General features: G+C 46.0%; 6 protein-coding genes across 6 annotated transcripts; 2 read left to right on the top strand and 4 right to left on the bottom strand.

The window, feature by feature from the left end:
• Positions 1-2,792: 2,792 nt before the first annotated feature.
• On the top strand, positions 2,793-3,737 carry LOC308049827 (olfactory receptor 6C74-like; the record flags this gene model as incomplete). Its single annotated transcript, XM_080359698.1, is given in 4 exon segments — positions 2,793-2,973; positions 2,976-3,044; positions 3,047-3,100; positions 3,103-3,737. Coding segments are annotated over 4 exon segments (939 nt in total).
• Positions 3,738-7,012: 3,275 nt separating this feature from the next.
• Positions 7,013-10,055, bottom strand: LOC308049826 (mast cell protease 1A-like; the record flags this gene model as incomplete). Its single annotated transcript, XM_080359697.1, has 5 exons — positions 9,963-10,055; positions 9,394-9,547; positions 8,120-8,261; positions 7,743-8,003; positions 7,013-7,192 (listed from the first exon to the last, which is right to left on the bottom strand). Exons 1-5 carry the CDS (start codon positions 10,015-10,017, stop codon positions 7,013-7,015), a joined length of 792 nt encoding a protein of 263 aa, XP_080215823.1. The 5' UTR covers positions 10,018-10,055.
• Positions 10,056-16,892: 6,837 nt separating this feature from the next.
• LOC308049994 (von Willebrand factor A domain-containing protein 5A-like) lies at positions 16,893-24,463 on the bottom strand (the record flags this gene model as incomplete). Its single annotated transcript, XM_080359901.1, has 17 exons — positions 16,893-16,972; positions 17,156-17,270; positions 17,578-17,801; positions 18,285-18,488; positions 18,650-18,831; positions 19,074-19,177; positions 19,466-19,630; positions 19,795-19,909; positions 20,394-20,476; positions 20,857-21,001; positions 21,253-21,341; positions 21,489-21,616; positions 21,794-21,908; positions 22,035-22,177; positions 22,548-22,770; positions 22,881-23,128; positions 24,421-24,463. 17 exons carry the CDS (start codon positions 24,461-24,463, stop codon positions 16,893-16,895), a joined length of 2,406 nt encoding a protein of 801 aa, XP_080216027.1.
• Positions 24,464-34,945: 10,482 nt separating this feature from the next.
• On the bottom strand, positions 34,946-35,896 carry LOC308049996 (olfactory receptor 10A7-like; the record flags this gene model as incomplete). The annotated part of the gene is made up of 1 exon (XM_080359903.1): positions 34,946-35,896. The coding sequence occupies one exon, from the start codon at positions 35,894-35,896 to the stop codon at positions 34,946-34,948; it is 951 nt and encodes a 316-aa protein (XP_080216029.1).
• A 10,462-nt stretch (positions 35,897-46,358) lies between these two features.
• Positions 46,359-47,285, bottom strand: LOC308049825 (olfactory receptor 14I1-like; the record flags this gene model as incomplete). Its single annotated transcript, XM_080359696.1, has 1 exon — positions 46,359-47,285. The coding sequence occupies one exon, from the start codon at positions 47,283-47,285 to the stop codon at positions 46,359-46,361; it is 927 nt and encodes a 308-aa protein (XP_080215822.1).
• A 6,520-nt stretch (positions 47,286-53,805) lies between these two features.
• LOC308049823 (cathepsin G-like) lies at positions 53,806-56,808 on the top strand (the record flags this gene model as incomplete). Its single annotated transcript, XM_080359694.1, has 5 exons — positions 53,806-53,860; positions 54,265-54,418; positions 55,551-55,692; positions 55,809-56,069; positions 56,620-56,808. 5 exons carry the CDS (start codon positions 53,806-53,808, stop codon positions 56,797-56,799), a joined length of 792 nt encoding a protein of 263 aa, XP_080215820.1. The 3' UTR covers positions 56,800-56,808.
• Between the last annotated feature and the right edge of the window lie 14,218 nt (positions 56,809-71,026).

Here is a 71,026-nt window from a genome sequence, read left to right as displayed (position 1 = left end):
ACATCCGTGCTTCGAGTCCCTGTCGCTCTCCTTGGCTGATAATTTCAAGCCAGCATCATTTTCAAAAATGAGGGTGCCTAAGATGGAGCTAAGAACAAGAACAGCATAACCCTTCCTAAGTTTTTGTGACCTAAGATACATTTGTTTGCTCGGTGCATGGCCAAAAATGGCCTATGGAATGTGATTTATTTTTCTTAAGACTGATGGCTAAACCTGTTTTATAAATCACCCTTTGGAGGGGTCCGTGTTGCTCCATTGGCTGAATACAGTCTCTGAATCACTGTCTTGGATTTAGACTATCAACTGAGATTAATCCTGTCCTTACTTTGCAGCTCATACAGTTGTTGGATTTCACAACATCGGTAACATGCAAGATACCTTGGGATTCTGTCTGAGATTTCTGAACCCTTCTGAACCCGTGGTGGAAGCCTGGATGCACTAAGGTATAAATTGCCGTTAGATAGCTATGTGTAGGGAACCAAGTCAAAGCTCCACCATGTTGATATTAAACGTGTAAGATGAATCATAACCACTGCTGTCTAAACTTTTTACCTCTTGCAATGAACCATGAACCCAGTCCACTGAATAAGCCAAGAAAGAGGCATTTCTGTGGCAAACAATGACACTCCTAGAAGATCACAAAGGACCTTTCTAGGGAGATCATCACATGTCATCTTGGGAAGGGAGAAAACTAGACTAAACCAAATTAAATAGCACCAGTGTAATGACTCACACAGGAAAAGCCCTGAGAAAGAGCTCTTAAAGTAATTGCAAAATGGAAGCAAAGTTAATGACGCTAAATAAAGCCTTTTGCTTTTCTTCTTCTAGACAGGTAGTATTGAACCTTTTAGTAAAATATATTGTACATGGAAAGGCAGGTTATACATAGATGTAACCTGCATACATGCAAAAGATCTTTTTTCTGGGTATACATTAGCTTTATAAAAGGCTACATAATTGAATTGTTCATAAGACAAAAGTCTTCCTCCCAGGAATATTTGGTTTTCTCAATCTGCATGGTGAGTACTTCTCTCTTCCTTTACAACACAAGTGCTTTTTTAAGGGGAGATTTTCTAGCCCTCACAAACTTCTCTAAATGTGCTGTCCAATCAATTTATTAGAAGTAGTCACTTCATCAATTTAAATATTCCATATTATTTTTACTCCTCCTACTCTTATCTCTGCTATAGCTCATTATTTGGTGATAGATTAGTATCAGGATTCCTGTTAACCTGTGCAGGTAATTCATACTTCTTTCATAGTAATAGTTATAAATTAAAATCATTGCACAAGAGTCCAGGGAGTATTCATTTCTACAAGTCAGTCTTGTAAGTCTGAGGAAGTACTTTAGGCTCAGTCTATTGTGAGCAGAGAGAGCAAGAGGGTTCAGAAGGCAATTTTCAGACATCTTAATTACCTGCTTAAGATGAAGATGAGTTGTCATTAGCTGATTAGAAAAACCTCCTCCACAGAGTCTGTCAGTCCTTTGTAGATGTCTCATTAGTCTAGGAATTCTAGTAGATATTTCTGACAGTGCATAAAAGTCAGTAGAATAACTCAGTGGCATTTTACACCTTATGATCTCCTGTCTTATGTCCTGGTTGTGGGAACCTATGAGTACACGTCCAATCTGCCAGCACTGTATAGATGTCCTCAATACTCAGTGGTGCCCAAGATATTATTAGACACCTGTGTTTAAGCAACCGAGTTCCATCCCAGTTATCCAAGTGTAAGTTGGACAACTCACCACAAGTGTGAGTTGGACAACTCACCACAAGTGTGATTTTTCTCCACATGAAACCTACATATCTATCTTTTTTGGTTTTGTTTTCATTTGTATGTTTTTTGGTTAAAAGTTCTAGGCAATCCAGGAAACCAGTTCTTCTCATGTAATTGAAGTGTCTACCCTAGCATGAGATGAATCATGTCCTACAAACATCTTTTATGTCCATTGTTCAAAAAGGGTTTCTAGATGATTTGGTCATGTAGCTGTCTACAGGAAAGACACTTGAGGGTGGAAGAGCAGACTCTTCTGTTTGGTTTTGGAGACAGACTCCTCTGTTCTTTCAGTCACTCCTCAGCAAATCCAGGGACTGATCACCATGTTAATTTCATCAGGGAACAAACTCCTCTCTGAAAGTACTAGATATGAGCAGCACGACAGCCTGTTATTCTTAGCAAGGTGGAGTTGTGTGAGATGAATTTAACTAAGAATCTGACACCAAGGACCAGAAGCATTGTTGGGAGATTTCTTAAACCTTGGTAGTGGAGGCATTCACAAAGGCCGTGTTCAGACAAGGATGCTCCTTGTCAGAGCTCCCCGTGACTGTGCCTATGCTGACGTATTGCAGCAGGGTCACGCACTGCAGAGCTCCAGTCCTTCAGCTCTCCACTCCCCTGCAGATTTACAATTTTATTTTCACTGCCTTTTTAGGCTCTGAAGATCAGACACAGGAGTAGAAGAAGGAAGAATCACTGCTTCATGCTCAGTAACTTCTTCTACAGTGTGGATTCATTTGCTTTTACATGCTTAGCATTGGGTTTGCGTATTGCTCAGAAAGGCGGTGTAGAGTTCATCTTAGAAACCAGTGAGGAGGGGCAGCACATAACTGAGAGTGGAGATCTTATTGAACCTTGATGAATCCTCTTCTTTGGAAGAACACTCAGGAAGAATGGAACATGGGCTGATTTCAGGAAGAAGGTTTTGGACGTTCTCACTCATTACTTTTGTGTGTGTGCTGTGCTATTATCTTCCCTCAAAACATTTTTACCTGTCTAAAGATAAGTTAGGGATGGAGAATCAAATGACAGTGACGGAGTTCATCCTCCTGGGTGTTCTTGATGATTATCAACTCCAGTACATGCTCTTTACCATCCTGTTAGTCACCTACATCTTGACATTAACCAGTAATATTCTCATATTCACCATCACCTTGATGACCCATCATCTTCAGACTCCCATGTACTTCTTCCTCAGAACTTTTCCATCTTAGATATTTGCTTTACCACCACTGTCATCCCCAAAGCATTGGCTAACCTGGCTTTATGCAAAAAACAATTTCTTTAAAGGGCTGTCTCATTCAAGCATTTCTCTACCTCATGCTGGTAGCACTGAGTTTTTCCTGTTAGCTGTGATGTCCTTTGACAGGTACGTGGCCATCTGCAAACCTCTGCGCTATGTGACCATTATGAATTCACAGCTCCGCAGCCTGCTGGTGAATACTGCCTGGACTGGTGGGGCTATCCGCATTCTTTGTCCATCAGTAGTGTATTTCCAGATCCCATTCTGGGGTTCAAACACCATTAATCATTTTTTCTGGGACAACACACGAATGATTCAGTTCAAATGTGGAAACACCAGGGTCCTAGAATGCGTGAATTTCATCTCAGCAGTGTTTATCCTACTGGGCAGCCCAGCTGTTACAACTATATCCTACATAAACATCATTATTACTGTGTTGAAAATCCCTTCTGTGACTGGCAGGCAAAAAGCCTTTGCCTCCTGTGCCTCTCACCTCACTGTGGTGTCTGTCACGTATGGCAGGTGCATTTTCGTGTACCTCACACCCACCCAGACCAACAGACTGGACCTCAGCAAGTTGGTGTCCATCTTGAACACCGTGGTGTCTCCTCTGCTCCATGCATTCATCTATAGCTTGAGGAATGCACAGTTTCAGGTGACGTTATGTGAGAGCATTAAATGGAATATAGTAATTTCTAAACACCCAGAAATTTGAGGTGGTGTTGAATGTGAAAGAAAATGGTTTAATAACATTTCTGTCTCTCCTTTAGGCAACCATCCATTCACTGACATACCTATTCCTACACATCCATCTATCCACGCATTCATCCATACATCAGTTCACCTACAAACATTGTCCATGTTCTTGTAAATTATTTAAACCTGTTCTTTCAGTTCTTTCTCCTTCTCATTTGTTGCCACAAGCTTTCTGGTTTTCTCCATCTTGCATGATCACAGTATCACACAGTATCACAGTATGTTTGGGATTGGAAGGGACCTCAAAAGCTCATCCAGTCCAATCCCCTTGCTGGAGCAGGAACGCCTAGGTGAGGTCGCACAGGAACATGTCCAGACAGGTTTTAAATGTCTCCAGAGAAGGAGACTCCACAGCCTCGCTGGGCAGCCTGTTCCAGTGTCTGTCACCCTTGCTGAGAAGAAGTTTCTTCTCAAATTTAAGTGGAACCTCTTGTGTTTCAGCTTGACCCCACTACCCCTTGTCATTGTTTGCCACCGAGAAGAGCCTGGCTCCATCCTCGTGGCACTCGCCCTTTATATATTTATAAACATTAATAAGGTCACCCCTCAGTCTCCTCTTCTCCAGACTAAAGAGACCCAGCTCCCTCAGCCTTTCTTCATAAGGGAGGTGCTCCCTTATGGGAGTGGAAAGACACCAGGTCTCTGAACCATGAAGGTGTCAGATACAAGTATGGATATGACAGCAATTTCCCTCCACTCCCTTATCTTTGTTGCCCTGTGCTGGACTCTCTCCAGCAGTTCCCTGTCCTTCTGGAACTGAGGGGCCCAGAACTGGACACAATATTCCAGATGGGGTCTCACCAGGGCGGAGTAGAGGGGAAGGAGAACCTCTCTTGATCTACTAACCACCCCCCTTGTAATACACCCCAGGTACCATTGGCTTCCTGGCCACAAGTGCACAGTGCTGGCTCATGGTCATCCCGCTGTCCCCAGGACCCCCAGGTCCCTTTCCCCTACACTGCTTTCTAATATGTAATTTCCCAACCTATACTGGAACCTGGGGTTGTTCCTGCACAGATGCAGGACTCTACACTTTCCCTTGTTAAATTTTGTCAGGTTGTTCCCCGCCCAACACTCCAGCCTGTCCAATGAGATAGGATAGTGGCAGCTAGTCCACAAATCACTCTCTTACTGGGTAAGTCCAAGGCCACATGAAGAATAACGGGAAGTACAAAGGGCTTTCTGCAAACAACATCACTGTGTCATTTAAGGAGCCACTTGTACACATAGAACAATGCCTTCCTTCAATCGAATGAAATCAGGGTATGGAAAGGTATGAGACAGAGGGAAACACAATGTCATCAGCTATCTGTGAATAAATGCCTGAGCCTTCCATCCTCATGAGTCTCTGTGGTATGTGGTGTGTGACAGACCAGTCTCTGATGTATACATACTTCACTCTGAGCATCAGCAGATAAAGAATGTCAGGTACCTCTATAATCCGGTGAGTGAAGGTGAGATGCATGCTAGATGTTTTCTGAAACAAACTGCATACTTTTTGCTCACTGATGAAGGAAATAGTGTCAAATTTATAACATTTCCATGTTTTAGTAATTCACGTGATGCTTACTGGAACCCATCTCATTCAACTTTAGGAAACTGGAATGGGACTAATCTTACCTAATATCAGTGATGGTATTCAGCACCTGATTTGGACCTTTGTATAGCCAACCAAAATAGATGTCAGGATATGTGTACAAATGGTCATCCCTGGCCTACCCTAGGAAGACAGGAATAATTAGAAGGCATTGCAGACAGAATGTGCAATGTGTATACGGTTTGACCTTACTCAGGGCACTGCTCACGAAACAGCGACGTGGGAAATGATAGGACACTATTGGTAACAACTGGGGAGTATGAGCTCAAGGAAACTAATCAACAAGGTAGAAATTACAGGAGCAATCATGTCATAAATATCAAAGAAGTCTTTAAAGGTAAGAAAACCTAGGCTAATGAAGAAAGGGCAAGCAGGGGTGGACATTTTATTTAAGGGGTAGATAGTGGTAGAGGGGAAGAACTTAGGAGGGGAAAAGGATATCAGGTGAAGCAACTCATGTGATAGTGACTTTAGTACAACTATTAACCAGCCCTGCTCCTAATCAGTGGAGTTTGGAACAGGAGAGGAAACCAATTGCTGTCATAATAATACTTGTGTCTGACACCTTCATATTTCAGAGACCTGGTGTCTTTCCCTAAAATTTGGTGAGGGAGCTTTTAGGGCACAGGAAAGGCATTCTGATTTCCTAGTGAAGAACTCCCATTTACTGGCACCTTATGTGACTTTAGATGCTCTAGACTACAGTAAGAACAGGGCTAGTAGATACTGCTTAGGAGTTCTGCAAGATTCGGTGCCTGTATAGTAGAAATATCTTAATGGAAACACCTTTCTGAGTTTCAAAGATGGCTTAAATAGAAGTGTTTTAGGGTATCAGAGCCATTGTCATGGTTTGGATGATAGAACACAAGATGCACCATATGGTTTCTGGAGCAGCAGCTGGAAACAAAATGGAATAGCCTGGGACATCTGAAAGGGCCCTGAATTCCCAGGAAACATGATTGCCTCAATATACTTTTTGAGTAATAAAGAGAAGTAAGCACGTTCAAGGCGTTTGTCATCTGTAGGATGGTCTCCCGAACATGGAGGGATTCATAGCGTAAAATTGCTAATAGGATCTCAGAATATCCCCTGTAATATCAAAGGCAGCTGAGAGCACTTGTCTAGAATTGGTGAAGTCAATTCCTCTCACCTTTCTGTTCAGTAATTTTCAGTGGACGTTTGTCCCTCAGATTTGCTAATCCCGCTTTGTGTCCTTTGGAGTTTTGTCATTAACAGCAACTAAGGGAAATAACACAGCATAGCTTTCTTTTGTTTGGTATCCTGTACGTTAAAGATTACAAAAGCCTGCTGGTATTAGCTCACTACCACATTGCATTAATTCTCCTCATTCTCACCCTCAGACTTTCCACCCTGTTCCCAAGAAGGCTGCACACAGCAAGTTTGAACATGCTTTTATTGGTGGTCAGAAAGCAGAGCAGGCAGTGTTGCGCAGCAGTGGGAGGAAGGGAATAATGTGAATCTGTGTGTACTTGGGACTTGGACTTTTACCTTAGCATGGAGAACCTCCTTAGCACAGAAGCCTGTGCCTGTGCCGTGGGAGCATTGCTGACCCCATCTGAGCTGCCCCTGTAAGCCTCTCAGCATCAGCATGTTGTGGAGATGGGGCACTGAGCATTTTAGTAAGAGGAGGGAGAGTCAGGTAGGTCTTGGAGTGCAAACTTTCTCAGCTCTTTACGTATCCAGGGTTCAAAATAGGAGACTCTGGTAAATACTTTAGGGAAGATGCGATTTTTGGGTCCATAAGAAACAATGCCATGAGCCTTCCCATTGCAGACTAAAGGGCCACCAGAATCACCCTGTGGGGTAAAGGGAGTGATAAGGTCAGATATGTCAATGCGTAGCTTCCCCCGCCCTAAGGAAGAAACTGCCCCTCTTGCCTCCCTCCTCTTTCAACCATCTCCCTCCAGGCCCAGCTCTGCAGGGCTTGTAGCTGCCTTACTGCTCCTCTAAGCCAATTTGTGAAGCAGTTCAGGTCTGGAGCAAAAACTGCCTTCAGATCCCTGAAAAGAAGAATCTTGTGATACTTCAGACACATGGAAATATTGAAACCATCCCACTCTGTGTGGAGGATATCACAAAGATGAGAGGAGATCTGCAGCCTGCTGGGGCTGTGGCTGGGCTGGGTAGAATATGCCCAGGCATGTTAAAAGGCACATGATGCTGGTAACTGGGCAACTGCACCCTTGTTCAGGGAGCACATCAGCTTCAGACCTCCCGAGAGGAGCCGCAGCACATCATCCTGAAGAATCTCATTCAATTTTAATCCCCTTCGTCTCCCAGCTGAGAACCAACCTGACTGGCTATTCCCAACCTCATACCAAACTTGGAGCCCAAAACAACACGTACACGGGAAGTTGATTTTTTGACATCCTCATCGCCACAGCAGATCATAGACTCACGCAGATAGTTCTTTTTGAAAGACTTCTCACATATGTCCTCACTCTGCACCTTCAGGTCCACCTCCATCAGCACACTGGTCTTATGCCGTGTTGTTGATGTCCAGCCCCAGCCAGCCACTTTGCATCTAGTTCCTTGCTTAATATGCTCATTGTGCCTGGGCAAGGGGACAAGTTTCACTTGCTTAGTCAGCTTGGCCTTTGGCTTCAGCTGCCAAGCAGAGAGAACATGTGGTTAGAGCAGGCAAAGGAATGGGAGCAAGTTCATGGGGTTGGGAAAAATGAGCAGGGAGATCCCTCAGGTAGCACATATGTGTGAGGGCATACCTTCAGCAGCATTATGTCATTTGCATGGGTATCTTCTGAATATTTGGGGTGGATGACCCACTGGTCAATGTGGAACTTCTGCTGGCTCAGCTCTTTCTTCTTTATGCTGTGTGCTCCCAGAGTCACAGTGATATTCACTCCCCTGACAGGAAACACCAACATGTTCCATTTACACTGACTATAGCAACATGGCCTCCCCATGGCAGGCGGTCTGAGGGAGGTGGTGGTGGGATATTCCTGCCCAGAAATTAATTCTCAGGAAGTTGCCCTCTCTAGCCTGGATTCCTTCCACATTGAATTGAGAGTCACTTACTCCATGCTGACGTATGTTTGAGGTGTCCCATTCTGAAGACCAAAAGGGAATCAGGGAATGGGGGACACTGGCCTCTCTCCTCTCCAACAGTAGCTCTGATCCATGGTAGGAACCATGGACCAGAAGAGTGCTGCTGAGGAGTTCTGTCCCAGGCACGCACCCTGGCAGACAATTCCTGCAGCTCACAGGGCATGTGTAGCAGATGCACTTCCCTTCCCCTGACCCACCTTCTCTCCCACCTCCTGCCCCCAAAAGCACCCGAAACTGCTAGACCAATAGACCACTATGATCATGCACACACCCCATGGTCAACAGACAAGGGCCTTGACCAGTGAAACACCTTGGTTGAGACAAGTTTCTGGATCACTAGCACAAACAACCAAATCTGAAACTCAACTAGAATATAAATGGAGCCCCGCAGAGACTCCCATCAAGCTGGTGTCCCCAGAGCAGTGGGTGTGCAGTCAAAGACTCTCCTCCTTAGACTGGCCGCCTAAGGAACATTCCTTGAACACTGAGAGGACTTGCTGAACTGGTAGGCAATCGTCTGGGTACCCTTAAGACTCCTCACTTTGTAGGAGTGGGAAGATGCACATTTTGAATCATCACCCTCGAGTCTGGGATCTAGTCCCTTGAGTCTGAACTGGCTGTATAGTAATTGAACTCCTAAGCAGTATCCCAACCTGTGTATTATAATGTTGGAGTGCTGAATAATTTTGGAAAACCCCTTTTATAGTTGGTTGTCTTCTAAACAGTTCTGGTTAGAATAAATCAGTTTGGAGCTTATCACCTGCCTAAATTGACATTAGGGTTGTCTCCATGACAGGGTGGCTGGGCTCACAGAAAGCCCTGCTGTGCCTGCAGAGACATAGAGTACTCCTTCACCCCAGACCAGGACTGTGATTCTCCATGACTGTGTGAGACTTGAAAAAATCCCCCATACAAGAAAAACAACCCTTACGTTTTACCAGCCACACAGTGAGCTGCTGAGAGCACTGCGTACGGGTGAATCAGGAATCCTCCACAGTTAGATGTACCTGACTGACTTCTAATTGATAAATAAGCCATGTAGGGCCTGGAGTGGGGCCGAGCTTCCCACCCGCCAATGATCCTTCCTGGAAGAGAGATGGGGAGCATTAGTATCACATGTGCCACTGTTTCCCATCAAGTTTGGAGAAGCATGAGTAGAAAGGGTCATCCTCTGGCATCATATGCCGATGATGCCAATAACTCTTCTTTCCATGGGCCTTCCAAAGTATTGCCTGCATACAATGGAGAGAAAAACAAGCAACACTTCCAGGGGATGACTGACCGCACCTGGCTAGGGATGTCTAAAATGCCATCAAAGGGCACAGTTCTAGTACCTGTAATGCACAATTGGTTTCAGGCACAGCCTGAGCTGAGAGAAAGAACTAGAGCAGGAGAGTAGAGATATGAGAAAAGGCAAGGCAAGTACCAGACAGAATTCCAACTCAGTGCCCATTTCTGCCCTTGCATGTCCTCCTCTTAATCCTGTCTCTCTGTACTCACCAGCCTCAGCCCATGCCACAAGGAGAAAAGCACTTGCGAGCGGAAGAAGTAGCATCTTCTCCTACTATCTTGAAGAGCCAAAACAGTTGCTATGGCCAGGCAGGAGACAGGTACAGAATGGCAATCTACATATATGAAGTTTGGAGCGGAAACAGGAAACCTCAGCCTGCTATTGGCTTGTGTCATTTACTGTTTCTGCTCTTCAAAACCCCAAAACTGTGGTTTGGTGAGGGGTTCATGTTACAATCTCTCGTTTTTGACACCATCTCCTCCAAAAATTGGAGAGAACTGCTCTTGTTCAGAGTACCCAGGGCACACAGTACCCCAGCAGCAGCCAGAGTAGTGGGATATCTCCAGTCGCCTGCTTATCTCATTGGAGAGCCTTGGTGGAGCCTCCTTGGATCCTAGATGTGGGTTGGTTTTAGTTTTTTTCTTTTTTTCCCCATCACCTGATAGGAACAGTGAGAGCTGGACAGGGCCAGACACAGGTCCCAGTTCTTATCAGAGGGGCTGAGTGCCATCAGAGGTGCCCTTGGGATATCAAAAATCACCTGTCAGAATACCTAAGGCACAGGACCTAGTGGAGACACACAACCTTAAGCACTAATGTCCCTGTCACTAGTGAAAGATGTGTTGGTTTTACATTGGAGTTTACTGATGACACCAGGTGATAGAATCATGCAGGTGAGCAGGGACCACAGGAGGTCATTTAGCCTGACCTGGTGCTCAAAGCAGAGTCAGCTATGAGGTCAAAATTGCTGTGTGCTTTATTCAGTGAGGTCTTGAAAACCCTCATATATCTGGCAACTTCCTGAGTGAAAGGGAGTCAGTAGCCAAGAGACAACAAGGAAGGCAGAAGAACTGGCTTTGTCACAAAGGTCCCAGAACCACAGTATTCAAGTGAGAAGAACAGGGAAAGCTTGGGGATAACAGCCAGGGTAAGGTGAGGGTCTAGATGACTAGACAAATCCGTAGTGACAAAAAGTCTGATGCCAACCTGAGAAGTCAGTCTTTGCACCCAGGTCCAGACCAGCAGGTTACACGGCTGAGACACAGCTGGAGCTGGAGCTCAGGTGACGACCAGAGTCAGAATCTCCTCTTCAAAGCAGCTCCCATGAGAAGGGGAGAAGCCCTGGCTGAGGCCCCTCTGAAGTCCTCCCTGAGAGCACTGCCTCCAGTGTTGCTGGATGGAAGGGACATCACCCTCAGTTGCCCTGGCTCTAATTTGGCTGTGGGCCTGGCCAGTCGCATCTCCAGGATGGGATATGTGCTTAAGGTTTCACCCCTAATGGCTGTGCGTGGGGGAGCAGTGAGTAGCTTTGGCAGAGGTTGGAGGTGAAAGACTGAGAAGATCTTTGTGGGATTCCAGCTCCTGCTGCCCTTGGGCAAGTTCCCATCCTGGCTTTTCACGTTCCTTATTACACACTCCTGCAGCACAGTGCCTTTTAATATTGAAATCTGAGTTTCTTCACACTTCTAAATTGTCCAGGCCTCTTCCTTTCTGGGGACTGCAAAGGGTCTGGCTCCCTGCTCGGGCAGGGGACGTGCGTCCAGTTGTGCCCACAAGCCCCTCACCAAAACACTGAATTCAAACTTCAAAGTCACTGCAGTGATACCTTCATTGAAGAAAATCACAGGAAATGGAAAATTAGGCCACATGTTTGGCTCTCATTCCTTTTAAAATGTGGGAGCTTGGCCAGGTGGCCTCTCGGGTTTCCATGCATTGGGAAGCAGTGTTACCTGTTAGGACTGAGGACAGGTGGAGGAGAGAGAAGGTCCTTCCACTCTGCTTCTGTGCTGGGCTTTGGGCTTTGTGCAAGAAGCAAGAGCCACTGTCTCTCAACAGCAGCCCAACTGATAACTAAGCTGAGAAGCAGCTCTGACCTGTAGTTTATTTCACATGACCTTGTCTTTGATTTTGGCCTCTTGCAGGCTGGGGAATTGTACTGCCTGCAGGCTGAAGGGACTTATTATGGGATGCCAACAGCAGCATTTTGGGATTGTACAAAAAATACTATGGAATTTTTAAAGTGACAGTTAAAGCTGGAGAAAGGGAAGGGCTAAGATGGCCTGAGGAGAAACGTGTGTGGGACGGGGGGATGACAGGAAAAGGCTGCTTGTGGATGCACTTGTCTGGCCCTGTGCTTTGCATGATGACCACAGTCTCGTGTTCTCATGAAACTCCACCTTTCTAATGAATTTGAGAATGACTTCTCTAAGCCCCAAGCCCACGCAAAGAGCAGGAACCGTGCTTCTGTAGCAGCACCGTGGGAACTGACAGACCACATCTACGTGCTGCACGAGACTCCCTCCCCTGCATTAGACTGCGAGGCTCATTTGGACCGACACCCTCCCTACCTCAAACACATTTACTTGTCCGGGAAGCATGTCAGCCTCTTCCTTTCAGCATTTACAGTGATTTCCGCAGCTTTTCGCACTCCATTGGTGTTTGTGAGAGATCAAACACTAAGTCAATTTTAAAATCTTTGTGTTTTCTGCCTTGGTGTGAAGCAAAGGAGGCAGAAATTGAATGTGAAACCCGAAGTGCGATCATTCCTACAGGCACGAGGGGAAGGGCATATCTGATTCAATCTCAAGAACCAAAAGAAGGTCAAAAGGATACAAAAGACATGGAAGGGCTGGATCAACCTGCAGAGGGCAGAAAGAACTCCTTTACCTTAATATTGGACCTGTGTCGCTTTTCTTACAATCTATGGCTCCTTGCAAGAGAGACACAAGACTTGTTTGACAACTTCATTTCCTGATGAAAAGTTGCAAAACCTGAGAACTCCTCCAGACACAACTTAGAATGAGAATAGAAATACGTGTATTATCTTTGCCATAAAGCCTAACCTTGTCAGCTGGGCGTGGGTCTTTCACAGGAAGCTGCTTGCTGTGCCAGTGCCCTTTTAACCTCTCACAGAAGACTGGTTAAATGTTGGTTAAAGAGCGAGGACTGTGAACCACTGAGCCCATGTGGCTGGTGTGCCAGGAACTGGAGAGCCCAGTCAGCCTGCCTGAGTATGGTAAGAGACTTGTAAACCAGGCAGTGAAATGGCCACAAGTTTGGGCTGGGTACCAGATGTACCTCAGGGTTCAAGAGCTGGCTACGCAGTCACCAACCACATGAAGTTCAACAAGGGCAAGTGCCGGATTTTTCATTTGGGACACAGCAACACTGGCTGTACAGACAGACTAGGGACTGAGATGCTGGAGAGCAGCTCTGCAGAGAGGGATCTGGGGGTTCTGGTTGACAGCAAGATGAACATGAGCCAACAGTGTCCCTGGATCCCAGAGGGACCCATATCCTGGTGCATCCAGCTCAGCACGGCCAGCCGGGCAGGGAGGGGATTGTCCCGCTGTGCTCTGTGCTGGGGCTGGAGCATTCACCGTGTGCAGGGCTGGGGACACAGGAGAAAAGCAGATAAAGCTGCTGGAGAGTGTCCAGAGGAGGCCACAAAGTTGGTGAAGGGTCCAGAGAGGAAGCTGTGTACGTAGCAGCTAAACTCACTTGGTTTGTTCAACCTGGAGATGAGGAGATTGAGGGGAGACCTCATCGTGGTCTACAGCTTCCTCACAAGGTGGGAGGAAGGGTAAGCACCAGTCTCTTCTCTTTAGCGACTAATGACAGAACCCGGAGAATGTCAGGAAGATGTGCTGGGAAGGGTCAGACTGGACATTAGGAAAAGTTTCTGGACATAGAACCTGGTCCAGAGGTGCTGGACACTGGAAGAGGCTCCCCAGGGAGGTGTCACGGCCCCAGCCTGACAGTGTTCAAGTAAAGACTGGACAACATCCTCAGACACACGGGGTGATCTGTGGGGTGTCCTGTGCAGGGACAGCAGTTGGACTCAAGATCCTTGTGGGTCCCTTCTAGCTCAGGACTTTCTATGATTCTATGATACTGGAGGGACCGTCAGGACCAAGCAAGCACTACTGACACCATGAACTCTGGACATCACTTGGATGTGTATGTGTGTGTCTGTGTGTTAAAGGCAAGTGGACATGAGCAGAGCCAAGGATCAGCTTCTGGGTAGGCTGAGTGTCTAAGGCTGATTACTGGGGGGATACATCACACATACATGTCTGTGTACGCTTGTGTGTGCAAGCTGGTCTGTGTCCCAGCAGCTGGAGTAGAGTTGGGAACTGTGAGAGATGGTGGCTTTCAGCATATGGTTTAAGTGTGTGTGGTCCTTAACACAAGGAAGGCTGAGATATTGTGAATTATTTGTCTCAAAGCTTGCTTGCTAAAATAATATGCTTAAGGCTGCTTGTTACAGAAAAATGCTTGCTCACACTGCTTGCTTCATTTGGCCTGCTGTAAAGGCCTAAATACAGTGACTTAAAGTGCAAAATGCATGATCACTGTGAACTGCTAAAACGCAAAGAATGCTTGAAGCTTAGGTAAGCTCAAGTGAAGCTCCAGCGATACCAGCCACCAACATCTGCGACCAGGCCTGCAGTGTGCTCAGGCAACACCTGCCACCAACTGCCATAAAATGACCAGGTTATGACTTGCAAGTGTGGCCATCCACCACCAGGACCAAAACCTGTCACCTGGGACCGGCGGACCTGACACCCGAGTGCTGCCAACACCTCCTGGGACCTGGACCCTGCTACCAGAACCTGGACTCTGATACTGGCATGACCCGAGACCTGCAAACTGCCAGAGTTACTGGGACCTGAGACCTGCAAACTGCCAGCGCTACAGAGACCTGAGACCTGAGAGCTGCCCCACAGGAGACCTTTGGATCCCTGGCGGTGACTATCTCTTTCTTATCTCTTGCTTATCTTCTCATGTGCTTGCTTAACTTTCCTCCTAATTTCTCCCCCTTTATCTCTGTTGCTCTAGCTTTAGGTGTGAAAGTGAAATAGATTTACTCTGTCATTAGGCATACAAATAAAATAAGATTGTTTAGAGGCATCTGACCTCGTTTGTGTCTTAATCTCACTCTTGGAATAATTTCTGAACTTTTCTGAGTCCAACACTGGACCAGGACCCCACACAAGACCTCGGGGATTTGCCTGCATGGTGCCAGCAACTGGGAGACTTGGGATCCGGGGCAGCATGCTGGGTCAACTGAGTGTCTAGGGTCAAGTGTATTAGTGTTGCTGGGGGACCCCTGTGCCTAGGTGTAGGTGCTCGTGTGCAGGAACTGGCACTGACCTTACAATGCCTCTGCCTGGTCCCAGAGTCGGGGGAGAATTCACCTGGGCATATGACCAGAGTATACTTGCAATAATGCCCCAGGCCCCACTGAGGTTAAGAACATCACTGGTCTGTCAGTCAGTCAGTCTGAGAGACTGGTTTACACATACTGAGCTGTGTGTGTTTGCCAGTACTTCCTCTGGGCATGTTGAACTGGCATTGTCCTTAAAAATAAAGTTCTTCTTCCAAGTCTGAGCTCCTAATAATATTTTAGACACTTCCATCTGAGTTGTCCACCTACACCTGTGCTGCCTTCAAAGGGAAAGACAGACGAACTGTCTCTCAGTGGGAGATGATCTAGATCACAAGGATCACACTGAAAATAACTTTTTTTTTCATTTTTCATTGTGAATACTTATGAGAAAAAATAATTTTGGAGATGACATTAGAAGTCTATCTGTCTGATCAAGGCTGTGAATAACCTGATAGATATTTGAAGCTGGCCCAACCACGAGTGGAAGATGGACCTTCAGAGGTCTCCCATCCATGGTTTGAAGTCATCATTCTGGTTTAAGTGCCCTGTATTCTCACCTTCTACACATTGTCCAAGAGCAGAGAGCAACAGTATTGCAGAAAAGGCAGGCTTTAGAGTTTCTTCCAATTAAACATCTTGTTCATTTGTGGTTAAGCTCAAGATTGGTGGGGATGATTAGGGAGAGGAGCATTTTGTAGTGCTGGTGAGGTCAAAAGTTTATGGTAAGGTCTATCTTTAGTCACAGATACGATCTGCATTGTTTCTAGCTACTGAAGTGAAATTTAGATGAGGGAACTGAGGAAGTTAGAGGTTCAGCTTTGTTTAGTGTTTGCTTCTTTGTCAGTGCCCTTTAATCTGTGCTGCAAAAGGCAGCCTTACAACCAGCAAAAGAAAAGGGCATGAAATCATACATGATCACCTTGTGTCTCTTTAGAATGGGTAATCTGACTTGGCTCATGGAGAGTACTTTTCTTGCCAAGCATCCTTGCTTTCCTAAATGTTAAAATCAAGTGTAAGGTTTCATTTGATCCACAGAATTTTAGTTGTTCTTTAATTAAATGCATCAACATAGATGCATAAGGACTATCTGGCAGGTGTTTGAGATACCTCAGACCAGCTGAAATGTCACAGGACACCTACAGTAGGCCCTACAGCGATACAGTGCAATCCACCTCTTCATTTGACATGCCCTTTGTTTTTGTTTTGTTCTGTTTTGTTTTGTTTTGTTTTTAAAAAGTCCTCTAGCTTCTGAGGAGGATGAGTGAAGAAATGCCTACAAAATCAAATAACATTGGTCTTTCATTTCATTATGAAACAGAAAGACAGCTACATGGTAGGTTGGGAGACAGATAGATAGTTTCATGAAAAGGTGTTTTTCTGTAGTATCCGAACAGGATTTTTCTCCCTGAGATCTGATATTTTAAGCACATGACTTTTTGGTAAACCTCAGAGAAAAGCAAAATGTGGAAAAATGAAGCAAAGTTTAGAATATGTATTTAGGATTATTTTTCAAAACCCAGTGGAAACTTTTATATTATGGTAGAGAGCAAATGCGTGAAAAAGTCAGCTGCAGTGAGTTGGCCCCAGACAACATGTAAGCACCCACCCAGCCACTCATTCAGTCCCAGAAGAGCATGATGTTGATGGTATGGAATGGGTATCAAATATCCCTTCGGGCCAGTTTGGATCAGCTGTCCTGGATGTGTTCCCACCCAACTTCTTGCCTACCCCCAGTTCTGGGGTATGTTCAAATCCTGAAGACACTGGGCTCCACAAAGCAGCCTAACAGGGAATTTGCTGCCTTCAGACATTCATCCAGCTGGACCTCTGCAAGCATAGAGAAAAGGTAGAGGGGGACCACAACCCATTAAGGGAAGGTAGCATGTATTGACAGTCTCATAGACTGCTGTACAGGAGCCCTAGGAGAGAGGGACATGGGTCAATAGGTGTCAGCTGTGGATTTGGTGGGAAAGGTCCTGAGCGTGACTCCTCCCAGCAAAATCTTCTTACCGTCTTGGTCTTGCAGCCACCTACAAGCTTTGGCCTGCAGAAGGTCTGACCAAGATACCTTCCATTTGTACTGGTGCAACCAGACTAAGGCCAAAACTGTGGCCCAGGAAGTTGGTTGCACAACCTGTGAGGGAAAACATAACAATCAGGGGGAAGAAATAAAAAGAAAGATCAGACCTAAACCAACACGTGGAAAAAGACCTTCACACATACACAGATAATCTCTAAGCTTCTGAAACCCTCAAAATTGGAAAGTTCCCAGATATCTGTGCTGATTCCACCCCACACCCTCCCCGTCCCACTTCCACAAGCAGAGAGGCTCTGTACCCGACTGATTTGATCTCTTCAGCTCAGACTGGAAACCTGGAGCAGAGGAAGGTTCAGCTCATTACAGTACCAGACTCCTGCCCCTCATAATTTACCTCTCTGGGCCTTTGTCCCTCAACATCAGCTTTGCTGAGCCCCAAGGCAGAGGCCAGGGCTGCAGTTGGAGCCCAGGACCCATTTGCTTTCTGAAGTGCCACCACTACCCTGAGCCCAGAAAAGTCACACAGTCTTGTTGACAGTGGTGAAATTGTCCAGTTCCAACTCATGTTGAATGCCGGTGGTTCTTCCATCATGTCGTCTTCAGGAGAAGACTCCCACTCTGAAAGACAGAAACATACACACAGCTCATATCATACAATCTTGGAATGGTTTGGGTTGGAAGGGACCTTCAAGATCATCTAGTCTCAACTCCCCTGCCCTGGACAAGCAGCTGTGTAGGAAAGAAAGCCTGGAAACTGCTGTGCAAACAGCTATGTCTCTGTTAGCTTGACTCTCTTTTGCTGAACTGTATGAGGATAAAGCTACAGATTTATGCAGCTGTTTTGACACAAAACTTAGTGTTTGGGTATAGCGTTAAGGAAAGTTGGAGACAAGGATAAGGTTACTTCGGGCAAGTATTAATGCATTTGATTCTTAGTCTCCAGCGCAGAGTTGAGGTGTAGGAGTTTTCTTTGTCTTTCACTTCGCCCAACCCCAGCACAATGAAAATCAGGAGGCCTGGTGAGAAGATAAATTCTGAAAAGAGAGTTCAACCCTAGTCCAAAACATTTTGAGAATGCCCAGTTGACAAGTTTCTCCCTACCCTTACAGGATGCTGAAAACGGGGTGAGTGCCTCAGTGTCACGGGCTTTGCGATCAAGTGTCTCAAGGCAGGTCTGACACTTCTGGACCATCCAAAACTTGGTGGACTTGAACCACCCAGGCCTGAAGCCACGCAACCAGAGCAGTTGGCAGGGAACCAGGTTGCAAGAAAGAGAGAACATGGAGGAGCCTGGAGGCAAAGAATCTGACAAAGGCAGGGAGATGGGGGTTAGACTCATCGATATTAGAGATAAGCAAAAGAATGGTCAGATCCACAGGATAGAAGGCTGCAATTGGTGAGGAGGCATCAGACCAACAAGCCCTGCTTTCCTCTCCCAGTCCTGTCCCCACCGTTTCTGGCCTTACCACGGTGCCAGGCATCCCTCTGTTTCATGCGTACTGCCACAACAGATGTGAAGGGGGACAGGACCCCCAGGCTGAGACTGGACTTCACTGTGCTGTGGCGAATGTCCTTCTCTGCCCTGCTTGTCCCCTCCCAGGCCAGTTTCCACAGCAGGTGCATCATGGCCATGCGATGGACAGGCAGCCTGCAGGGGCAGAGAGTTAGTCCGTGGTTCCACCTTGGAGAGGAGGGAGCAATGCAGTAATGGACACCCAGGTCCTCCTCCAAGGTCCAAGCAGTGGAGCAACAGGGAAAAGACTTGGATGCCCAGAATCTCTTCCCTCCTCAGGCTACAGTGGGAAGGATGCAAGCAAAGGACACTTGCTGTCCCTCCTCCAGAGGGACCAATGCCACTCTGCCCTGTGGACAAGTATGTTACCCTCTTACCTGCCGTCTGATGATGGGGACAGTGAGAACCTGAGTGTGTAATCAAAGGACTGGTGGCCCACATAGTACTGAAGAGTAACAGCTCCCTCATCCACCTCAGGATCCTAGTAATGCAGGGGAAAGTGTGACAGAAATGTTCATCTGCAAGGCACAGGCAGCCTGGCTACCTAGGTTCCCTCCCTGCTCTACTAAGATAGTAAATGTTCATGGTTGGAGCAGAAGCACTGGTGTCTCTGGGGGAAGGAAGAGGGACCACAGAACGCTGATCATGGTCTCTCTCAGGTCTAGTGGAGGTGAAGCATTCTCAGTGCTGGGAAGGTGAAACCGGGAGTGGGTCCTTTACCTTCCAGAAAGCCATGCCCCAGTGCATATGGCTCCTGGATCATTCTCACCTGTGCTTGCCCATGGATCTGGGCATATATGGAGCTCTGATGTCCTTGGAAGATCATTTCAGGAGCTTTTCTGATCATCAACACCTCCAGGCCAGGTGGAAGGTCCCAATGTAGTGAGATCCCACTTGCGAGAGGCTGCAGAGCCTGCTGCAGACATTTCACTGCCTGGTGAGGGGAAGCAGAGAGTACAGAGCACTTGCATTCCCTCATAGTGCTGTGCAGTGGGGAAATCAGAGGGAGTCTCTGAGCTGGAGTGGATGGTCGTATTTGGATCACCTTGCATGTCTAGGAGACCTGTGGGGGTATTGAACAGAGTAGAGGGTCATTACCTCAGATGTCATATCCATCCTAGAGTGGATGCACACACATTCACCTTTGGTCTCCAGGGCCATGGCCTGGGAAAGGTTGAAGCTGTCACAGCTGTTAGTAGGAAAATAGAAACACCTGTGCAGGAATGGAGGGGGAAATTAGAGAGGGGACAAAGATGAGAGGCCTGAAAGACAAGAGCAGTACAAAGAACAGATTCTGGAGAGGTAAGAATGCTTCTAATTATAAGAGCGCGACTGAGTCTGGGTTTTTCCATTCACTCTGGGGTGAGAGATGTTTCCTGCTGGACAGAGAGATCCTGAGAATGGGGTTTGGGCCCATAGAGCACCTTGAGGTATTACAGGGTGAGGGGGAAGATGAAAAATGCTGAGAAGAGCAAGGAAAGATTGAGAGAGGAGCCCCGCTAGATGAAGAGTACAGACAGGTTTAGTGAGGTAAGAAAAGCATGTGGGGGGGTTTGTTGCTGAAGTTCTGACGAGGTAAAGAGAAGATCTGGGACTAACTAGGATCTGGGAGAATGTTTGAAGGACTTTGACAGTCAGTGGGAGGGGAATGTTGTGAATTAGCATGTTAGGGGACAGGAACAGGGCTCCCCAATTACCGGTGGTGGTCCCGGTAGCGGTAGACCTCAGCCATGACAGCTTCCTCTTCATTGGAGACCTTCCTTTGGATGAAGATGAAAAGCTGAGGGAGAGAGGAGGAGAAACAAAGATTGCCAGGGCTGCGCACCCCCATGGAGGACAGACACCCTCCTGAAATGCAGGAAGCCTTGCTAGTCTGTGCCCTTACCCTCTCGCACCCGCTGGCCCTGAAACAGGAAAAGAGATAGTGTGTCTCCTGTCATTAACACCAGGACACCTCTAAGCACAAAGGGGCACACCACCTTTCCCAAGTGCAGGCAAATCTCACAGAAGTCCTACCATGCTGCCCAGCCCGAAGACTTTGTCACTTTCTGACACAAAGTTGTCACCCCACATGCCAACTCTCACTCTGAGCCCTGAAGTCTACCTTTACCCCACTGCTTACACCCATTCTCCTCCCCATATCCCTTTGGCCCCTGATACCTGGCGGGGATGCCCATGAAGGAGAGGAGTGCTGTAGATAAACCTTAGAAGGCCCAACAGGTCACAGCCTCCCAGATCAGGGCAGATGGAGGAGATGCGCCCCACTGCATTGTCCATGCTTTCCTGTGTGTATTCCACACTTTGCCTGTGGGAGGGCACCCAGAGTGTTAGAGTGGGGAGAACCTGGCCCACGGCTGCCCTCGTATGACCACTCACTGCAAAAGCCGTACCTCACTAACAGTGCTACAGAAACACTCCAAAAAGAAGACTTAACCTCTCACTGCCCCCCAGCAGATCCTGCCCCATAACTGCCCTCCAGCAGGATCTTGTCCTATAGTTTCACTTAGAAAAGTTATACTCGCCCCCGGTCCTGCTCTGTCATCACCCCCAACTCACGGATAGAAGGCTTTGAAAGTGGCTCCGAAACTGTAGATGTTGAAGTAACAGCCCAGAGGCAAACTCTTGAGGAGAAAGAGCAGTGTATTCTGGGAACAGATGGAGGGGTGGGCAGAGCTCAGATGGGGAAGCTGGGCAGAACACCTGCCTACATGAAGCAGTTTGCCACTATCCTCACCAGTTGGGCATGACCCATGTGGAAAATTCCACCCCCTGAAGACCTCCTCTGGTGGTACCTGTGCATCCTGGAAGAGGCTGCGGTCCATAAGAAAGAGGAATTCCCCAGACTGGCCTGGATTGGGCACCGTGTCTGGAATGTTGGGCATCAATGTCACCATCACCACCATGTCTCCCAGCAGAGACCCTGAAACGTGTAGGGGAAAACAAGGAGGAATTTTAGGTTGGAACTCCCTTCCCCATCGCTTTGCTTTTGTCCCCCACATTGCTTTCAGCTCTGACCTATTGCCTGAAAAGGCCATGAGATGCCCCCAGTCTCCCTGACACCCTCTCCCTCATGTCTCCTTCCATCCTCCTCACTCACCAGGTGGAGCTTTGGGATCTCTCCTCTCCACCACAGCACTGAGACTAGGAGACCCCCTGTAATACACCAGCAAGTTCAGATCATCCTGCATCCAGGGTGGCAATTTCAAGGAGACCTGAGGACAAGCAGAGGGTGGGGAGGAAATAACCATATAAAAGGATTGAGGAGTCCTAAGGATCATCAGCAGGCTGCAGACCCTTCTCTCCCTGTTTGTGACTCCAGCATCTGGCAGGGCTGTTACCTCAGCAGATGTTTGATCTGGAGCTATGTATTGCAGAGGGGTGTGACTGCTGTTAACAGCTATATGGGACACACCATGGCCTGACCTCAGACAGATACCGAAATGTAGGCTTTTGAACGTCTCCTCCTCAGAAGAGATCCAGTCTGCAGTGAGAAAGAGATATAAGAAGGTGAAAGAAGAGACTTTAGGGCAGCAGACAGCTGTGGTGGGGCACTGTCTGTCGTTGGTAGAGGGGAAATGTGTCATCTGAGATGCCCCTTACTGCGGTGCCTAGTGCGGTGGTTGTGGCGGCAGATCTATAGACTCACACTTTGTTTGTATAAGGATCTATGGGGAACTCTTGCTATAGGATATATGGGGAGACCTGGGCATTTTCTGACCATGAGGTGCAAGGGGGAATGTTTAGATTGTCTCACTGAGGCACATGTACAGAAATGGGTGTCCCTCTGCCCTAGACGGATGCTGGAGAAGGATGTGTTCCTGCCTGTGGGGTGCATCTGGGTGATCACTCACTAATGTATTTTCTCGAGGGGAGGAGCTCACGTGGCCAGCAAAACTGGGCAGCTCCATCAGGCTGCAGTGTCAGCTCCTGGACATAGCACAGGCTGATGGTCACCTCCCTGTTAGGAGGCAGGGTCCCCAGGAAACAAGCGAACACGGGGCCCCAAAGATCTCCCTGGTCCTGCAGGTATGTCAAATTCTCCATGCCTGAAGTGGCTTTGCACAGCTGCTGGGCCTGTTATAGAGGGAGAAACGTGTCACTGAGGTCTCCACAGGATTCCATTCTCTCACCTCCACCCATCATCCCAATCTGTGGACCAACCCATGCCACGGCAATCCCAGTACCTCCTCCTTCTCCCAGACCATTGCTTCAATGCGAGTATTCCCCATGGTTGCGTAGAAGGTGTGTACAACAGTGTTAAAATCCAATGGAAAGACGAACATGGTCTCCTTAGAAACTTGCGACATATTGCGGAAAACCAGCTCAGACACTACATCGGCTACAAAGTCCTGGATGGATACGTTTACTGTGACAGTTTCCAGCTCCACTTCAGGACAGGAAGAAAAGAACCATTTTCCTCTCTGAAATAAACCTGAGGAATATGAAACAGCTGTCAGGCTCCCAGTCTACCCATAGGAAACTTGAAATTTGATGTATCTGTTGTAGTGGGAAATAGTTGTGTGTGCAGAAGCTGGCAAACAGCAAATAGAAGTCCCTGAGGCTCTCACCATGTTTCCCTTAGACCACAGCTCCTCACATTTCTAAGCCCCTTACTCTTCAACAACCATGACAACTATGCCCTAAGACCACATAAAAGTGCCATGCTTAATCTAAGTTCAAGTCTACCATGGCATTGAGAGGAGTCCCCAGCACTTAGCGTGAGACAGGCCCACAGTAGAGCTTCACGCAATTGGCAGGAGGTGGTCCTCAAACCTTCAGACCATATCTCAGAGACAGGAGCAGGTTCCACCACCTGCTCTGAGAGTAATGCTCCAAAGAGATGAGCTTGATTTTCATCATAAGAAGATACGCTACTCATTTTGGACTACTGGAAGGGAGGAGGAGGACCATACAAATGGCACTTAGTATGGCATCAAAGGTGGAACCACAGGAAGTCAAATAATCTCCTTTTTGTTGTCAGCAGTGGAGATGTTTCTCACTGACCTCCCTTTCTCATCTGTCATACTTGCAGAGTATGCTTTATTTGAGGCCAGCAATGTGTAGATCTGAATTTGGTTGGAAGATGGCTTTGATGACCTCCCTTCCTGGTATGACACCAGCCCATGGCAAGACAACCTTCTCCATACCTTTACCCTTGGTTTGAAATGAAGAGCATCTCATATTAGGGCAAGGTTTGGCATCAGTGGTGCATCAAACCTGAAGGTAAAATGCATTGGAGTAGTGTCTTAGTCAAGAATGGTGTAAGGTATAAGACTTTCATAGGGGTTGGTGTAATGTCTTGGAAGGGGATGGTGTACAGAAGATGACACAGTTCACCTGGAGAGGATGATGCAACTCACCAATCAAGTGTTATACCTAGCTATCACAAAACAATTCAGTAGGGGATGATTCAGCACCACAGTAGAGGTGATGCAGTATCATAACCCTGAGGAGTGTTGCCCCCCATTCCACAATAGCAGACATGTCTTCTGCATCATCCTTCCACTTTGTGGATGTGGGTGAGGTGAATCACACAATAACATCTTTTGCTATGCCAACCAGAAAAAGTGAAAGATTGCTAAAAGCCATGCTCCTGAGTTCCCAGAATATGATGAGATGTGCCTCCCTGTCAAGCACCCAAGAAATCAGTTCCTTCCCACAATGCTCTCCTAGCTAAATTTTTTTCCACTGCTCACAAATGCCACCCGTCTGGCCCCAACTCACCCCTGCACATATACTGTTTGCTCAGGATGCCACTTTTCCTCATCTTGACTTGTTGTTGAAGACAGATTCTGTATGGGAAAGAGCATAAGGTGAGCTATGAGGATCTTTTGAAGAAAGCCTGGGCATGTCCACCTTCCCTTCCCCCAAGATATGTAGCTCCCACCCACATACATGGGCCAAGATGACTCTGCTTCCTCACGTCCCAGCTCAGGATCCTTTTTTTCCCCTCTCTGTCCTGGTTTTGTTAAAAACAAGTTTCTCTTTCAGTGAATTTTGCCTGTCAGCTACAGCCTTCATATTAACTGCATTTTCCTGGAGAACCAGACACATGTTTTGGTAAAACCTAGCAATGGAATGCAAACTTATTGATAAGCATGGATGGACATCTCGCGAGAGGGGCAACGAGAAACGACTGACCAACTGTGTATAACATTCCATTCACATGAATACTTCATATAAAATGGGAGATCACGAGGATCTCGTCCCTTTTTTCCTTCTCTCTTGTTCTTATGGCCGACATTAGGAGAGGACCTTGCTAGTCGTCCCTGCGAACTGAGGCCTAGTGAGAGACTGAATCCAGCTCTGGTTGGCTGTGGAGTCTAATCCAGGACTTTGGGTGCCGGCTCTGCAGTTGCTGAGACTTTCAAGATTGGTTTTGTATATTTTGTATTATTTTCTCTATTCTTACTAGTAGCATTAGTAAAACATCTTTAATTTTTTTCCAACTCTCTTCTCTCTGTCCTTCTTTTTTCCTCCCAATCGCCTCTCCTGAGTGGAAGGGGGGAGAGGGAGGGGCAAAAGGGGGAAGTGGGGGGGGAGAGGGGGTTAACAATACATCTGCCAGGGTTTTACCAAGCACCCCGCAATCTTAACCCTCGACACTCTCTCACCAGTCTGGTAGCAGATTGGTTAGAGAGAGACCTGGGGTGGGAGTTGAAGGTATCAGAAATGCCTATTGGTTCAGTGGGGTGGTGGTGCACCCCACTGGTTGGAGCACAGGGAGGGTGGGAGCAATGATGGGTCGCAGCCTGAGAGGTAAGGCACAGCATGAGCTTGAGCCCCAGCAGCGACACCAGTAACAATGTTGACAGAGGAAGAAATGAACAGAAGGGTGGACAAATAGAGCAAGTGAAGCACCATCTAGGAGGATGGGTGAAGGAATGCATGGTCTGTGTGAGTGGTGCCGCTGGGTAGTTGGAGAGGACTGTATTCAGTGGCAGTAGGAGTGAATGGCAGATAGAAGTGACCATGTGGGGAGCTGAGGAAGGGAATGGATGAAAGAATTCATAGTTGGGATACAATGATGCACTTCCAGGAAAGTGGAGGACAGGAGGCTGTTGGAGGAATTGATGACCAAGCACAGTTGTGTGGAATAAGAGGGAGAGGATGATTAAAAGTGCCCAGTTTGTGGCAGTTCTGTCAATTAGGTACCTGAAACTAGCAGATCTGTGTACAGGTCAGTGGTCTGAACTCTTCCAGTACTGAATAGAGCCTTAGCTCAGTTGTAAAAACGTCAGACAGAGAAGGGACCTTTGCAGTGAGGAGCCCTAGCACAGGTGAGCAGTCCTCACAAAGGTATTGTGTCTGGTTTGGAAATGACAGGACATCTAAAATGATACAAGACACCCAGATTTCAGAAAGTAAATCTCACCCCTACATTTAAATATTAATAAGAGGAAGAGCCTCTTCCTCTTAGTGCAAGAGTAGGATTCAGGTGAAGATTAACATGTGTAACTGTAGGTATTTGAAGTAGATACATTCAGGTTAACTTCTAAACCCCTGCAAGGAGGTTTCCCAGAGGGCACAGAAGGAGAGGATGGGAATGGGACAAAGGAATGAAGAGCCAGGGGGATGTGAGGGGGGTAGAATGACGAAGGGAAGGAGGGATGTGCATTTTCTGCTGTAGTGATCCTGATGGAGGGACCATTGTACATCAAGGAGTTAGTGATCCACGTGGCAGTTAATCTGAAGCAGCACAAGACTGTGCTGAGCTGCACATACAGCTTGGCCTTCAGGCCTGTGCTGGGCTGCACAAATTCCCTGGCCGCAGGATAACCTCAGCCTGCTCGTTTTACCAGAGCTGGCTCTGGAACATTAACACTGTAATATTCTGTGTGTTGATTGGAGGCCCGTTGGATGCTGCACAAGCCAGGTTACCAGCATCTGACATGGCATAAGGTTATCTGTGCTATTGTCATTTTCTCTAGGAAACAGGTTTCAAATAATACTTTGCAGAATCTGAGTGTCTTTCTTCCTGGGCTCGTAGTGAACCTGCACCTACCTCCTGAGGCAAAACGTGGCGCAGTTGGCGGGTCCCAGCAAGAAATACTTTTCTAGAAAAAGGGTAATGGGGACAGACTGAGAGCCTGGCTGTCCCCGCCCCAGCCATGCACGGCAGTCGCAAGAAACTTGGCCCAGTTTTTTTTCTCATGAATTGGGAAAGTGAGGAGGAGTTACGTAAACGTTCCAGCCCAGCTGAAATACTGATGCGTCTCAAGCAACAAGGGGTAGGGCAAGGAAAAGCCAAGGAAAACTTTTGCTGTATTTGTTCCTAACGTGCTGGAGCAGACGCGGGATGTCCGGAGCCGAAGCCGCGGTCCCCCGGGAGCAGCGCAGGGAGGTCCCGGGCGGCAAACGGGGGCGGAGGGGCAAGGGCGGCCCGTCCCGAGCGCCCCTGAGACACGAACAGCTTGCGGGGGGAGAACGGGCCGGGGAGGCCTCGGGGACCCGGCGGGGCTGGGGCGGGAGGGCGGCAACCGCAGCGCTGCGGCCGCGGGTGGAGCGGAGCCCCCGGCGCCGGCCCCGCCCGCCCCGGCCGCTGGGACGAGGCGCTTCCTAAGCGCGGTTCCACCCCCGCAGGGGCGGCCCCGCTCCAGCGCGGCTCACCCGGGAGGCTGCGGGGAAACGACAGAGGGAGCTAACGCTTGAAGGGTTAAACACATGGAAGTGCCCCGCTTAGAGCTTTGAAACCTATTGTGTGAGGAACAGGATTTTGCTGAAGGGAGCAGACTCGGCAAAGATAAGAAGCCCAACAGCATCCTTGGGTGGACGAGATAACAAGGACAGCTGTGGAGGAGCCGTCAGCTCTGAGCCTGCTGGGTAGGATTTCCAAGGGAGCGGCTCTCGGGAACCTCCATTTTTCCCCAGGTGAAGAAACATCTCCCGCTCCCTTGACAGCCCAGAATTAACACCAGTCTTTTATTCTATGCCAGCGCTGCTCCAGTCAGACCACCTGAGTTAACGACCCCTTTTTGTTAACATAGCTACATCTCAACCGCCTCCACATGAATCAACATAACTTTTTCATGTAAATTTGGGGTTTGCGCAGAGCGAAAGGAGAGAGTGAGAAAAGTCAAAGAAAAAAAGAAAGGAAGCAAAGTCAGCAGGTCCAAACCCAACACTGGATCTTGGACTTCACTCACCACCAAATGTAAGGGCAAGTATAATTCTCCTTACTGTACTCAGCCGAGAAAGCTCTCTCTGGCGCTCTCAGAGACTTTTGTCTTTAGTCAACCATCCTTGCTGTCTGTTTGTTTAAATTACTTGGATAATTCTCTGGATTCTGGAGGACACCTTCATCAGCAGAACTCCTGGGGAGACAGCTCCTTTTGATGAAACTGAGAGTGGCTAAATTGATAAAAGGCTAAAAATGTGATTCTTTGCTCCTAGTAGAAATCCTGGTTTGCCAGCAACTGCTTTTAAGAGTCCTCATAGCAAAATTCATATGCTTGCACATCCATGTTCCTGTATTTTACTTTCTCTCAGGTAAGAGACAGAATTTATGAATATCATGATCACCTCATTGTGAATTTGGACTTTAGCCTGCTATCCTCGACCTTAGAGATCCCAAATGTGCAGGTACCATTTGAACTAAGTGGCCTGGCAGGATGGGGCAGCAAACACAGTCACATAGAAGCCTCAAACCTTTGCCAGGATGTGGTGAATGCAGACAGACAAATCCACATATGCACATAGATCTGCAATCTTTTGACTAGGAAGGAAGGAAACACAGATGAGCACACTCACCGTGGAGCAGCAGCCTGCAGCAGGAGCAACGAGGAGAGAGGCACAGGAACAGGGACTGAGACCTGCCAGCTGCAGCATGAAATGATGTTCACAGAGGTGCTGGGAGGAGGAGACCTGGTCTTTGCAGGAAGTGGCAGGGATGGATAGGAGCTGCAATCAATGCTGCAATGCCACCTGGGTGCATTCTGGGAAGGGGAACACAGCCAAATGTGCACTCTGATATGTTTGAATGGGAACCAGGCGTCCTGCCAGTCCTGCCATCTGGGATGAGCTGTGGGACTGGAGCTGCTGCTGACCCTCTCTGCTGGGATGGGTGGGAGGCACTGGCTGTAGGGTTCTGGGAGCTCTGGGAGGTCTCTGGGCAGCTTTGGAAGGTAAATGGAGCCATGAGAAAAGCAGGAGCTATAGGGACCCTGCATAGAAGGTGTGTTTTGGGCCTGGACTGAGGAGTCAGGCTGCGGGGAAGGGCACCAATAGAGACCAGTTGGTCCTGTCCTGGGGGCTCCGAGCTGGGGATATTGCCTGGGAAATGCATCTTGTGTGTGTCAGGGATGTCCTGGGGTGCGAACACCAGCAGTGAAGTCTGGCATGGGTGGGGAGGGGATGGGGAGGAGGTGGGGGGAGAGGGGAAGGCTCCAGTGTTTCTCCATGGGAAGGACCCCCAGCAGAAGCAGCCACAGTACGCTCACACAGGCACTTCAGCCTGCCTTCCTGACAGCATCCCCTGACTTTGCCTTCTCCAGCAGGCCTCAAGGGGTTCAAGAGGATACAGGTAGCAAGTCAGTTTTGGACCAGTGAGGAGACTTTGGAAGAGATGGGCATCTTGAGTCCCATTCTAGAATTGCTGAACTTGCTCAGGGTCATACACCTGCAGAGAAATGAGTGTCAAAGCTCCAGACCTGGAAGGGGTGCTGCTGTGGGTGACCTCTGGAAGCCTACATCCAAAGACAGGGTCCCATTTTCTTGAGGGACACTGGGACCTCCCAGCAGACAGACTATTTAGGTTGAGAGCCAGTGTCACAGAAGTGTGTTAGGTAACTTGTGCACAGTCTTGCCAGATGAACAGCCACAGGTTAGCCTAATGTCCATGTGCATGACTGTGAAGTAACAGACATGGTCAGATCCTGATTTATGTTTGGAATGGTGAAATTTTCTTTTCCTTACCTTGTGGCACTTCAGTAGGACAGGTTTTGTCAGTGTTGCTTTTCAGGAATTTTCTTCTCCAACACTGATTATTAAAAATGTGCCTTGAAAAGCTCTCAGAACTCTTTTGAAGTGTGCTGAGATTTCTGCTGAATGCTGAGAGCCTTGTGATGTGCTTCTGTGCGGAGAGCGAGCTTGGTTAAAGCTCGCAAAAGGGGATTGCGACGAGGTCCTTTGAGCGCAGCATCCGGATCAGAGATGGACAGAGACGCGGATTCAATATGAGGTTGCAATCAAAGTCAATTTAGTAAACTACTGGCACGGTTTTTATATTCTCTACAGCAGGCTCAGGCGTAGCAACAGACATATGGTTGGCTAATACAAAGCAATCACGCATCCCACCCCCCAAGGTGATAAGTCATTCGCAGTTGTCCATGCATTGTCTGGTGCTCTGGCCACATTCACTATCTTATCACCTCAGCAGAGATAACATTTAACCAGCTCAGGTCGCTTCTTTGTTCCTCACTATCTATGAGCTTTGGTCTGCTGCTGAGTTTCGGTGTGTCACACACAGGATTGTTCATAAGATATTTTCTGATATAGATGGTGAGCTCTTTCTTTCAAAAAATCTTCTACACTTCTGGATGTAAACTGTGTTCAGTGATTGAAAAGGTGAATGAATGCATTCCATCCTGGGCTCCCTACTGAACTGAACCACCATTTTCCACTCAGCAGGAAAACCCATTACTGCAGATAGGCAGTATGGACACCACACTAAGCATGTTTCCATCCATGCCCCAGCAGTTCCTGCATTTTAAAACATCCATTCACAGTGTCCCTCATACCCTGCAGCACACATCCTCCCAGATGTACTGCAGGGAAAAAATTAAAAAGACCAAAGAAAAGTAGACGCTCTGGTACTTTGCAACATGATTGTGTCTTAGCTTTAACCTCTTTAAACTGGATATTTCCATCAAGAGCGAACACCATTTTGTCTCAACATCATTAGTGGTCCAGAGAAGACCGTTGGCAGTGTGTGATGCACAGCTCCTCCAGAGGCATGTTCAGTCAAATGAGAGGATCCTCTCACCTGAGGGAAAAAAAAAAAGCGCTCCAGAAAGCCCATGTCCCAGTACACTGCTCTCTTCTCCGCCTCTCATTGACTGTTAAGGGGTCTCACCACATCATGTTTGGATGCCCATACTGCAGGTGCCTAAGAACAGGGGATGGGTGAGCTTCATGAACACAGCTGTGCCATGGAAATTTATCTGGTCTGTCTTCTCCTTGCTTGGGTTTTATCTAACCCTAACAGATTGTATTTAATTCTAATAAACGGAGTGGACTTTTTTAACAGCTGCAGTGATATTCTTCTCAATGACAGTATTTTATTCAGTATGTGGTCATTTCAAAGCCCAAACTTTTGCGAGGTGTTTTATAATTTCCTCAACTGACCTTGTTGGGAGAATCACAATCTAGCTCAATAGAAAGTTACACAGTTTAGCATTCTCCCAGAGGTGTTTCGTACTCCCATGTGAATGTGGACCAGTTTATAGCATAGATACAGCTGAGCAGCAGGACTGGAGGGAACAGAATGTGTTTTCTCTGTAACTGTACTTAGAAAGAAAATAATAGGTGGCCATTAGTATTTGTGAAAAACCTTTCAGTTTTAATGGTGGGGAGAAGAAAGAAGCTATAAATGTATCTAGCATTATGGATGCTGGTGTAAATGGGTGGGATTAGTGGGGGAAATGCATCTCCTGTGTATTAGGGAGAGATTCCCACCATGTAGGTTTAGGTGCCTGCTGTGTAGGTATTTAGCTGCAAGCAAGCTACGTTTCTTGGTTTCCACTGTAGGCAGAGGAGGTCTGACTGATAACTCAGTGAAGTCTAGAGGACTACCTGGCTCACCCTGCAGTAAGCAGTGACTCAGTTCTTGAGCTGTCCATGAGTCCATGGAACCTCACTCTATTAGCTGCTGTGTTGAAACTTCCATGACAAGACATCCACATGGAGGGCAACTAGCTGGTGTCCTTTCACTGGTGACAGAGGTCTGTGCAGCAGTCAAAGGCAACAGTGTCTCACCCCGAAGCAGGCAGCAACTTTTGGCCTAGGGATCATGCCCTACCATTGCTAGGTTGTCTTCATCATGGAGACAGAAGATCAGAAGACCAGCAGGGCTGTAGGCAGGTGCACTACAGATTTTAACTTCACACGTGGAGTTTGAGCTTGACCTTACACCATAGTAGAACAATGCTCTTTTGACTTCTTGTTATAGAAGGATTCACTGCACCAGGAGAGGAACAGACTGTGGCTGGCTGCCAGGTGCCCACCAAGCTGCTCTGTCATTCCATTTCCTCAGCAGAATGTGTGCGAGGGGGAGAAAATAAAGACAAGGATACCCCTCACTGGACCATGATGATGCCATCATGGGCAAAAATGGGAAAATTAATCTTGGGAAAATTAATTTAATTTATTGCCAATTAATATCAAAGTAGTACACTGAGAACTGAAAACAAAACTAAAAACAGCTTCCCACCATCTCTCTTCTTTGTAGGCTCAACTTCACTCCCTCCTAAGAGGCCGGGGTGGGGCGGGGCTGGGGGAATGGGGCTTGCAGTCAGTTCACAACCTGTTTTATCTGCCTCTTATTGCTCCTCATGTTCTTGCCCTGCTTCAGCATGGGGTCCTTCGCACGGGACACACTCCATTAACTTCTCCAATGTGGGTCCATCCCATGGGCTGCAGTTCTTTAAGAACTGCTCCACCATGGCTCCTTTCCACAGGGCACGGCCCATCAGGAACAGGCTGCTCCAGCATTGGGCCACAACAGTTCCTGCCAGAAGCCTGCTCCTTCATGGGCTCTCCATAGGCTGCAGCTTCCATCAGGGCATGTCCATCTGCTCCGGCACGGGGTCCTCAATGGGCTGTGGTGTGGATGTCTGCACCACTGTGGTCCTCCATAGGCTGCAGAAGGACAACCTGCTTCACCATGGTCTTTTCCATGGGCTGCAGGGGACTCTCTGCACTGGCATCTGGAGCACCTCCTCCCTGTCCTTCTTCACTGACCTGTGTGTCTGAAGGGCTGTTTCTTTCACAGTTTCCCACTCCCCTCTCACAGGTGCTGCGCAGCATAAATATGTCATCACAGAGGCACCGCCAACATTGCTGGTCTGTCTTGGAGCCTCAGCTCAGCCTGACGTGGGAGCAGCTCCGGGTCTCTTCTCACTGAGGATGCGTCCACAGCTCCCCTACCCCTCCCACCCTCAACCCTTGCCACGTAAAACCAACACAAATACAGTGCGGAATTTTGTAGATCTTAAATAGTGTAATGCAACCTTATCTCAACAGAAACCTGCACTCATAGCAGGTCAGTAAACTATGTCTATGCAGAAGAATGCTATGGATTCCTTCTTCCCTTTGCAAAGTCTTATTTACAATAAACAGATGATTGAAGACTGTCTCATTTGCAAAACCAAACCATGGCAACAGACTTTATTCTCCATGGCACCTGGAGTATCTTCATGCTGGGTGAAGTATCAGTGAAAAGGAGTGTAACTTTTCTATATGCCATGGGTTGTAACTGCAAGCCACATGATTTTATCTGCCAGCACTAGCTTTAGGCAACTGCCAAGAGGACTGAAGTTCAGCCCCAGTGGGTACAGCTGCATTAAACCAGAGCTCAGATTTCTTAAGGTGTATATTGATTTCTGACAGCAGATAGCTTACCCTAGTGGAGATGAATCCCAAGAGAGGGTTTTCTTGGTTTTTTGGTCTTTATTATTTCCCCCTCTGCGTGTGTGTATAAACAGGTCACTAAACTACATATGCAGATGTACACTCATTGAGGTATTTTAGATTTTTTGTGGGGTTTTTTTGTTTGTTTTTTCCTAATTTTCCTCAGCCCTGAATCACAAATTCTGCTCCCAGTCATCCTTGGAAACCAAAGTGATAAATCTGTATCCTGACTAGGGCAACAAAGATGCTGCAGGGAGTGGAGCATCTCCCGTGTGAGGAAAGGCTGAGGGAGCTGGGGCTCTGGAGCTGGACAAGAGGAGACTGAGGGGGGACTCATTCCTGGGGATCAATATGGAAAGGGGCAGTGTCAGGAGGATGGAGCCAGGCTCTGCTGGTGACAACCAGTGACAGGACAAGGGGCAATGGGTGCAAACTGGAACACAGGAGGTTCCGCTTAAATATGAGAAGAAACTTCTTCCCAGTGAGGGTGGCAGAGCCTGGCCCAGGCTGCCCAGGGGGGTTGTGGAGTCTCCTTCTCTGCAGACATTCCAACCCGCCTGGACACCTTCTTGTGTAACCTCATCTGGGTGTTCCTGCTCCATGGGGGGATTGCACTGGATGAGCTTTCCAGGGCCCTCCAACCCCTGACATTCTGGGATTCTGTGACTACAGGGCTGGAAGCTTCCCCTGTGCTGCACTCAAGAAGAACCAGAACACAGGAACTACCTGTGAAATCGGGCCAGGTGCTCAGATAACGAGATGAAGTGGCACGGAGTGATACCAGAATTTCACATGGTCGCTTATGTATTCGGAACTTTCCTTTGCCATACACAAGACTAGTTTCAGTTTCCTTCTTTCTCAGAGAAAGCTACTACTGTTTTTCTCCCCCTTCACAAATGAATACTCCAAGGTTGTAGCATAACTTTTCTCTGTGTGCTTGTGGATCTCAGCTGCTCCTCTCAGAACTGTCCTGTTATCATGCCTGGATGAATTTCTCCAGCTGAGAGATGCAGAATGCTAATTATCCCATGACTTAGACTCCAAGATGCTAGTGGACACTGTACTATATGAGAAGTTTAGTTCTTGCTGGAAACAAGGTAGGAGCATCGGTTTCTCCTTCCCTTGTTTTCCCCTCACCCTCAACTAAAAAAAAAATCCTAAGTAAGTGATTTCTTATCACTTTCATTCAATTCCTTTTCTGCTGGAAGGAATGGAAATCATATAACAAGGGAAAAAAAATCAAAGTAACCCACCACACTATTACTTTGTGTATGCTTATCCTGAAAAGTTCACTGTAAAGGAATATTTCTTGAGTGAGAGGGGCAGTTGAACACCTGCAATGAAAGTGAGAACTTCAAGCCTGAATAACTGAATAAAATATGTGGAGTGGGTTGGTTTCTTTCTGCTCTGTTTTGGAAGAAATATCTGGTATACACTTCATACTCTTAAGGAAAAAATAGAAATGGAAATTCTAAATAATTTGCTTCTGAAGCAATAAATAAGGACAAAATATTAAATATCTCTTTGCTTCTGTTTTTTTCCAGTAAACTAGTAAATCTTACACATCCACCAAAAATGGAAACAACATTTTTAAACTACACACTCATGGACAAGAAAAGACTTATTTCTTCATCAGCTCAGCCATCATTCTGGTTAGTATGTATTTCACATCTTTATTTCTCAGGCTGTAAATCAGGGGGTTTAACATAGGAGTTATGGCTGTGTATAAGAGAGGCAGAAATTTCTTAGCATCTTGAGAGTAACTGGCTTTGGGCCGTAAGTAAATCAAGGTCCCACTTACACAGTACAATGTTACAACAATTAGGTGTGAGGAACAGGTAGAGAAGGTCTTGAGTCTGCCCTCTGCAGAAGAAATCTTCAGGATGCTGGAGATGATGCAGGCATAGGATACGAGAATGAGAAAAAATGGTGTGAAGATGACCAGCACTGTAGCTGTGATGATCTGCTTTTCATATGAAGAGGTGTCAGTGCAGGAGAGCATGATGAGGGGGGGAATGTCACAGAAGAAGTAGCTAATCGTCTTTGGCCCACAAAATGGCAACGTGAACACCCAAGCAGTCTGCACCACAGACACTACACTACCACTGCAGCATGACAGCAGGACCAAGGAAAGACAAACTCTGCGGTTCATGGTGATTGCATATCTAAGGGGGTTGCATATGGCCATGTAACGGTCGTAGGCCATGGCTGCCAAAAGGTACCATTCAGTGGCTGCTAAGAAAATCAGACAGTAGAGCTGTGTGGCACAGCCCATGTAGGAGATACTCCTGTCCTCTGACAGGAAGTTTACCAGCATCTTGGGAACAACAGTCGATGCTAGGGAAATATCCAGGGAGGACAGGACCCGGAGGAATAAGTACATGGGCATGTGGAGGGTGTGGTGCACTGTAGCCATGAAGATGAGAAGGTTCCCAATGATGGTGATGGTGTAAATTATGCAGAATGTGCCAAACAGCAAGTGCTGCAGTTCTGGGTGGTTGGACAATCCACAGAGGACAAATTCAGTCAGCAGAGTGTAGTTTCCTGGTTCTGGTCCTTCTGTTGGCTTCATCTGGGAGGAATCAAATGGACAGACTGTCAGAGGGAATCTTGATGACGGTGCTACAGCCAGCTGTTGAAGTGAGGAGTCTCTTGGGAATACCTGGGGAACCACTGGATTGAAGGGTGCCACTCTAGAGCTGGCTTACCTGAACCAAATAAGAAGGCAATGGATGTGCGTGCTGAAAATGTACAGTGTTAGTGCTTGCTATGTGTCATAGTTTGGGGTAGTGACCAAGCATACAACTATGAGGAGCTGGTATTAAAGGGTTGGATCTGTTATGGGTGTAGGGTTAATTGTGGTCCCCCCAAATGTCAGGTCTGTGGTCCCCACAGGTGCCACAGGCACTTTCTGCACTGAAGGAAATGTGCAGCTGATAACTGAACAACCTCAGCCCAAAGAAAGCAAAAGCATTTTTCTACCTTGGGGAGAAGTGGGCACAGCTCCTCTTAGAAGCACATGCTTGCACTGTGCCAGGACCTAGTCAGACAGCCTTCCCCCGCTGCCAGCGTGACAGAGAGTCCTCAAAGAGCCCAACACCAGGGAAAACACACCTAAATGGAGCAAACAGAAGCTGGGAGGGGAATACGTAAGCCAACTCCTGTCACTGGAAGAAGCCCCAACCGGCAACTGAAACACCCACAGACCAAAGACAGCAGCACCACACTAAATCAAACTAAAATTCTGTCTATAGATAGGCAAAAGAAGAAGGAATAATTAGAAGGAAAGGTATCTGTGGAGAATGCTGAGAAAGTGTAGAGGGTGAAATTCATTATCATCTGCTTCATTAGTCACATTGCCTCATTATCCTGAGGAGTTACTATGTGTGGTGCTGACAGGATATTCATGCAGTGCTGTGCCACCCGCAGCACCTTTGTGTTTTCTTACTGCGCAGAGTGGGAAGTTGATGCACTGAGAGAAGAAATCACCCTGCCAGGAGAAAGTGGTCATTATTTCTGCGTTCTTTAGACCAGCCACTGGACTACACAACTAAATCTCAAGGCACAGAATGCATTTTGGCCCCAGAAATGCATCCATACATGGGGATGGGGGGAAGCACCTTTTCCACTGTGCATACATGGACCTGGTCAATAGATCACATCACAGAGAGGACACATCTTCAAAACAACATCAGTGCATACAATCCTACCACGATTCACTCCTTCATAGTGACTCCATCTGACCTCTTTCTGATATAACTTTACTCACACAAGATGCCTTTTTTTCTGTAGGTTTTCTAACAAGAACAGGAAATGGAAAACTGTGGAACTGGGAGTCACAGGTGATTTTAACTTATAAACACAACAAAAAGACTTTAACATTCTCAGGCATTTAAAGGTCTGATGGATTTAAAAGGAATCTTTCTGCTTTTGATTGCTTCCATTAACATAAAAATGAAAGAACACTGTGTTATTTGAAGCTCCAAATTTTGTGAGATACGTCAATATAACCTTTGCAAAACAGAACAGAGAATGACATTAAATATTCCCGGCAGTTTGTAATGCACCCATTCACACTAGTTAAATTGTTGAATCCATGTAGCCAAAGTAGAATCTACCTCATTCTGCTCTTTGATCCCTTATGAAAGTTTTATACTATTGCTTTGGTCACTAGCTGTTAATTAAAGTCAATAAAACTCACAGCAGTCATTATTTTACTGATAGATTAGTGTTTTATTCCCTAATGCAGAACCCCTTTCAGAAACAACTCTCAATTTGTGTATTCTTGTTTAGTGGCTATAAGAACCTCTAAGTTTTGGTCTTAGTTCTCTCTTGGATTTGCTCTATGTATTCACAATAGCATTTTGAAGTAGGTGTCCTACCTTCAGCAGTTCTGCCATCCAGTACCTCCAAAACGCATCATGCACATTTCAATAGAAGACTTTCCTTTGTTTTCTTAGATTAGGGACCGTGTTGGGCTGAAGGCTCCTACAGTCAGCTCACACTGCAGATTGTAAATTGTATTTTTAATGCAGATGTTCTCCTGCCACAGCTTGAATAACCTGGGAGATTAGCACATGGTATATTCTATGGAACGTAAGGCAAGTTTTCTCCAAAGCACCATAAATGGAATTTACTTGCCCTTCACACAGATATCATAATTCCAGTAATTCCAGTTGCCAATGTAGCCTCATAGTAGAGAAGAGAAAAGGTATTTGTTAAAGTTGTTTTAATTAAGTTGAATTGGATGCAACTGAAAAGGTAGAGATCTCGATGCATCTTTTGTGTGCATGAGTGTGTGTGTTTGTGTGTGTGTGTGTGTGTGTGTGTGTGTGTGTGTGTGTGTGGCAAAGAAGAGAACAACCGAGCTACCTCTGACACGACTTACTCCAACATTAAGTAGACTTTCTTGAAATCTCTCTTTCCCTTATGGGTGGGATGGATTTCAGATGATTTTAGAAATGTCATAATTGGTCATTCAGAACATAATGGTCCCTCTATGGGCAATAGGAGTTAACAAGCCAATTATATACTTGTAGTAGCAGATGAAATGCTATTTTCAATGGCAAATTTCCCTCCATTGTCTGCAAAGGGGGACCAGAGTGAGTCCTTCAGACTTAGGTCTATCATGTCTTATGTGTCTAACACTGTCAATTGTGAATCCCAAACCAGCTGATGATCACTGCTAACTGAAAAGCTTTGAAAAATAGCTAAAAGCATCAAGGAATGTGTGATTCAAAGGACAGAATTAGCCTGGTGTAACCTAGGGCCTTCGTCTAATTGGACTGGATGCCTTTATGGGCACTGCTCTCTCTTGTAGCAGAGGTTTCATTCAGTTGTAGCTATTTACATTTGAATATTAAGTTACTACTTGTCAACTTTGAATCTTTCACTCCTTGCCTTGCGTTCCCCAAATAATAGCATCCCCAAATAATAGGCCAAATAATAGTTACATCCCCAAATAATAGTTAGATTTGATTTTCCTTATGAAGAAAAACTTAGGACCTTTATTTCTGGTAAACCTGATGTATAATTGTATCACTTCAGTTCAAAAAATCAGGTTCTGCCCTTGTAAGTATTGTTCTGAGTCTGAATGAAAGCAAAAAAGTCTGAGGCCTATTATTTAGGGGTGCTTATAAATACAACGTAGAGAAGTGTAACACCAGTGGCTTCAACAGAATTGCTACTGTTAAAAATTTCACAAATATGGTTCTGCTATTTCAGTTAATCTATATCTGGAAACGTCAGCAAGGCTGTGTGTTCATGAGAAATGTGGTTGTCATACTGAGGTGTGTAGTCAAGAATATGTACAGATTTGCCGGAAATGCAAAGATGTTCTGTACACCTGTATTTTGAAATCTGGTCCTGCACATTCAATTGTATGGGATCCCCATTTAAATTAGATTTGTGTCTATCCTCGAACAGAACTTTACTATATATAATACTTCATAGTCCTCTGATCACAGTATCACAGTATCACAGTATGTTCTGGATTGGAAGGGACCTCAAAAGATCATCTAGTCCAATCCCCCTGCTGGAGCAGGAACGCCTAAGTGAGGTTGCACAGGAACTTGTCCAGGTGGGTCTTGAATGTCTCCAGAGAAGGAGACTCCACAACCTCCCTGGGCAGCCTGTTCCAGTGTTCTGTCACCCTTACTGAGAAGAAGTTTTTTTCTCAAATTTAAGTGGAACCTCTTGTTTTCCAGCTTGATCCCATTGCCCCTTGTCCTATCATTGTTTGCCGCTGAGAAGAGCCTGGCTCCATCCTCATGGCACTCACCCTTTATATATTTATAAACATTAATAAGGTCCCCCCTCAGTCTCCTCTTCTCCAAAGTAAAGAGACCCATCTCCCTCAGCCTTTCCTCATAAGGGAGGTGCTCCACTCCCTTAATCATCTTGGTTGCCCTACGCTGGACCCTCTCCAGCAGTTCCTTGTCCTTCTTGAACTGAGGGGCATCTAGTCAGTTTTGATCAGTCTCAGGTGAAAGTATTTCAAGACACAATTGACACAAATTTAACATAAAAATGTACTATAAACATTTCACCTTGTCATCAAGAGTCCATTTATAATCTATGAAAAAAACAGGCATTGCTAGAAACAGTCCAACTTATGCTTGACCTTTATCTTAGCACGAAGTGAATGATGCCTTAGTTGTGCTTGTTTTAGTTGGTGCTGGTGAGGCCTCACCTTGAATCCCACGGTCAGTTTTTGGGCCCTCACTAGAGGAAAGACACTGAGGTGCTGGAGAGAGTTCAGAGGATGGAACGGAGCTGGTGAGGGGCTGGAGCACAAGTGTGATGGGAGCAGCTGCGGGACCTGGGTGGTTCAGCTGGAGAACAGGAGCTGAGGGGAGACCTTCTGATCTCTGAACTGCCTGAAAGGAGCTTGGAGACAGGGGTTGTTGGTCTCTTCTCCCAAGTTGCAAGTGATAGGACAAGAAGAAATGGTCCCGAGTTCCACCAAGGATATTAGGAAAAAATTCTTCATGGAAAGGACTGTGGGGCATTGGAACAGGCTGCCCAGGGCAGTGGTTGAGTCACCATCCCAGAGATGTTTAAAAGGTGCATAGATGAGGCTCTTAGGGACATGGTTTAGTGCTAGATTTAGGTTACGGTTGGACTCGATGACTTAAGGGTCTCTTCCAACCAAAATGATTTATGATTCTATGATTCTATGTTTCTTTTCATGGTTATAAAGGAAGTAGGGGCTACTACCAAACAAATGAATACCTAGATAACACATTTCTGAATTTTGAGAGTAACTTCCAGGAATATACTGAAGGAAGTTATTATTTACAAGGCCTTGGCCCATGAAAATAAATTATATCAAGTGTCAAGAAATATTATATTGTATCTTAAGAAAATAACGTGTTGTTTTGAGAACAGTGAACCACATGAAAGTTTTGTAGTTACAGTCATAGGAGGTAATTAATCAAATGTGATTCCAATAACATGGAGTTGCACTCTACTGTAAGCAAATGGCAGGAGAGCATCCGCATTTAAAATACAATTAGAAAATTGCAGGTTTTTATGGTCCTGAAAGAACATAAACTGTCCCCACTGCACTCCAAGGTAGCAAAATGTGTTTAATATAACAGATTCAGAGGCAAATTGAGATGAAGACCATGCCCATAGCAGGGATTATTGAAGTGTGTCAAACAGAATCACACAGAAATTCTTGCTGCTGCATTGTTCTAGATGTTTTCAGTTTTTCCCCCCCTCTCCTTGTTTTCCTAATGGACAGGAAGGAAGGAAGCGGAACATCCTTGTAACTGCTCAGTTTGTAACTGATCAGCAGCTTTCCGCATCAGTGTACTGTCATCCATGTACAGCTGTCATCCTTGGAGACTGTTCACATCTCCACCATCCTGCCTAAGATGCTGACCAGCTTCCTGACAGGGGTGGGAGAATGTCTGCTAGTGGCTGCCTTGCACAGAATGTTCTTCTTTGGTTCACTGGGTGCTATTGAATGTTAGCTTCTAGCAGCAATGTCTTGTGACTGGTATTTGGCAATTACATTACAGAGACCAGATGAACTCTAAGTCCTGCCTCTGCCTTGAATCTGTTTCCTGGACAAATGTTTTATGACTGTTGCTACAATAACATCGCTGGTGTCGGCAGTAGCTCTAGACTTGTGAAACACCACCAGGGGTACTGCATCCAGTTTTGAGGTCCCCAGCACAAGAAAGACACAGACCTGTTAGAGCAGGTCCAGAGGAGGGCCGCAAAAATGATCTGAGGGGTGGAACACCTCTCTCATTAAGAAAGGCTGGGAGAGTTGGGGTTGTTCAACCTGGAGAAAATAATGATCTGGGGAGACCTTATCAGAGCTGTTCAATATATTTGGATGCCTTATAAAAAGGAGAGAGTGTGACTTTTTATCAGGTTCTGTAGTGACAGGACAAGGGGCAACAATTTTAAACTGAAAGAGAGCAGATTTGGATTGGATAGAAGGAAGACATTTTTTACGATGAGGGTGATGAGACACTGGAACAGCTTATCAAGAGAAGTTGTAGATCCCCCGTCCGTGGAAGTGTTCAGAGTCAGGTTGGACAGGGTTTTCAGCCATCTGATCTGAAGATGTCCCTGCCTAGGGCAGGGGGCTTAGAGCAGATGATCTTTCAAGGTCCCTTCCAACCCAAACCATTGTCTGATTGTATGATTCTATGAACCTTCTGTGGCCCCAGTGAAAGAGAGGACTTGTCTCTGATTTCAGCCCTGTGGCAAAACTGCAGTGACACCCACTCACTGGCTAGTCCAGCTTGATCTTCACTGGTAACCGCAGTCACTCATACACGTGCACTTCTTCTCATTGCTGGCACCACAGGCTGCTGCACACGCACGTGTACACAGAGTAAAGAGCCCCTTGCTGTAAAATAGTTGAAGGTGGATTTTATGAAGGAAATAAAAGGAAATATGAAGGACAGACTGCAGTGACCAGTGGCAGGGCATGGTCAGACAAATGTATCAAGCAAGTAGCCCCTGCTTACCTGTGAATTCCCCTTTGCATCTCTTTCCCTTCCCACACTTTTTGCTCCCTGTCACTAAATCCCTCACTTTGGTCACCTTTGGTTTTCCCCCTAAACAGCCCACAATAAACCCTGTCTAATCCCAAAATGCTCTTCCCCTCTATGTCAGGATGTCCTTCCCCATTAATGTGTCCCACACCCCTATGCACCAGCTCCGCCCGGTTAGTCCCAAAGGTGATCTGGAGAGCTCCTCCTGGGGACTCATCTTAATGAGTTTCATGCCTGGACAATGGGGCTGATGACTCTTGGACAGACCTGTGAAGAGCCCGAACAAGGTGTTCATTCCTCAAGAGTCATTTGTGTTCACTTTGTGCCTCTATGGTCTTCTGGGTTTGTGGAAATGGGGCCTTGATGGGCTGGTGGCTCTCCTGTGATGGACCTGGGAGCAGCCAGGGTAGGTTATTAATCAAGCAACTCCTCCTCACACTGTTTCTCTGTGCCTTCATTGTATGTGCAGATGAGTTGCTTATCATTTCACCTAAAAGTCCTGAAGTTACTTTCTGTAAGCAGTAAGCATTTGAGAGGGAAACCCATCTCATGCAGCTTCTGTATCTGAGCTGGAATGAATTGCGCCACACCCTGGGAAGTCCTGTTTCCTTCTGTTGCTCATAAAGCAGACCTATGGAACTGTCTTTAAAAACGTCTGTCTAAGTACAGTTCATTTCAGCTAATTTCAGTTTTTTACAGGGTAAATGTTTGCACCTGGGTGAGTCATAGAGTCACATCATTATGGTGTATACTGAGTTAGAAGGGACACACGAAGGTCATCATTCCCACTCCAGACCCCATAAAGGGCAACCTAAAAGTTAAACCATATATCTAAGAGTGTTGTCCAAGATCTTCTTGAACGGTGACAGGTTTGGGGCCATGGCCGCTCCCCTGGGAAGTTTGTCTCAGTGTTGGACATCCTTTAAGTGAAGAACTTTTTCCAAATATCCAGTCTGAACTTCCCCTGATGCAGCTTTAAGTCATTCCCTCCTCTCCTTTCACCAGATACCACAGAAAAGAGATCAGCACCACCCTCTCTGCTTCTCATGAGGACATCATAGACAGCAATGAGGTCACCCCTCACTGACTTCTTCTCCAAGCTGAACAAACCTAGTATCCTCAGCTACTCCTCCTAACTCCTGCCCTCTAGTTCGTTCACCATCTTTATTGCCCTCCTTTGGACATATGCTAATATTTTCATATCCTTCTTATATTTTGAGGCCCAAATTTTCACACACGACTTGAGGTGAGGCCACCCCAAGGCTGAGTAAAGTAATTCCTGAACCTGGATGGGAATAGAGCACAGCAGAAAGCCAATACGAGAGCCACTCTCTTCAGAAATGGCAACTGCAATCCTAATAAAGCACCCTGTAGAATTTGAAATGTAGCTGTTTAGTCATACATAGCAGATAAAACTAATACCAGAGGCAATGTAGGCCCACTGATGAATGGGGTGGGTGCCCTGGTGGCAGAAGGTACAGAGAAGGCAGAATTACTGAATGTCTTCTTTGTCTCTGTCTACTCTGCCAGAGGCTGTCCTGGGGAGCCCTGTGCCCCTGAGACCACGGATGAAGCCAGGTCAATGGAGGAGTTTGCTTTAGTCGATGAGGACTGGGTTAGGGAACCATTAAATAGTCTGGACATCCATAATTCCATGGGTCCAGATGGGATGCATCCGCGGGTGCTGAGGGAGCTGGCTGAAGTCATTGCTGGACCGCTCTCCATCATCTTTGCCAAGTCTTGGGAAACAGGAGAGGTGCCCGAGGATTGGAGGAAAGCAAATGTCACTCCAGTCTTCAAAAAGGGCAAGAAGGAGGACCCGGGTAATTATAGACCGGTCAGCCTCACCTCTGTCCCTGGGAAAGTAATGGAACAGCTTATCCTTGGTGCCATCTCAAGGCATATCAAGGATAAGAGGGTTATTAGGGGCAGTCAGCATGGCTTTACCAAGGGTAAGTCATGCTTGACCAACCTCATAGCCTTTTATGAGAATATAACAAGGTGGATGGATGATGGCAGAGCGGTGGATGTGGTCACCTTGACTTCAGTAAAGCTTTTGACACAGTCTCCACAGCATCCTCACAGCTAAGTTGAGGAGGGGTGGTCTGGACAATAGAGTAGTGAGGTGGGTTGCAAACTGGCTTAAGGAGAGAAGCCAGAGAGTGGCAGTCAATGGTGCGGAGTCTAGTTGGAGGCCAGTATCTAGTGCAGTGCCTCAGGGGTCAGTACTGGGGCCAATATTATTCAATATATTCATTAACAATTTAGACGAGGGAATTGAGTGTACTATCAGCAAGTTTGCTGATGACACTAAGCTGGGAGGAGTGGCTGACACGCCAGAGGCTGTGCTGCCATCAGAGACCTGGACAGGCTGGAGAGTTGGATGGGGAATAACCTAATGAAATTTAACAAGGGCAAGTGTAGAGTCCTGCATCTGTGCAGGAACAACCCCAGGTTCCAGTATAGGTTGGGAAATTACATATTAGAGAGCAGTGTAGGGGAAAGAGACCTGGGGGTCCTGGTGGACAACAGGATGACCATGAGCCAGCACTGGGCCCTTGTGGCCAGGAAGGCCAATGGCATCCTGGGGTGTATTACAAGGGGGGTGGTTAGTAGATGGAGAGAGGTCCTCCTTCCCCTCTACTCTGCCCTGGTGAGACCCCATCTGGAATATTGTGTCCAGTTCTGGGCCCCTCAGTTCCAGAAGGACAGGGAACTGCTGGAGAGGGTCCAGCATAGGGCAACGAAGATGATTAAGGGAGTGCAGCACCTCCCTTATGAAGAAAGGCTGAGGGAGCTGGGTCTCTTTAGTTTGGAGAAGAGGAGACTAAGGGGGGACCTTATTAATGTTTATAAATATATAAAGGGTGAGTGCCATGAGGATGGAGCCAGGCTCTTCTCAGCGGCAAACAATGATAGGACAAGGGGCAATGGGATCAAGCTGGAACACAAGAGGTTCCACTTAAATTTGAGAAGAAACTTCTTCTCAGTGAGGGTGACAGAGCACTGGAACAGGCTGCCCAGGGGGGTTGTGGAGTTTCCTTCTCTGGAGACATTCAAGACCTGCCTGGACATGTTCCTGTGCGACCTCACCTGGGCGTTCCTGCTCCAGCAGGGGGATTGGACTGGATGAGCTTTTGAGGTCCCTTCCAATCCCAAACATACTGTGATACTGTGATACTTGAATCACTCCTCCACACTCCCTGCACAGTCAAAGATAATAAATAGGTATTTCTCCTCATGGGGTTAGCTGATCTGAAAGCAAAAGTTAGATTCAGTGCTTAGAATCACACACAAAATTTTGAGGATTTCCACAAACTAAAATGATTCAGCTGCTCAAAATTACAGCACAGTGATTCTGTTCTGTGGGGGTGTTGGGAAAGAGTGGGAGGAGATGGAAGGGAGAGATAATTTACTTTGAAAAAGTAAGATGTGCAAATACACAGGTAGTTTAGATGAATTACAGAGCAGACCTTGTGAGCAGTCATTTATTTAGACATGAAGTGATGATAAACCAGAGGCACATCTTGCACTATTGTCACAATGGTACTTCTTGTAGTTGACGCAATAAAGAAAAAACAAACATTCCAGTGGTGACATAACCAAACGGACACCACCAAAACACCTCTCTGGGTTTGCAAATAAATGTCCTGACCTCCTGGGCAGCCTTTCTCTCACACACACACTTCGATGTGTCCCTTTTCTCCAACAGCCTGATTATAGACTGTACTCCAGAAGCATACAGAAAGCAGAGGGAAGGTGACACAGCGACACAGGCAGGCAGGCATATGTAAAGTGCTTACAAGCATTACCCTGCATTTGTTCCGCTATTGATATATCATTCTGCAAAAGCTCCTGCCACCAAAATATAATGAAATCTTTAGACAATCTTCCTCAAAAAAAAAAAATTTCTTCTGATCCCGTTGATATAAATGTTCTGTTATTGGAAAATGAAGTGCTCATTATCAAGAACATAGAGGGTGCATAATGAAGAAAAACTGGTTATTTATCTTTTCATAATAATCTGTGGCCAGTTAATTTTCGCATGGCAGTTTTGATGTCATTGTTCTTCATAGCGTAGATGACTGGATTTATCACTGATGGCAACACAGAATAGAGAAGAGAAACTATGTGATCCAGAGCTGATGGGGAGCTGGAGGCAGGCTTAAGATAAGCGAAAGAATCGGTGCTAACAAACAAGGAGACCACAATGAGATGAGGGATGCAGGTTGAAAAAGCTTTATGCCGTTGCTCCTTGGCAGGAATTCTCAAGACCACAGTGAAAATCTGAATGTAGGACATACTTATAAAAACAAAACATATGGTGACTAAAAGGAAACTAAATACAAGAACCCCAGCATCATGGAAGTATGAATCAGAGCAGGAAAGTTTGAGAAGCTGTGGTACTTCACAAAAGAACTGGTCAATGATATTGGACTTGCAGAAGGATAAATGAAAGATGTTCCCAGTGTGGAGAGCAGAGTAAGGGATGCAGCTGAGCCATGCACTGGCTGCCATGCGGATACAAGTAGTCCCATTCATGAGTGTCTTGTAATGCAGAGGTTTGCATATGGCAATGTAACGGTCATATGCCATGACAGTGAGTAAAGCAAGATCAGCAGCACCAAAAACATAGAAGAAAAAGACTTGGGCAACACAGCCAGGATAGGAGATGGCTGTGGTATTCAACAGATAATTGGCCATTGACTTAGGGAGAGTGACAGAAATGGTTGAAATGTCTAAGACAGACAAATTCATCAAGAAGAAGTACATGGGAGTGTGAAGGTGATTACTGAAAGCTATGACAACAATGATGAGAAAGTTTCCCACCACGGCAGCCAGATAAATTACCAGAAATACCACGAAGTGGAATATCTGCAGTTCTGCAGTACCAGAGAATCCCAGGAGAAGAAACTCTGTCACAGTGCTTTGGTTGGACATTTTATTTCCAGCATGTTGGTGAAAGCTGTGAAGGGGAAGTAAAGGATTTTGATTAGGACTTCATTATCTGCTCCATAGTCTCCCCACCATCCAAATTTCACAGTTGCCCTAAATATATGTTGTTCACTGAAGACAAAGCACATGAATCCTACATGATGGACCAAACTAACTCAGAAACAAATCCCCCACTAATTAGAGTTCCATATACAAAATACATGTGCATGCCTATGTATATATAATATACATTGGTATGGATACATATATAATATATATGCGTGTAGTCTACATATGGTTTATATACGCATATTATGTATATTGTAAATATTATATCCTTTTATATAAGTATACATGTTCATATAAACAGACCACAGTTCTTGTCATTATCTCAATACATATTTGTGCTCATACATATACACATACAAACCTATTTTTATATATGCATGAGATCCCATAATCTCTGTCATGAAAACCCAGTGTAACATATATTTTCCCTCAGAAATATATCCTTTCAGAGTATTTATCCTAATCCCAGCTAGACCTGTTGGGATATTATCTTTTATGCTGCGTGACTCATCAGCCTTGGGTGGTGAGATACTGGTGCCTAAATGGAGTCAGAAAGAACCAATTAAGATGTCCTGGTGTCACGGAGGCACCCTGAGGTTAGTTTAAGGGACAACAGGGTCCAAAACAACTTTTATTAAACCAGTGAGAAACAGGGTTTTAGCACTCCAAAGTGACTTAAATAAAGGTTCGGATATCAGTTGAGGAAAATTATTAAGGGGCAGCAACTAATACAACAGGCGGTCCACAGAGTGCATACACGTGGCTTCACTCAAAACAATGCCGGAGCCGGCCCTGAGTCCGAGACGAACACACACTTGCCTGAACACGGTGCGGGATTGTTTTTAAAGAGATACACGTACTCGTAGTGGATACGGAAAGTGTACACTCGCAATTCCGCGAGGGTAAATTTATAATACACTCGCAATCCTGCGAGGGTTAATTTACTTACACATGCAAATGTGCACAGAATATTATACGTGCTTATGTGGAAGCACGGGAGGAAAATACACTCGCGATTGTGCGAGGAAATAATTTAAACTACACGTGCAAATGTGCATGGGAAGTACACATGCTTGTATTAAGCACGGAAAGTACGCGTGCAAATGTGCACGGAAACTTACACATGCAAGTGTGCACAGAAGGAAAATACACCCGCGATTCTGCGAGGATTAATTTTACACGTGCTCATATTGAGCATGGAAAGTTACACGTGCATATGTGCACGGAAAGTATAAATATACTCGCAATCCTGTGAGAAGTTTTACTCACCCCCGTGGCGGCAAGGCAAGCGGAGTCTCCATCCCGGGGAGGGGGGCTCTCGGTGGCAGCATCTTGCTCGTGCTCCAAGAGACCCGCAACAATGGGCGGAGTCTCGACGAGAGGCCCGTTTTTATATTGGCTGATCAGATCTGACTGTGGGCATTCTAGAAGCTTTTCTGCACCCCCACACTGGCTGTGGGTGCCCCTGAAGCCTCCAAACATCCTCCACACTGGCCGCAGGTGCCCAGTGGCTCAGTGGCGCCTCGGCACTCCCTTCTCCTAATGGCCCTGGCCAGGGTGCTCTGGGGCCAAACAAAAGAAGCTGTTAGCCTCAAGTAGCAGAGAGAGAGGGAGATGTGCCTACTCCTTCCATACTGAAGGAGGGAGGGGGAGAGAGGGGGGTTTGCATTCTGCCACACCTGGTATGTCACCTCTGGGACTCCACTTTTCAGAAGGCAGTAGGTAACCTACAGTCTCATGCATCAATATCAATGTATCAATAACCTTAGGGCATCTCAAAACACACTGACCACACACATCTAAATGTCTGACTCCCACTGTAGGATGATTTTAGCAGGAGGCAGTGGAGAGAAAACCAGGATTAGTGGAGAGAAAACACCAGAATGGATTCCTGTGACCTCTTGTGAATGTCCTACCTGAGGATGGACTGCAAAACCCTCTCTCATTGCCCAGCCTCTCCTCTCCTAATAAAAGGAGGGCAACATGATTAATCAAGATCTAACTGGGCAATTTGAGATGTTAAAGTTAGTTAGGTCCATATCTAGACCTAGGCCCCCACTTTACTTCTCAGTCAGTGATTCACCCACCTCCAGACAATGATTCATCCTGGTCCTGTTGTGCACAACCACTCTCAGAGAGAGAAATCATTTCTAGTCTCTCGTTATTTTTTCCAAAATGTTGAAAATGCCAGAAAAATTAACTTTTAAAAAAACTTTTTGCAGTAGGAGTAAATACAGAACAAAATGCTCCAACTTTATTCAATTTCTGTGATGTTTCTTCTATTTTCCATTAACCACATTACTGTTACTACCTTGAATTGAAATAGCAAACCTAACATGTTGCTCCTTTTGCATGTGTTTCCAAGATGTGAAGCCTCTGCTCCTCTCATATGGTGCTTCTTTGTGAATGACTCAGTAATGAATCATTTGAGACACTAGAAATGCTGCTGTGCTGTCCAGGTATGAAAGACGCACTCACCGCAGTGTCCTTTTACCTTAATGCCAGGATGAACTTCAAGACTCTTATAAGCGAATCAATTTACCTTACAAAGAGCTGTGTACACCTGCCTCACAGCTCCACTGTACAAATATGATCAATGCTGTGAGAAAACAGTCTATTAATGTCTCTCTCCAGACTTGTGGGAATAGCACTCTGGAGGCCTGCAGAGAAGCTCGGAAGCACAGATGCAAAGTGAATCCCTGGTGCGTTCTTCACCTGCAAACTCAACACAGATAACTTGCTAACAGAATGCTTTTCATATAATGAAAATCCAGTTATGGCCTCAAGTAGAAATTTAGATGCACCTGCACATATAGTGGGACGTGAATTCATAGTATACTGGTCGACACCAGAGCTGACTGTCTTGTCATTGTAAAAAAGGGAAGAACTGCTTCTTGATATGTTAAATTGTAAATAAATTATTGGGGGGTGGGGTTAGGTGGTGGTTTTTTTGGTCCTAGATAACCCAATTTACATATTTTATTTCTCTTTATTTAAAAATTCTATCTGATGCAGGTACTTAAAGAAATGTCTGGCATTTTCTGCAATGTCCTAGTGTGACTTAGACGTAAGATGGGAATTGGTAGACATCACAAAGGATGCCTGGGCATTTGGATGTACAAGTTCTCTGACACGTCTCAGTGTGGCCTCTGTGCCACAACTGTGCCACGTGCTGCCCCCAGGCTGGAGACAATTCTAGGCAGCTCCAGAATAGACCCATAGCAGGGCACATCTGAACCCAGTAGTCAAGCTGGTGGTGCCCCTGAGAAAACACTGGTGAGAGCATAAAACCGCAGACAGGCAGAGGAGGAGGAGGAAAAAAAGAGTCCAAGCCATGAACTGCCAGCTTCCCCAGGAGAATGCTGTGGGAAATGGTGTCCTGCTGGTCCCTTCAGGAGCCAGCTCCTGAACCCTGAGGTACATCTGGTACCCAGCCCAAACTTGTGGCCATTTCACTGCCTGGTTTACAAGTCTCTTACCGTACTCAGGCAGGCTGACTGGGCTCTCCAGTTCCTGGCACACCAGCCACATGGGCTCAGTGGTTCACAGTCCTCGCTCTTTAACCAACCTTTAACCAGTCTTCTGTGAGAGGTTAAAAGGGCACTGGCACAGCAAGCAGCTTCCTGTGAAAGACCCACGCCCAGCTGACAAGGTTAGGCTTTATGGCAAAGATAATACACGTATTTCTATTCTCATTCTAAGTTGTGTCTGGAGGAGTTCTCAGGTTTTGCAACTTTTCATCAGGAAATGAAGTTGTCAAACAAGTCTTGTGTCTCTCTTGCAAGGAGCCATAGATGTAAGAAAAGCGACACAGGTCCAATATTAAGGTAAAGGACTTCTTTCTGCCCTCTGCAGGTTGATCCAGCCCTTCCATGTCTTTCATATCCTTTCAACCTTCTTTTGGTTCTTGAGATGGAATCAGTTATGCCCTTCCCCTGGTGCCTGTAGGAATGATCACAATTTGAGTTTCACATTCAATTTTCTACTCCTTTGTTTCACACCAAGGCACAAAAGACAAATATTTTAAAATTGACTTAGTGTTTGATCTCTCACAAACACCAATGGAGTGCGAAAAGCTGTGAAAAACACTGTAAATGCTGAAAGGAAGAGGCTGACATGCTTCCTGGACAAGTAAATGTGTTTGAGGTAGGGAGGGTGTCTGTCCAAATGAGCCTCGCAGTCTAATGCAGGGGAGGGAGTCTCGTGCAGCACGTAGATGTGGTCTGTCAGTTCCCACGGTGCTGCTACAGAAGCACGGTTCCTGCTCTTTGCGTGGGCTTGGGGCTTAGAGAAGTCATTCTCAGATTCGTTAGAAAGGTGGAGTTTCATGAGAACACGAGACTGTGGTCATCATGCAAAGCACAGGGTCAGACAAGTGCATCCACAAGCAGCCTTTTCCTGTCATCCCCCCGTCCCACACACGTTTCTCCTCAGGCCACCTTAGCCCTTCCCTTTCTCCAGCTTTAACTGTCACTTTAAAAATTCCATAGTATTTTTTGTACAATCCCAAAATGCTGCTGTTGGCATCCCATAATAAGTCCCTTCAGCCTGCAGGCAGTACAATTCCCCAGCCTGCAAGAGGCCAAAATCAAAGACAAGGTCATGTGAAATAAACTACAGGTCAGAGCTGCTTCTCAGCTTAGTTATCAGTTGGGCTGCTGTTGAGAGACAGTGGCTCTTGCTTCTTGCACAAAGCCCAAAGCCCAGCACAGAAGCAGAGTGGAAGGACCTTCTCTCTCCTCCACCTGTCCTCAGTCCTAACAGGTAACACTGCTTCCCAATGCATGGAAACCCGAGAGGCCACCTGGCCAAGCTCCCACATTTTAAAAGGAATGAGAGCCAAACATGTGGCCTAATTTTCCATTTCCTGTGATTTTCTTCAATGAAGGTATCACTGCAGTGACTTTGAAGTTTGAATTCAGTGTTTTGGTGAGGGGCTTGTGGGCACAACTGGACGCACGTCCCCTGCCCGAGCAGGGAGCCAGACCCTTTGCAGTCCCCAGAAAGGAAGAGGCCTGGACAATTTAGAAGTGTGAAGAAACTCAGATTTCAATATTAAAAGGCACTGTGCTGCAGGAGTGTGTAATAAGGAACGTGAAAAGCCAGGATGGGAACTTGCCCAAGGGCAGCAGGAGCTGGAATCCCACAAAGATCTTCTCAGTCTTTCACCTCCAACCTCTGCCAAAGCTACTCACTGCTCCCCCACGCACAGCCATTAGGGGTGAAACCTTAAGCACATATCCCATCCTGGAGATGCGACTGGCCAGGCCCACAGCCAAATTAGAGCCAGGGCAACTGAGGGTGATGTCCCTTCCATCCAGCAACACTGGAGGCAGTGCTCTCAGGGAGGACTTCAGAGGGGCCTCAGCCAGGGCTTCTCCCCTTCTCATGGGAGCTGCTTTGAAGAGGAGATTCTGACTCTGGTCGTCACCTGAGCTCCAGCTCCAGCTGTGTCTCAGCCGTGTAACCTGCTGGTCTGGACCTGGGTGCAAAGACTGACTTCTCAGGTTGGCATCAGACTTTTTGTCACTACGGATTTGTCTAGTCATCTAGACCCTCACCTTACCCTGGCTGTTATCCCCAAGCTTTCCCTGTTCTTCTCACTTGAATACTGTGGTTCTGGGACCTTTGTGACAAAGCCAGTTCTTCTGCCTTCCTTGTTGTCTCTTGGCTACTGACTCCCTTTCACTCAGGAAGTTGCCAGATATATGAGGGTTTTCAAGACCTCACTGAATAAAGCACACAGCAATTTTGACCTCATAGCTGACTCTGCTTTGAGCACCAGGTCAGGCTAAATGACCTCCTGTGGTCCCTGCTCACCTGCATGATTCTATCACCTGGTGTCATCAGTAAACTCCAATGTAAAACCAACACATCTTTCACTAGTGACAGGGACATTAGTGCTTAAGGTTGTGTGTCTCCACTAGGTCCTGTGCCTTAGGTATTCTGACAGGTGATTTTTGATATCCCAAGGGCACCTCTGATGGCACTCAGCCCCTCTGATAAGAACTGGGACCTGTGTCTGGCCCTGTCCAGCTCTCACTGTTCCTATCAGGTGATGGGGAAAAAAAGAAAAAAACTAAAACCAACCCACATCTAGGATCCAAGGAGGCTCCACCAAGGCTCTCCAATGAGATAAGCAGGCGACTGGAGATATCCCACTACTCTGGCTGCTGCTGGGGTACTGTGTGCCCTGGGTACTCTGAACAAGAGCAGTTCTCTCCAATTTTTGGAGGAGATGGTGTCAAAAACGAGAGATTGTAACATGAATCCCTCACCAAACCACAGTTTTGGGGTTTTGGGGTTTTGAAGATCAGAAACAGTAAATGACACAAGCCAATAGCAGGCTGAGGTTTCCTGTTTCCGCTCCAAACTTCATATATGTAGATTGCCATTCTGTACCTGTCTCCTGCCTGGCCATAGCAACTGTTTTGGCTCTTCAAGATAGTAGGAGAAGATGCTACTTCTTCTGCTCACAAGTGCTTTTCTCCTTGTCTCATGGGCTGAGGCTGGTGAGTACAGAGAGACAGGATTAAGAGGAGGACATGCAAGGGCAGAAATGGGCACTGAGTTGGAATTCTGTCTGGTACTTGCCTTGCCTTTTCTCATATCTCTACTCTCCTGCTCTAGTTCTTTCTCTCAGCTCAGGCTGTGCCTGAAACCAATTGTGCATTACAGGTACTAGAACTGTGCCCTTTGATGGCATTTTAGACATCCCTAGCCAGGTGCGGTCAGTCATCCCCTGGAAGTGTTGCTTGTTTTTCTCTCCATTGTATGCAGGCAATACTTTGGAAAGAAGAGTTATTGGCATCATCGGCATATGATGCCAGAGGATGACCCTTTCTACTCATGCTTCTCCAAACTTGATGGGAAACAGTGGCACATGTGATACTAATGCTCCCCATCTCTCTTCCAGGAAGGATCATTGGCGGGCGGGAAGTTCGGCCCCACTCCAGGCCCTACATGGCTTATTTATCAATTGGAAGTCAGTCAGGTACATCTAACTGTGGAGGATTCCTGATTCACCCGTACGCAGTGCTCTCAGCAGCTCACTGTGTGGCTGGTAAAACGTAAGGGTTGTTTTTCTTGTATGGGGGATTTTTTCAAGTCTCACACAGTCATGGAGAATCACAGTCCTGGTCTGGGGTGAAGGAGTACTCTATGTCTCTGCAGGCACAGCAGGGCTTTCTGTAAGCCCAGCCACCCTGTCATGGAGACAACCCTAATGTCAATTTAGGCAGGTGATAAGCTCCAAACTGATTTATTCTAACCAGAACTGTTTAGAAGACAACCAACTATAAAAGGGGTTTTCCAAAATTATTCAGCACTCCAACATTATAATACACAGGTTGGGATACTGCTTAGGAGTTCAATTACTATACAGCCAGTTCAGACTCAAGGGACTAGATCCCAGACTCGAGGGTGATGATTCAAAATGTGCATCTTCCCACTCCTACAAAGTGAGGAGTCTTAAGGGTACCCAGACGATCGCCTACCAGTTCAGCAAGTCCTCTCAGTGTTCAAGGAATGTTCCTTAGGCGGCCAGTCTAAGGAGGAGAGTCTTTGACTGCACACCCACTGCTCTGGGGACACCAGCTTGATGGGAGTCTCTGCGGGGCTCCATTTATATTCTAGTTGAGTTTCAGATGTGGTTGTTTGTGCTAGTGATCCAGAAACTTGTCTCAACCAAGGTGTTTCACTGGTCAAGGCCCTTGTCTGTTGACCATGGGGTGTGTGCATGATCATAGTGGTCTATTGGTCTAGCAGTTTCGGGTGCTTTTGGGGGCAGGAGGTGGGAGAGAAGGTGGGTCAGGGGAAGGGAAGTGCATCTGCTACACATGCCCTGTGAGCTGCAGGAATTGTCTGCCAGGGTGCGTGCCTGGGACAGAACTCCTCAGCAGCACTCTTCTGGTCCATGGTTCCTACCATGGGTCAGAGCTACTGTTGGAGAGGAGAGAGGCCAGTGTCCCCCATTCCCTGATTCCCTTTTGGTCTTCAGAATGGGACAACTCAGATATACGTCAGCATGGAGTAAGTGACTCTCAATTCAATGTGGAAGGAATCCAGGCTAGAGAGGGCAACTTCCTGAGAATTAATTTCTGGGCAGGAATATCCCACCACCACCTCCCTCAGACCGCCTGCCATGGGGAGGCCATGTTGCTATAGTCAGTGTAAATGGAACATGTTGGTGTTTCCTGTCAGGGGAGTGAATATCACTGTGACTCTGGGAGCACACAGCATAAAGAAGAAAGAGCTGAGCCAGCAGAAGTTCCACATTGACCAGTGGGTCATCCACCCCAAATATTCAGAAGATACCCATGCAAATGACATAATGCTGCTGAAGGTATGCCCTCACACATATGTGCTACATGAGGGATCTCCCTGCTCATTTTTCCCAACCCCATGAACTTGCTCCCGTTCCTTTGCCTGCTCTAACCACATGTTCTCTCTGCTTGGCAGCTGAAGCCAAAGGCCAAGCTGACTAAGCAAGTGAAGCGTGTCCTCCTGCCCAGGCACAATGAGCATATTAAGCAAGGAACTAGATGCAAAGTGGCTGGCTGGGGCTGGACATCAACAACACGGCATAAGACCAGTGTGCTGATGGAGGTGGACCTGAAGGTGCAGAGTGAGGACATATGTGAGAAGTCTTTCAAAAAGAACTATCTGCGTGAGTCTATGATCTGCTGTGGCGATGAGGATGTCAAAAAATCAACTTCCCGTGTACGTGTTGTTTTGGGCTCCAAGTTTGTTATGAGGTTGGGAATAGCCAGTCAGGTTGGTTCTCAGGTGGGAGACGAAGGGGATTAAAATTGAATGAGATTCTTCAGGATGATGTGCTGCGGCTCCTCTCGGGAGGTCTGAAGCTGATGTGCTCCCTGAACAAGGGTGCAGTTGCCCAGTTACCAGCATCATATGCCTTTTAACATGTCTGGGCATATTCTACCCAGCCCAGCCACAGCCCCAGCAGGCTGCAGATCTCCTCTCATCTTTGTGATATCCTCCACACAGAGTGGGATGGTTTCGATATTTCCATGTGTCTGAAGTATCACAAGATTCTTCTTTTCAGGGATCTGAAGGCAGTTTTTGCTCCAGACCTGAACTGCTTCACAAATTGGCTTAGAGGAGCAGTAAGGCAGCTACAAGCCCTGCAGAGCTGGGCCTGGAGGGAGATGGTTGAAAGAGGAGGGAGGCAAGAGGGGCAGTTTCTTCCTTAGGGCGGGGGAAGCTACGCATTGACATATCTGACCTTATCACTCCTTTTACCCCACAGGGTGATTCTGGTGGCCCTTTAGTCTGCAATAGGAAGGCTCATGGCATTGTTTCTTATGGACCCAAAAATCGCATCTTCCCTAAAGTATTTACCAGAGTCTCCTATTTTGAACCCTGGATACGTAAAGAGCTGAGAAAGTTTGCACTCCAAGACCTACCTGACTCTCCCTCCTCTTACTAAAATGCTCAGTGCCCCATCTCCACAACATGCTGATGCTGAGAGGCTTACAGGGGCAGCTCAGATGGGGTCAGCAATGTTCCCACGGCACAGGCACAGGCTTCTGCGCTAAGGAGGTTCTCCATGCTAAGGTAAAAGTCCAAGTCCCAAGTACACACAGATTCACATTATTCCCTTCCTCCCACTGCTGCGCAACACTGCCTGCTCTGCTTTCTGACCACCAATAAAAGCATGTTCAAACTTGCGGTGTGCAGCCTTCTTGGGAACAGGGTGGAAAGTCTGAGGGTGAGAATGAGGAGAATTAATGCAATGTGGTAGTGAGCTGATACCAGCAGGCTTTTGTAATCTTTAATATACAGGATACCAAAAAAAAGAAAGCTATGCTGTGTTATTTCCCTTAGTTGCTGTTAATGACAAAACTCCAAAGGATACAAAGTGGGATTAGCAAATCTGAGGGACAAACGTCCACTGAAAATTACTGAACAGAAAGGTGAGAGGAATTGACTTCACCAATTCTAGACAAGTGCTCTCAGCTGCCTTTGATATTACAGGGGATATTCTGAGATCCTGTTGGCAATTTTACGCTATGAATCCCTCCATGTTCGGAAGACCATCCTACAGATGACAAACGCCTTGAACGTGCTTACTTCTCTTTATTACTCAAAAAGTATATTGAGGCAATCATGTTTCCTGGGAATTCAGGGCCCTTTCAGATGTCCCAGGCTATTCCATTTTGTTTCCAGCTGCTGCTCCAGAAACCATATGGTGCATCTTGTGTTCTATCATCCAAACCATGACAATGGCTCTGATACCCTAAAACACTTCTATTTAAGCCATCTTTGAAACTCAGAAAGGTGTTTCCATTAAGATATTTCTACTATACAGGCACTGAATCTTGCGGAACCCCTAAGCAGTATCTACTAGCCCTGTTCTTACTGTAGTCTAGAGCATCTGAAGTCACATAAGGTGCCAGTAAATGGGAGTTCTTCACTAGGAAATCAGAATGCCTTTCCTGTGCCCTAAATGCTCCCTCACCAAATTTTAGGGAAAGACGCCAGGTCTCTGAACCATGAAGGTGTCAGACACAAGTATTATTATGACAGCAATTGGTTTCCTCTCCTGTTCCAAACTCCACTGATTAGGAGCAGGGCTGGTTAATAGTTGTACTAAAGTCACTATCACATGAGTTGCTTCACCTGATATCCTTTTCCCCTCCTAAGTTCTTCCCCTCTACCACTATCTACCCCTTAAATAAAATGCCCACCCCTGCTTGCCCTTTCTTCATTAGCCTAGGTTTTCTTACCTTTAAAGACTTCTTTGATATTTATGACATGATTGCTCCTGTAATTTCTACCTTGTTGATTAGTTTCCTTGAGCTCATACTCCCCAGTTGTTACCAATAGTGTCCTATCATTTCCCACATCGCTGTTTCGTGAGCAGTGCCCTGAGTAAGGTCAAACCGTATACACATTGCACATTCTGTCTGCAATGCCTTCTAATTATTCCTGTTGCTGTCTTCCTAGGGTAGGCCAGGGATGACCATTTGTACACATATCCTGACATCTATTTTGGTTGGCTATACAAAGGTCCAAATCAGGTGCTGAATACCATCACTGATATTAGGTAAGATTAGTCCCATTCCAGTTTCCTAAAGTTGAATGAGATGGGTTCCAGTAAGCATCACGTGAATTACTAAAACATGGAAATGTTATAAATTTGACACTATTCCCTTCATCAGTGAGCAAAAAGTATGCAGTTTGTTTCAGAAAACATCTAGCATGCATCTCACCTTCACTCACCGGATTATAGAGGTACCTGACATTCTTTATCTGCTGATGCTCAGAGTGAAGTATGTATACATCAGAGACTGGTCTGTCATACACCACATATCACAGAGACTCATGAGGATGGAAGGCTCGGGCATTTATTCACAGACAGCTGATGACATTGTGTTTCCCTCTGTCTCATACCTTTCCATACCCTGATTTCATTCGATTGAAGGAAGGCATTGTTCTATGTGTACAAGTGGCTCCTTAAATGACACAGTGATGTTGTTTGCAGAAAGCCCTTTGTACTTCCCGTTGTTCTTCATGTGGCCTTGGACTTACCCAGTAAGAGAGTGATTTGTGGACTAGCTGCCACTATCCTATCTCATTGGACAGGCTGGAGTCTTTGGTGGGGAATAACCTGATGAAATTTAACAAGGGAAAGTGTAGAGTCCTGCATCTGTGCAGGAACAACCCCAGGTTCCAGTATAGGTTGGGAAATTACATATTAGAAAGCAGTGTAGGGGAAAGGGACCTGGGGGTCCTGGTGGACAACAGGATGACCATGAGCCAGCACTGTGCACTTGTGGCCAGGAAGCCAATGGTACCTGGGGTGTATTACAAGGGGGGTGGTTAGTAGATCAAGAGAGGTTCTCCTTCCCCTCTACTCCGCCCTGGTGAGACCCCATCTGGAATATTGTGTCCAGTTCTGGGCCCCTCAGTTCCAGAAGGACAGGGAACTGCTGGAGAGGGTCCAGCGTAGGGCAACAAAGATAAGGGAGTGGAGGGAAATTGCTGTCATACGCATACTTGTATCTGACACCTTCATGGTTCAGAGATCTGGTGTCTTTCCACTCCCATAAGGTAGTGGAGCACCTCCCTTATGAAGAAAGGCTGAGGGAGCTGGGTCTCTTTAGTCTGGAGAAGAGGAGACTGAGGGGTGACCTTATTAATGTTTATAAATATATAAAGGGTGAGTGCCATGAGGATGGAGCCAGGCTATTCTCGGTGGCAAACAATGATAGGACAAGGGGAAATGGGATCAAGCTGGAACACAAGAGGTTCCACTTAAATTTGAGAAGAAACTTCTTCTCAGTGAGGGTGACAGAACACTGGAACAGGCTGCCCAGGGGGGTTGTGGAGTCTCCTTCTCTGGAGACATTCAAAACCCGCCTGGACATGTTCCTGTGCGACCTCACCTGGGCATTCCTGCTCCAGCAGGGGGATTGGACTGGATGAGCTTTTGAGGTCCCTTCCAATCCCAAACATACTGTGATACTGTGTGATACTGTGATCATGCAAGATGGAGAAAACCAGAAAGCTTGTGGCAACAAATGGGAAGGAGAAAGAACTGAAAGAACAGGTTTAAATAATTTACAAGATCACTGACAATGTTTGTAGGTGGACTGATGTATGGATGAATGCGTGGATAGATGGATGTGTAGGAATAGGTATGTCAGTGAATGGATGGTTGCCTAAAGGAGAGACAGAAATGTTATTAAACCATTTTCTTTCACATTCAACACCACCTCAAATTTCTGGGTGTTTAGAAAGTACTATATTCCATTTAATGCTCTCACATAACGTCACCTGAAACTGTGCATTTCTCAAGCTATAGATGAATGCATGGAGCAGAGGAGACACCACGGTGTTCAAGATGGACACCAACTTGCTGAGGTCCAGTCTGTTGGTCTGGGTGGGTGTGAGGTACACGAAAATGCACCTGCCATACGTGACAGACACCACAGTGAGGTGAGAGGCACAGGAGGCAAAGGCTTTTTGTCTGCCAGTCACAGAAGGGATTTTCAACACAGTAATAATGATGTTTATGTAGGATACAGCTGTAACAGCTGGGCTGCCCAGTAGGATAAACACTGCTGAGATGAAATTCATGCATTCTAGGACCCTGGTGTTTCCACATTTGAGCTGAATCATTCGTGTGTTGTCACAGAAAAAAATGATTAATGGTGTTTGAACCCAAGTAATGAGTGAGAACGTCCAAAACCTTCTTCCTGAAATCAGCCCGTGTTCCCTTTTTTCCTGAGTGTTCTTCCAAAGAAGAGGATTCATCAAGGTTCAATAAGATCTCCACTCTCAATTGCGTGCTGCCCCTCCTCACTGGTTTCTAAGATGAACTCTACACCGCCTTTCTGAGCAATACGCAAACCCAATGCTAAGCATGTAAAGGCAAATGAATCCACACTGTAGAAGAAGTTACTGAGCATGAAGCAGTGATTCTTCCTTCTTCTACTCCTGTGTCTGATCTTCAGAACCTAAAAAGGCAGTGAAAATAAAATTGTAAATCTGCAGGGGAGTGGAGAGCTGAAGGACTGGAGCTCTGCGGTGCGTGACCCTGCTACAACACGTCAGCATAGGCGCAGTCACGGGGAGCTCTGACAAGGAGCATCCTTGTCTGAACACGGCCTTTGTGAATGCCTCCACTACCAAGGTTTAAGAAATCTCCCAACAATGCTTCTGGTCCTTGGTGTCAGATTCTTAGTTAAATTCATCTCACACAACTTCACCTTGCTAAGAATAACAGGCTGTCGTGCTGCTCATATCTAGTACTTTCAGAGAGGAGTTTGTTCCCTGATGAAATTAACATGGTGATCTGCCCCTGGATTTGCTGAGGAGTGACTGAAAGAACAGAGGAGTCTGTCTCCAAAACCAAACAGAAGAGTCTGCTCTTCCACCCTCAAGCGTCTTTCCTGTAGACAGCTACACGACCAAATCATCTAGAAACCCTTTTTGAACAATGGACATAAAAGATGTTTGTAGGACATGATTCATCTCATGCTAGGGTAGATACCTCAATTACATGAGAAGAACTGGTTTCCTGGATTGCCTAGAACTATCTTTTAACCAAAAAAAACAAACAAACAAAAAAAAACCAAACCCAAAAAATACAAATATATGTAGCTTTCAGGTGGAGAGAAATCACATTTGTGGTGAGTAACTGACACTTGGACAACTGGGATAGAACTCAGTTTTTTAAACACAGGCGTCTAATAATATCTTGGGCACCACTGAATATTGAGGACATCTATACAGTGCTGGCAGATTGGACGTGTACTCATAGGTTCCCACAACCTGGAGATGAGACAGGAGATCATAAGGTGTAAAATGCCACTGAGTTATTCTACTGACTTTTAAGCACTGTCAGAAATATCTACTAGAATTCCTAGACTAATGAGACATCTACAAAGGACTGACAGACTCTGTGGAGGAGGTTTTTATAATCAGCTAATGACAACTCAACTTCATCTTAAGCAGGTAATTTAAGATGTCTGAAAATTGCCTTCTGGACCCTCTTGCTCTCTCCACTCACAATAGACTGAGCCTAAAGTACTTCCTCAGACTTAGAAGACTGACTTGCAGAAATGAATACTCCCTGGACTCTTGTGCAATGATTTTAATTTATACCTATTCCTATGAAAGAAGTATGAATTACCTGCACAGGTTAACAGGAATCCTGATACTAATCTATCACCAAATAATGAGCTATAGCAGAGATAAGAGTAGGAGGAGTAAAAATAATATGGAATATTTAAATTGATGAAGTGACTACTTCTAATAAATTGATTGGACAGCACATTTAGAGAAGTTTGTGAGGGCTAGAAAACCTCCTCTTAAAAAAACACTTGTGTTATAAAGGAAGAGAGAAGTACTCACCATGCAGATTGAGAAAACCAAATATTCCTGGGAGGAAGACTTTTGTCTTACGAACAATTCAATTATGTAGCCTTTTATAAAGCTAATGTATATCCAGAAAAAAGATCTTTTGCATGTATGCAGTTTACATCTATGTATAAACTGCCTTTCCAAGTACCATATATTTTATAAAAATTGTATTTTTAATATTTACAATAGATTTTGAACTAAAATGTTCAATACTACCTGTCTAAAAGAAGGAAAACAAAAGGCTTAATTTAGTGTCATTAACTTTGCTTCCATTTTGCAATTACTTTAAGAGCTCTTTCTCACGGCTTTTCCTGTGTGAGTCATTACACTGGTGCTATTTAATTTGGTTTAGTCTAGTTTTCTCCCTTCCCAAGATGACATGTGATGATCTCCCTAGAAAGGTCCTTTGTGATCTTCTAGGAGTGTCATTGTTTGCCACAGAAATGCCTCTTTCTTGGCTTATTCAGTGGACTGGGTTCATGGTTCATTGCAAGAGGTAAAAAGTTTAGACAGCAGTGGTTATGATTCATCTTACACATCTTTAATATCAACATGGTGGAGCTTTGATTTGGTTCCCTACACATCGCTATCTAATGGCAATTTATACCTTAGTGCATCCAGGCTTCCACCACGGGTTCAGAAGGGTTCAGAAATTTCAGACAGAATTCCAAGGTATCTTGCATGTTACCGATGTTGTGAAATCCAACAACTGTATGAGCTGCAAAGTAAGGACAGGATTAATCTCAGTTGATAATCTAAATCCAAGACAGTGATTCAGAGACTGTATTCAGCCAATGGAGCAACACGGACCCCTCCAAAGGGTGATTTATACAACAGTTTTAGCCATCAGTCTTAAGAAAAATAAATCACATTCCATAGGCCATTTTTGGCCATGCACCGAGCAAACAAATGTATCTTAGGTCACAAAAACTTAAGAAGGTTTATGCTGTTCTTGTTCTTAGCTCCATCTTAAGCACCCTCATTTTTGAAAATGATGCTGGCTTGAAATTATCAGCCAAGGAGAGCGACAGGGACTCGAAGCACGGATGTAAGTCATCCTAAGTTGCAGAGGGGGAAATCAGCTGCAGATGTGGCTTCTGGATTTAGGCAGATACAGTGAACATTTGTGTCTGTGAGGTGGGTGTCTCAACACCTGAGATCTGTACCTAAGTGCAGATCCACTTAGTGAGGTCAATTAAGTCAGCAGACTAATTGACATGATCAAATGCAGGTGTCCACTAAAGTGACCTGAAAAATTCCCCTGGCATCAGTGTCTGTGTTGACCAGCTCTCCCCAAAGAGCTGGGGGATCAGAAGATCAGAACTTGGGCACAGGGGCGCTGACGTGGAAGGCATCGGATGCGGGAGGAGTCTGTTGCCTGAACAGTGATGTCTCAATACTGACATCTAGTGACATTTTTGCACACTCAGGGATCCCACCTGCCCTCCAAAGGCTGATTCAGGGGGTGAGAAGTTGAAACTCTCCTGCAAGCCCTTTGTCAGACTCATTTGAAAGGCCTGAATACCACACGCAGTCTCAAATACCATTAGACTTCTGTGTTAGGGCAAATTAACTTCACCCTTGGAATGTGTGTATGCTGCCAGCCTGGGTAGCAGCTTTTCAGTCCAGCGTTGTGTCCCTCTGACATACCACTTTGCAGGAAATATAGATGGTTTCCAGGATCCCTTCTGCAGGAAAATGTCCAGGTCATGCTCAAGATGAAGTCTCAGAGAGTTTTAGTGGCTTCATGGGGCCAAAGGCTGCTCAGAAAGGCCGAATGGATGAGAACACTCCAGGGTTGACTTTCTACATGCATTTAGTAAGTTCTTCAGTGCTCTCAATGCTAGAAAAGGCCACAGAGGACCAAGAGGTAATTCAGGGCATGCTGACAGTATCCCTGAAGTTAATCTAGACAGAGGAAATAAATGTCTTCAGAAAGTTCTTGATACTCCAGATACATCACAGGACTGTTGCAGTGCATAACTAGCACAGTGCTGAGCAATGAATGAAGTAGACCAGTGGTCTCCATAGTGGGGTGTGCAAGAGAGTCCATGGGGTCTGTGTGGCAGATGCACTTAGCACCACCCCCACGCCCTCCCCAGTCAAACCAGAGCAGTTTGGTCCAGGCTCCAGAGGAGGGAAGGGCCTGAGCCGTAACCAGGCCAAGAACTCCTGCCCAGAGACCCACAGGGAAGCAGAACGGGAACTGAACACCGGGGGTTTGTGGGCACAGGGAGTCTCGTGCAGACCTTTCCTACTGTGTGCAATTTGACTATAAGTCAACCACTTCATTCTATAAATACAACAGCCTAGATGAGCCACTGTGAGCTTTCCCTGCTAAATAAGTGAGCTGTATGGCAATGGTTTTACTACTCACAGGTCAGTGGATGAGCCCAATTCAAGTTCAATATTAATCATTTAGCTTGAGAAGATGCACACTAAATATAATGAATTATTTAGAGATAAAAGGCTGTATGATTTTTAATATGCTCTTTGCTTTATGTTACTTGGTAAGCTGGATTTGCTAAAATTTAAGCTGTAAAGTTCTGCTCATATTTACCAAAAGGAACTACAAACTACACTGAACACTTGCAAGATATGGTCTAGTTTGCACTTTTCTGGGAAAAACGGAACTGACTGGGAAAAATAACGAGCCGAGGCTAACACGGAGACATTAAAGACATCTGCAAAACGGGGCCTATTTTGCACTTTGCTCATAAGGAAGGATTTATTTAGACAAAACAGTAACTGCCAGGCTATGGACCATAAACAATGTTTATAGCTGAACAAAACAGAGGTCCACATGGAATCAGCAGAAAAGATCCAATGAGTAGCAAAAGATCCAAAGTGAAATATTGCTATTGGACTGAATCATGGTATGAATGGTCTGCAAAGATATAAAAGTCCCTGGTCTCCTCTGCTCAGGTGGGACATCTGCACAGCACCAGCTGGAGTCAGCCCTCCTGCTGTTCTACTCCATTATTTTTTTTTTTTCCGGAGAGTTTTGTTTCCTGAAAATCTGCTCTGCATATGGTTGTTGGGCCTCACCTGAACGTTTGCCACTGGAGGTTTAAAATACAGACTCCAGAGCGAATGCCAATGCCAAAATCTGACCCGGTGACCTTTAGGTTATCTCCATTGTCAGTGGTGAAATGACAGAGTTGGACTGTCCTTCACACCTGTTTTTGGATGTAATTCCTTTCTTTAGGAAAGACATGTTTCTTCCTGTTGCAATAGAAGCGGTTGAGGATAATTGTCTGAGACCTGTACCCCTGGCACTTAGCCCTGCTAAAAAGTTTTTCCCCATCTTTCCTACAAGACCCTTATAAGCACTGAAAGGCCACAGTAAGTTCTCACTGGAGCTTTCTCTTCTCCAGGATGAACAACTATCTCAGCCTCTCTTCATAGGAGAGGTGTTCCATCCCTCTGACCATCTTGGTGGCTGCCTTCTGGACCCTCTCCAACAGGTCCATGTCTTTCCTGTACTGAGGGCTTCAGAGCTGGATGCAGCACTGCAGGGTGGTCCCACCAGAGCAGAGCAGAGGGGCAGAATCACTTCCCTCAGCCTGCTGCTCATGCTCCTTTTGATGTAGCCCAAGATACAACTGGCCTTTATGGGTGGCAAGTGTACATTACCGGCTCATGTCCAGTTTTCAATTGACCAATACACCAAGTCCTTCTTCACAGGGCTGCTCTGAATCCCTTCATCCCTCAGCCTGTATTGATACTACGGTTTGCCCCAAACCAGGTGCAGGACCTTGCACTTGGCACAGCTGAACCTCATGAGGTTTACATGGGCCCACTTCTCGAGCTTGTCCAGGTCCCTCTGGATGGCATCCTGTCCCTCAGGCATGTCAACCACCTCACTCAGCTTGTTGTCATCTGCAAACATGCTGCTGGTGCACCCAATCCCACTGTCTATGTCATTGATGAAGATATTAAACAGTACTGGTCCCACTACAGAACCCTGAAGGACACCACTTGTTGCCAGTGTCCATCCGAACATTGAGCCATTGACCATTCCCCTCTGGATGTGACTATCCAACCAGTTCCTCATCCACTGAACAGTCCACCTATCAAATCCAACTCTCTCCAATTTAGAGAGAAGGATGTTGTGGGGAACCCTGCCAAAGGCTTACAGAAGGCCAGACAGATGAAATCTATAGCTCTGCCCATGCCCACTGATGTAGTCACTCCATCACAGAAGGCCACTACATTGGAAAGGCAAGACTTGCCCTTGGTGAAGCCATGCTGGTGGTCTTGAACCACTTCTCTGTCCTCCACATGCCTTATCACAGATTCTAGGATGATCTGTTCCATGATTTTCCCAGGCACAGAGGTGAGGATGATGGGATGGTAGTTCTCAAGGTGCTCCTTTCTGTCCTTTTTAAAGATGGGTGCAATGTTTCCCTTTTTCCAGTCACCATGGACTTTACCTGATGGCCACAACTTTTCCAGTAGCATGGAGAGTGACTTGGCAACTACATCAGCCAATTCCCTCAGGACTCTGTGATGCATTTCGTCAGGTCCCATAGACTTATGTCTGTTCATGTTCCTCAGGTCACCAAGAACCTGATCTTCTCTTACAGTGGGAGGGACTTTGCTCCCCCAGTCCCTACCTTGAGGCCCATCCCCTCAAGAGATGTGGGAAGAGAGTTTGCCATTGAGGACTGAGGCAAAGAAGGCAATGAGTACATGTCTTCTCCTTGTCCATTGTTACCAGTTCGCCAGTTTGCTTATGGGGGAGTGGTATGCTTTCTTTGACCTCCATTTTCTGGCTGACATACCTGTAGAAGCCCTTGTTATTCTTGGCATTCCTTGCAAGTTCAGCTCCAGCTGCCCCTTGGCCTTCCTAACCCCATCTCTGCACAACCAGCCGGTGTCCCTACACTCCTCCCAGGATCCCTGTACCTCCTTCCACTGCCTGGGCATTTCCTTCTTGTCCTTTAGTTTGACCAGTGGGTCTTGACTCAGTCATGCTGGTCTCTTGCTTTCCTTTCCCGATATCTTACACCTGGTGACTGAGAGCTCTTGTGTTCTATGGAACTCCTCCTAATGCAGCTCAGGACACCATTAGCCACCTTTGCTGCAAGGGCACATTGTGATTTTGTTCACTCATTTCATGTGTGGAAATAATTTTTTGACTTTAAGAACCATCACTTGCAGATGGGTTTCGTCATATTGGTGTGTCCATGTGATTTATGCCTCTAGGCTTCAAATATACTCACTGGAGAGCAAGAAAATTAATGGACTTCTGAGGGACATTTAGGTCCCTGTAGCAAGAACCTCTGTATTTGATCAGCTGAATAATTTCTTTGGCTCCACTGATTGTTCTGACTGTTGGATGCCTGACTCACAAATAAATACCAGAATTTGGGTGCCCAGATGTAGGTCTTTCAATCTCTCCTCTGGTCAGCTAGGAGGAGTCTAACCCAAGAAGACCTACAGAAGGTCAGACCGAAGCCTCGCTTTGCTTGTTAACTTGATTCTTTAAATAACCACTACTGTGTAGGCAAGACTAGAAGGTCAATGGATACTGCTAGGGCTACAGAATATTTTGCTAGCCTCCAATTGCCAGCCTTCAATTAAGTCAATATCCAGTTGTCCATCTGCTAAATTATCTGGCAAGACAATGACATTCTCTTGTGCATGTACATGCAATTTTTCTTACTTTATTTCTGTTCATTCCACTGTTTAAACATTCTGTAGTCTAATTGTCTCTGAAAACTTCCATCATCACCATTGAGTCAGCTCTTTTCAGGGTTCATGTTCTGAGGAAACTGGAGTTCAGTGGGACTGAAGTAAAAGATATGACTTTTCTGTTAAGATTTTTTATTTCTTTCATTAAAGAAGGCCTTGAAATTCTTTTGCAATAGTAATTAACATTTCTCCTGTTTCTGTACATAGTTATCATAACAGGTAAAGACAGTGCTAATTAGAGCAGATAAAGACATTGCAAATAAAGCCTTTGACACCGCTTTTGACTGTAGTGACAAGAGAATAGACTGTAATAAGAACTGTCTTACTCCCAGCACGTGAATCAAAGTTTAGCTACTCATTTCTTAATCACAGATACTTCTCCTCTCTTTGCCTGATTCCCACCAGGAAATGAGCTGGGCTAATTTTTTTTTTACTTACATCCTTCCTGTCATAAACAATTACAACAAATGATAAATGCGAATTATGCTGTACGTATTCATTGCAACACATCTGGGAGCTCCCTAATTAGCTACACAATGCCTACAACTCTACGGGGTGTGGCAGAAAACCAAACGCAGAGCTCATTATGGCATTTTAATGAGCCTCTTGAGGAATGTGGTGCTTTCTCCTGGTACTTCGTAGCTGTGGCAAAATCTGGCAAGTTGCCTTGAAGAAAACACAGGTAGAAGCAGAAAGAAAACTTACTTTAAGTTTTAATGAATCCCAGTGTGAGATGCGAGACCAGAAACATAGTTGGACAATGTGTTCCCACCAGGGCTCATTAGAGCAGAAACTCACAGACTTTGATTACAGCCAGCACAGAAAGCCACAGACAACTTCTTCCCTTACTTCTTCCCTTACAGAGGTCAAACAGCAATCCCCAGGTGCTGGGAAGGTGGTCTTTAAGTCAAATAAAAATAAATAAATATTAACACAAAATGTCTGAAAACATATAATCAATTAGGAGTTACCAGTGTGTCATTTATTTTTTTAAATATGGAAACTTAAAGCTATGCAACCATGTAGCATTCACATTCACTGTGACAACTATAGTCATACTGGTACAGTTACTCTAAAATGGAGATTAAAATGCTCCCTCTGAATTAGATCCATTCCTCTGACCTACCTTTAGCTCCCTAAAAAAAAAATCACTCTTTAAATGTAAATTATTCATCTAAGAATCAATTGCCCTCAACAACTCTCTTGAAGTGAGACAGACTACCCTTCAGAGGAGTGGGATTGCAATCAACTGGTTTGAGGACTCACTATTTAGACACTGAAAGCTGAACTAGTCACTCTGGCAACTGATACAACTGGCAAAGACAGATGACACTTTTCCAGAGAAAAATGTCTTATCTTCACTCAGGCACTGAAAGTAGGTCAGATGATTGATAGTGAAAAGTCTAGGGTGAGTAAGAGGATCTGAAGGCTAAAGATTACATTAGGAGAATCTTCCTTCAAATATCAAAAGTTTTGTCATTGTCTCCTAACAGAAGAAAATGGCTAAAACTTTCTAACCTTTAGGAAGTATTGACATTTCTTGACCGCTTGACTCAGAGCATCCTTCACCTGTTTCTCAGGCTGTAGATGAGGGGGTTAAGCAGTGGAGTCACAACAGTGTACAAAACGGAGAAGACTTTATTCAGTGCTCTTACAGTCTTAGTTTTTGGCAGGACATAAACAATTATTAAGCTTCCATTAAAAAATGTGATTACAATGAGGTGAAAAAAGCCTTTTGCATCCCAGTGGCAGAAGACATCCTCAGGACAGTGGTGATGATACACATGTAGGATACCAGAGCTGATAGGAAAGAGGGCAGTGCACACACTGATGAGAGGGTGAGCACCAACATTTCAGTCAGGCTGGTGTCACAGCAGGAGAGTTTTATCACTGGAGTAAAATCACAAAAGAAATTATCAATAAACTTGGGACCACAGAAGGAATGTTGTGCAATCAGGAATAAGCTTATAGCCGTAACAAGGAGATCATTCATCCAAGACAAAGCTACAAGCTGGACAAGTGCCTGGAAGCAGCCAACACCCTCCTTGGGAGCAGCGTGAAGCCAAGTGTCTTCAGGCTCTGAGCTCAACACGTGCCTTGTGCTACAGACCAGCAGAGCTAAACTTGGCCAGAAAGTACAGCCTAAATTCACCTACTGTGCAGGGATATTAGTGTTGCTACCAGCTGGGGTCTTAGACTACAGATGAATTCTCACTGCTTAAGTCTTCTTCTAGTTGGGCTGAACCTGTATCATACTCAAGAGGAAACCTCAAGTTCAGAGCCTCCAGCATGTTTGGTTTCGGTGGAGGTGGAGTGGGAAGGAGCCGACACATTCCCCAGTGGTTGCCCTTCCTGAATTGTGTTTTGGCAAAATGGGCCACTGGCCTCCAGAGAGATGGTGCCTAGGGACATGGTTTACTGGGTAGATTGGACTCAATGATCTTAAGGGTCTTTCCCAACCTAAATGATTCTACGTTTCTATGGTTTCTGCCTTGACAGCAGTGCTGTGCACACTAGAAAAGACGAGTGTTTGGAGGTGTCAACAGCAGGCACAATAGCAGTGGCTCGCAATGAGGGACTCCTGCTGCACCCCACTCGCTGACCTCTTTGCTTTACCCCAAAAGTCCAGGCTGTGTCAGGAACTCCCATTCTGCAATGTCATGTAAAACAACTGTTTTGCAAGTAAAACTCTCATCACGTCCATTTAGTAACGTAATTTAGTAATGGAAGATCTCTCATCATTTCCATTTAGGCATGAGCAGAATCACAGCCATTGCCTGGGGTGTTGAAACAGTGCACCAGCTCAGAGCTTTCATCCTCCACAGGGACACACGGTGCTGTCTTCCTGAAATCCCAAGGCAGACACCCCCCAGGACAATATTTCCATAACACCAGGAAATGGCATTCAGCTTCTTCAGGCCCAGAGCTCCACCTATGGAAGGAAGAGTGAAAAAGCTGCACTCTCTGTTGGCCTTCCTGTGAGACTGGGTTTCAGGGAGAACAAGGAGGGCAGAACAGGTGACACCCAGACCCGAGTCTTCGTTCCCGGGCACCATCACAGGGAAGGTCCTCACACTCTTGAC

This window comes from Nesoenas mayeri (assembly GCF_963082525.1).
Source record: "Nesoenas mayeri genome assembly, chromosome: 26".
NCBI lineage: Eukaryota > Metazoa > Chordata > Aves > Columbiformes > Columbidae > Nesoenas > Nesoenas mayeri.
This window is presented reverse-complemented; position numbering and strand designations above follow the sequence as displayed.